General features: G+C 44.5%; 1 protein-coding gene across 1 annotated transcript; it reads left to right on the forward strand.

Annotated features, from left to right (window-relative positions):
• The first annotated feature begins 23,324 nt into the window (after positions 1-23,324).
• Positions 23,325-59,227, forward strand: PKDCC (protein kinase domain containing, cytoplasmic). The gene is made up of 7 exons (XM_039569421.1): positions 23,325-24,381; positions 38,368-38,490; positions 41,571-41,842; positions 45,598-45,677; positions 46,506-46,613; positions 56,254-56,427; positions 57,976-59,227. The coding sequence occupies exons 1-7, from the start codon at positions 23,719-23,721 to the stop codon at positions 58,059-58,061; spliced, it is 1,506 nt and encodes a 501-aa protein (XP_039425355.1). The 5' UTR covers positions 23,325-23,718; the 3' UTR covers positions 58,062-59,227.
• The last annotated feature ends 12,661 nt before the right edge of the window (positions 59,228-71,888 follow it).

Genomic DNA, 71,888 nt, shown 5'->3' on the forward strand with positions numbered 1-71,888 from the left:
GAAATCAGCAAGCGACAAACCCTCCTAGGTATGGAGTATTCCTTCTTGCCTCTGAAGTGACCAGCACCATCACTTTTTAGTGTTCTTTTCAAAAATATCCAGTGCTGGGAATAAGATCAGCACATCAAGAATGGCAAATGAAGGGGAAGAGCCAAGAAGAAAGTAAAAGGTCCCAGTTGATGTTTGTCTCCATCTATAGGGTCACAGAACACACATTTGTAAGCACTCGGTGCAGTTGCACACACAGGTTTGCAGTGTACTTTGCTCACAGTGTAGCTGGTTCCAGCTCCACAAATGCAAAGCCTCCTATGTTTAATTTGAATGTTTCTCTTCCGAATGACTTCATGGGCTGCTCTGCCAGAGCTATGTACAGAACTCGGTTCTCCTGTCCTGGGTGAGCAATGCTGTTTGTACCTTTCACGTTAATGATAAACATTGGCAATGCTACTAAAAAGCTTCTTGGCTACAGATCAGTGGGGTCCTGTCAGGCTGTGGGACAAGGTAGGTTTATGTCCTGCTGCTTTCAGCAACGCTCCGCTGATGTGAGCTGCCAGAGTGCATCCCTCTGGGATTCACCCAAAATTAAGGATGTTGAACTTGGTGATCTTAAAGGTCTTTTCCCACCTAAATTATTCAGTGTTTCTCTTTCTTGAGCCCCAGCTCCCCACAGAACACTATGACATTCCCCCTCTGCTCCTGCACTTTCCGAGGAAGGGTGCTGTCAGTTGGAGGGAAGACAAGGGGGAAAGCCCATCCTTAACTTGCTTATCTTGCTGGTCCGAGTAAACTTGTTAAGAGAGATGCTTACTGTCCAATGCTGCTGGGGACCTTAATTCCGTGCTATGTGTGGATCCTGGAAGATGAGAAATATCTCTTTATTTCTGGGAAATGCAAGCTTGATGTGCATTTTTTTGCACACCTCAGCAGTTTTGCTCTCATTTGACATTTAACTCCAAATGCATTTTGACTTCCTTTTGATTCGGGGCCTGTGGCTGCCTGTGTGCTTTCCCAGCTGTGGCCCTCAGGAAGAACACAATGAGAAAGGGCATAAGGTTGAGTGATACCCACCCAAAAGGGAATGGTGTCACCTCCTGCTAGTCAGGTCTGGGCCCTTAACAGCTGGTGAAGAGAATTTCCCATGGGTGATTCTTCCAACTAAATCCAGAAATAAGGAAAGAGCACATGACCAGGGTCTCATCCCACCTCATCTGTGGGCTATTGATTACAGAGGAAGCGTAGATGTGTAGTGGATTACATATCTGGCTTCTCAGTGCCTAAGAAGGAAGGGGATTTTCATCCTGCCTCTCCCAGTCCTTTGGAAGTGCACATGTCCCACATGCACCAGTCTCATCAGGGCTGCCAAGGAGGGTAACAGCAACTGAGTTTTGTGAGGATGCATGCAGAATTTCCATGAGTTATAATGTTAAGCCAGATTTTATTAATAAATAAATAAATAGCTGCAGGAGGGTGCAACTGGTTTAGCATCACTTACTATTTCCATCAGGAACTGGAAGCCTGTTGAGGCTCCCCATGCCTCCCCTTGAGCTGAGAGATGATTTAATGGACTGTCTCCTCTGAGGGTTGGCTCACACTTAATTCTGAACAAGAAGTTATTGCCATGCTAGTTTTTCTGCTTTTCCTGCAGTAATACTCTCAGGATGAATTTAATACAATATCAAGGCTGTGATGAGGTTTTATGTTTCAAGCATGCCTTCCTCCAATGCCCCATTACTATAGTGATGGGTGAAAAGGCACCTTATTTGGCAGATCTCTCCAAGTAAAATAGTTTTTCTTTACCTACTCTTCTTGTGGTCATTGCTAATAGTCTGAAAACTCACCATCTTGTGTCTTTGAAATCTTCCAGTTAAATGATAAAAGGAGGTTGCTCATGAAATAGGCAATGTTGGACATATTCCTGACAGTTGCACAAGAAGGAACTGAAGCTTGCAGACAAACAGAAGCTCTTAAATTTTGGCAGCATTCAGTAAACTGCCTCCCATTAATAAATAACTGACATAATTTCCAACTTTTTACTCCTTTACAGATGCTTTTCACTTGGCAGCTGGCCTCATCCCAACCAAGTCAGGAGTAAAAATTCACGATGATTTCAGCTGTCCAAAGGGTCAGGAGGCTGAGGATGGATATCTGGATGCTGCAGCACTCTGGGGAGAGCAGGGAGCAGCAGCCTCTCCAAGAAGCCTCTGTGAGTAAAAAGCTTCAGTCTGATCTTCTTTAAAAGTTTTTCTCTGCTTTTTAATCTTGGGCATAGATGCGCTCTATGAGAATCTGCTTCCAGCACTGCTTCACAGACTCTCTTTGCTCATATTTCATGCTAAGGAAAACGAGCTCCATGGTACGTGGAAGCTGTATGGGTGAGGTTTGGAGGGCTGAAGAGTGTGCATCCAGGCAAACCAATACTTGCCATAGGGGATAAGGCAACTGTACCTTTCTTTCCCTTGCCCCTAACTGAACCCCCTCAGCCCAGGAACAGGCAGGCTCACACACTGGGAGGTGATGCTGCATTTGCACTGGGGCTGCATCCATCTCTCAAGCCCTGCTGCCATCAGTGGGGAAGAGGTGTGCTCCTTGTAGCTTGTAGACTTATAGCTGTGTGGAGCACAGAGTAAAAATCCCACTCCAGTTTTTAAGGGGGTTCAAATTGTAGGCCTGGTGATGTTTGTCCCGGTGGTAGAAGGCAGGCAGGAGCAGCACACAGGCTTGTGGAGGGTCCCTGCTTTTCCCTGAAATTCAGAGCTCATCTCAGCAGTGTGGCACTCACTGGTACTGACCCCAGGGGATCTCCTCTGTGCTGTGCAGGAATGGGCCTGAGCTTTCTTGCTGCCCCATTATTCAGAGAGTTTGGGGTAACTCAGGATTTGAAGCACTGTAGGCTGAAGCAGAACTTTGCCTTTAGCAAAGGCACTGCTGCTTGATAGGGCTCTGTGCCTGCTTGTGTAATCCAACTGCTGCACTGGTTTTCCAGCAACAACTTTAAATGCCATTCATCAATAAATCCATTGGGCTGCTCGGCTTGTATTACATACCACTGATTAACTACCATTAAATTAGCAATTAATGTAATCAGATATAAACATTCCTTTGTGGCTAAGCTGTTAAACTTTTTTCCCTTTTTACAATTGCGTGTAACACATGTCGGCACGAGACAGGCTCAGTAATTTCACATTACTGCAGCTAAATTATGTTTGTGGGCTCCAGAAACGCTTCTGGTGCTACCAGGCTCGTAAACACCTACCTGGCAGGGAAAAGCTACAACTTCTGCCCCAGAGCATTTGGGGTTTAACAGGATTTGACGTAGTACAGTGAGTGGATTTATTACATAAATATGTTCCTGGGCTATGGGCAAGCGATTGATAGGAGTTCAGAATTTGATTTCCTGACACTGACTGCTGACTTTCATCCTGGGCCACATTATTAATTGGTGTAAGTCAGCTTTACAGGGAGACATGAAAGAAAGGTAGGTGGTAGCAGTTTAAAAGGAGAGGGGTGTGACTCCATGTGGCTTTCAGCTCTGGGAGCTCCAGGCTGTTGTAGTCAAAAGTGGATTTTCATTTTACAAAAGGAGACATTTCACAGGTATTGATCTGTGTTTTATGTGTAGCTCTGTACTCTTTCCATTGCTATGTTTTCTTGTAACTCATAAAAACAGAAATTAAATACACAACTGGAGTTAGTCTTATGCACCAGTGCAATACAGAACATAATGAAATTATTGCAGGAAGCTGCCATCTCAGTGCCAGAGTTAAATCACAAAAAAATACCCACCAGCATCCATATCCTTGTCATAGTCTTCTGTGCCCTCACAGTGCAAGAAAATACCTAGAACTTGCAGCCCACACAGAGCACAGGTAATCTTCAGATGAAAAAAGCCTGTGGAACATAATTTTTTCAAATGTTTTGGTGGTGGTATTTGTTGTTGTTTTGAGGGTTTTTTTCCTATATTAATCTGATGATGTTTTTATTGTTTAGATATCACTAAACACTAGTTTAGTGGCTTTTAGAAAAATTCTTATGTACTTTAAATTATATGTGTGCATGGTCATAGGTGAAAGTTTACACTAACAGTCTAAATAACTTGGCAGCTGGAAATTGAACTACTAGATGAGCTGTTTTAAAAATTCAGTCTTGTATCTTTAAAAAACAACATTCAAAGCATTTAGTTCAAGTTGTTGAGAATTATTTTCCTTTTTTATTTTTAGTTGTACTGTTTGGAAGTACTGTGCGGATTGTTACACTTGGATAATATGTTGTGTTTTGCTCTCATGGAAACCTGTAATTTCTCCAACTATGTTCAGACAGCTTTCCTGAGTCTTAGAGTGGGAAAGCAAGAGAATTAAGCTTAACTGCCTGTGTTGTCTTACATTATGTTTGACTATTTGAGAAACTTATGACTTGAGTTTCTAAAACCTAATAGTGGGCTACCCTTCAAATGTATTCTCCCTCACTCTGACTATGAGAAATGGAAATTTATATGGCTGCTCTTAATATTTTCTTCAGGGGTGCAAACCTGTAGAAACTGAATTAGTGTGTTGACTCCCTCAATTAACTTTAATCTAATATCCTGCCTATTTAAATTAGTGTAAACATTGGTGTATAGGGCTAAGGGAAAGAGTTGAACTGAAAAAGATTTATTTAAGGATTAGTGTAGTAGCTAAATTAGAATTAAATCCAGGAAGTAAACATCCCAGCAATGCAAGTTGTGGGAAACAAGAGACCACAGCAAAGATCAGTGGTTTGAAACAATAATGTGCCACCATGGGAAGAGAAAGGAAGAAGGGGAGAAACAAGGAAATCAAGCATTACTGTACAAATAAGACTCTAAGCCTATTACTGCCACACAGGTTGTGGGGAAACTCCCAATTAAATGCAATGGAAAGAAACTTTTATCCTTTTCAGCTTTCTCCTTGATTTGCTCAGTTGAATTACACTGTGGACTGAAATACCCACAGCAATTAGAATAAAAAGATAAATTTGTAGAAGAATCCCTGAAGGTACAGAAATTATCGCATTTTCGCGTCAGATTTGCTACAACATCTACCGTGGGTTTGTTAGACCCTTTGGATAAGAAAACGAGCAAAAAAAGCAGTTCACTCTCTGTTAGGCTGCACTGGGAACCAGATTTGCCTGGGACATAAAAGCATGAATGCTTTCCCAGGCCTAGCAGAGATTTTATCTCTGTTCTGTCCAGCACTGCCATGGCAATTGCTCTCAGGGCCACCAGCACGCAGCCAGCCAGGACTGGCTCAGCAATACCACACTCTGCTGTAGTGAGGTGGGAGTCAGTCTCCTCCCCCAGGTAACAAGTGATAGAACCAGAGGAAATGGCCTCATGTTGTGCCAAGGAGGTTTAAGCTGGATATTAGGGAAATTTTCTTCACCAAACGGGTTTTCAGTGATTGGAACAGGCTGCCCAGGGAAATGGTGGAGTCATCATCTCTGAAGGAATGTAAAAGACATGTAGATGTTGCACTTAGGGACATGGTTTAGTGGTGGACTTAGCAGTGCTGGATTAAGGGCTGGACTCAGTTTTGGAGGTCTTTTCCAACCTTAGCAATTCCATGGTTCCATGAAGCATCTCAGACTCCAGGAGTCCTTTGTGTGCCAAAGGCTGAAAGGAGATGACTGTGTTCTCAGACTTGAAAGCTGCCTTCCAGATTTCAAATAAAAGCACTTAGCCTGCTCTTGATATATATTTACTTGTATTTATTTGGATGGAAGCATGCCATCTACTGAATTACCACTTTTGGACCTGAACTATTTTTGCAGTTTGACTTGCCTGTGTCAGTTTGATCAAATGCTACTGAACTGGTGATGAAAACCTGACAAAAATTCAGCCTGGGATAATAGGACTGGAAGATGCTCTGGCTGACTGACTTGCAAATCAGATAAGAGCTTGTTTTTTCACTAAATACAGTTTAAACTGGTTTTCTTCCTATATACCCAAGAGCCTTAGCAAATGTCAGTTATTCCCTTTTACCATTGGCCTTTACTAGCAGAAAAGTTAGGCCACTGCTGCAGTGCTGCCAAGGAGCACAGGAGCCCTGTGCTAAATGATGCTCTGCCCATCAGGAGCCAAGGCCCACAGCACTCCAGCACAAGGAGGAGGAAGGCTTGGATCTGCATGTGCCCAGCATGTGTGGGCCAGCCTCTTCCAGCAGAACATACAGATTGCTTCCCAGCCACGTATAGAACTCATTTTTTTAAAGTTGTTTTGGCAGTTTCTTTGCGCTTTATACCCGCAAAAGACTGAAATGACCCAGCCAGCTTATTCCAAAGGATAATGTCTGAATTTCAGCTCCTATGAGCGATTGTCTTGTAAAGGCAGGCAGCTTAGTATTTCATCTTTTTGACTAAAGCAGCTTTTAACAAGCTTGTTCTTGGCAGAGGGTTTTGGACTTAAACATGACTGAAATACATCATGTGCCTTAAGAGCATGCTTTGTGTGAACTGCCACCCTGCTTGGCAGGGGATGTAAAGAAACACTGGTTCAGGGGTGACCTGGACCCTCATAGTGTGTCTTCTGAGGCATCGGCAGGGAGGAGTAAAAGAGTGCTGCATCACTCCTCATGGGACATCTGCTTGCTGGGCAGGGGAGAGAGTTTTCGGGGCTGTTACTTCACAGGACACAAAAAAACATCACTCCACAAATTTGTTATTCTTGGTCTAATCCTCTTCTCTGCCTCAGAAGAGGAACATCCTGAACACCCTGCCAGGCAAACCTTCCACAGTTCCTTCTGGGTGGATGTGGATGGCAAACACAAATGCAACAACTCCGTGTTCCTCACTCACCTTAAAAGGCACAGCTGCATCAGCAGTAGTAAACATGAAGTAACAAGATTTCTGGGTAAATGCTCAACCTAAGAGTGTGCTAATAAACCTCCCCTGCCACATGATTCAAGCTTTCTTCTGCCTGACACCTGTTCCAGCTGAGCTGCTTGGGTTTAAATCTTCATTATATTTTTAATAATGTTGCTTGACTGGCCCTTAGTTAAAGGGTGCCACTGTGGTTCTGGGGTATTTAAGCAGACAAATTGAGTGATGGAAGTGGTGTGTTGGGGCCAGAGGGTTCAGTACTCACCCTCAGGGCTGGGAAGGCCTCCTGCCTTCCCTGCTCTGCAAAGGCTGTGCTGGCCCAGCCTGATGCTGTGAGACACCGACTGCCCTCATGTCCTGCCACGCGCGTGCGAGAGAAAGCAGCGCGGACGGAGAGGGTGGAGGATGGGGCATAAGGCTGACCCTAATCACCACCTGCTTTAGGGTTTTGTTGCTCTTTTTCCCAGTGCCAGGTGAAGTACCTCACTTTGGGAGTAGTGCCCCTGGGTCAGCAATTGATATCTTCTTCAAGCTAAGCAGGTTCATACTTTTCTGACAGTGTAGGAGGACTTGGGTCTTTTATGAGAATTCTTTTATCAGATGCTGGCGAAAAGAGGTCATAACATAAGCATGAAGTGGACCCAGTCTGTGCAGAAAGGGCAAAAATCTGTCCATAGATCAACTTTCAATAAGTAATGGAACTAATTTCAGTCTGCTTTATTGTGCTACCCTTGAGTTCTAAAAAGTTCCAAGAGGCCCCTTAGTTTCAAATGGGGTATAAAGAGAGAGTAGAGAGTGCCATTTCAAGGCTAAATCCTCTATGCCTGTCTCTGAAAAGTCAGACCTGAAGAGGTCTCAGATGGAGTATTAACTCTGAGACGTTCACTGGGCACACTGGGCCAGTCGGGACCCATTTGTTGGTGTCCCAACAGGTCCCCCAAGAACATACACATTGGGAGTTTGTATTATCCAGACTAACAAGAGTTTGCTGCCTCTACTAGTGTCTGCCATCTCACCAACTTCACAGTAGCCTGGCAAGGGGGACCTTTTGACTTGCAGAAACTTTGGGCTAAGCTGGGGCTGCCAGCCCTGGTTGGTATTTGCCGGTGTTGGTTCTCTGTGCGGCCCCACCGACGCTCGTGCTGGTGGGGAGAGCAGCAGTGAAGTAGGGTGGCTGAGGCAGGAGAAGAAATCCCTGCCTCAGTGGCTGGGCTCACCTGTGCTCATTCACAGAGCTTACAGACATGCTGCCTTGATGCAGCTTGGTGGAGTTTTTTCCATTGACAAAAGGTTTTTGGAACAGGTCTTTGTCCAGGATCAGCTGGGAAAATTCCAATTTACTTGTGATATCTTACTGCCCATTGCATGAATCCTGCATATAAAAGAGAGATCACATCCGAGTAGTGGTTTCCTCCTCTTGTTTAAATGAATTCATCTGCTCAGCTTCCAATTTCTCCATCAGAGCTCCACATCAGCCAGCCCTGTTTGTGGAAAAGCCAGCAAGCATGTTTCAGCCAGCGTGGGGTATTAATGCACGAAGCCAGCACTGGGTTGGTTCTCCTTGTTCCTCTTGCTATAGAGTTTCACAGCCTGGGATATTAGTAAATATTTATGTTTAATTACTTTCACTTAAGAAGAACAGCCACAGCCAAGAAAACTACAGAGCAATTTAATGGGTTTTAACTTGCCACACTAAGCTGCCTTCTTAAACATAATGAATTATATGAAGTCATCCGGTTTCAGACTCTCTTAAAGAGGTAATTTAATTCAAATAAGGTTGCGTATTACTAGCTTCAGTGTCTGAAAACATTTACAGTGCCAGTAACTGTTCCATTGCCCTGAGTATTCTGCAGACTGAGAGACAATATCAAGCTAAGCTTAGAAAAGCATGCTGTGGTTTGGTGTAACTGATAGATGAAATTGCTACGTTCATTGCCTCAGGCGAGAAGTGCTGGCTGAGTGTGGTGGAGTCTCCTTTTACGTAAGACAGTCTGTGTTAAAACAAAAACAGGAAAGTAAATATGGCATTAGCTGCTCAACAGCATTATTTTTAAAATCTTTTCCATGAGAAAACATCTTACAGAAGGACTTCTTCCCCCTGGCTCCTAGATACAAGGCTGCCTTTCTCACATATGGTAATCAGATTCTGGTGTATGTCCTTTGGTCCATTGTTGCAATATAACATGAAGATGCTTCTGTTCCCTAGCAGCACTGCAGAGCTCATATTCAGGGAGAGAAGAAAGGGAACATTGGGTTACCTATACAACTAGGTTTTTTCCCTGACGGGTAACTAATAGAAGGAATTAAGGAAATACCTGTACTATTCCACCTGTAGATCCCCAGCTGCTGAACTATGTGTAGGATTAGAAACACCCACCAGGGCATTTTTCCCCTCAGGAGACAAATGGTTATTATTGGATTGAGTTTGGCAATTAAGAGTCAGAAGGTCTTGCCACAAAAGCTGTAAAAGTTTGTGAGGCTTTCAGTGTCCTTTAAATGGTCGTCCTTTAAAGTAATTGCATACTCTAAAGCTCCTTATGGGGCTTAAGGGCTTTATTTGCCAGGACAATTGCACACCTTGTGAAAAAACTGTAATCCAAATCCCAGGCTTGGTTCTGCCAACTTTCCAGATGTTGATAGCTAAGCTTGCAAAAGCTGCTAGATGTTGATTGCCAAGTATGTAGCCTGCATGTATGCCTGTCAATATGGTAGACAGAAGATACTCAGGGAGAGCCCCTGTATTCCTGATATATCTCCAAAGCTGGATACACAACTCACACTTCACAACTTTGCTCCTCTGTTAAAAGCACGTGTAATGGCTGCAACTCTGAGCAAAGATTACTGTAGTAGAAAGTGCTGCAAGTGTAACAGTCCCCACACAAAAACATTGCCATCATCCTTCAGCTGCCCACCATGACCAGCTGTGGAGATAATACTTTGCCAGCTTTTGAACAGGGCTGTGAGCACACACAACATTCAGTGGGACCAGCCTTGGCTTCAGAGCTTATGAGGTCCCAGGGAGATCACACTATGTTTTCCAGTCATCTCCTAGTTCAGATATCATTTCCCATCTATGAAAGCCTTATCTGAGAACACGCTAATTCCTCTTGATTCATACTCCAGCCTTGGAGCAATTCCATGCCTTTCAAGTCAGCTGATTGAAGAGTGAACCACTGATCAGTATTCGTATGGGTAATAACATCAGCTTCTGGATTGCTTAAAATCCTTGAAGATCACTTCACAGAATGGCACAGACTTTCCTTCCAATACTTGTGGGATAGGGACTGTATCCTTCTTGGAGCCATGCAGCATCTGGCTGAAGAGAACTGCAAGTTTGCAGGGACTGCAACTACGTGACTGCTCTGTCTGCAAGCTCTTCATGCCCATTCACATTCAGCTAGCTCTGACTGCTAATTAATTATGTGCTTAAAAGTTTTACTCTCATAACACAAAAGTCGCCCCTGGGAGAACATTGCTGAACATGCTTGATGAATGTACGATCTCTTCTTTAAAAGAAGCCATGTTTGAAGTTGCTCAGGTGCTCTTACAGAAGGCTTCTGATAGGGTTATAAGTGAACATACAGCAATGGAAAAAAAATATTCATTAGAAGGGATTACATTTAAACCTTTCAAGATGACTGATATATTTTCCCTTTTAACTTTGACTTGAGTGAGCTGTTGAATGGAGCTCAGAGATTATTTCTTGTCAGAACATATCAAAAAACCCTGAGATCACTAAAGCATTTGAGCACGTTGAGCATGAAAATTTCATTTCCCTCTATGGTACATTTTAACTGTGTCTAAGAACCAGTATTCACTGCTAAGGATACTTAGTCATCTTTTAAGAGAACTAATTTCATTTAAGCTCATAGTCAGTAATCAGTCTGGAAATGAAGCCATTAATTTTAATGCAGTAAGTGCATGTATACATTAAATTTTATTGTTTTGTCTGAATTTAAAAGGGCAAAAGTAGGGCAATTTCAGGTTAGTGTAAAGTTGCAGGTGCCTGTAATTTACTGCTCACCTCTTAAGAAAGGAGAGCTCAGTGTTTCAAACTTTTAGCTCTGCATATCAGTGAAATAAACTTCCATGCTGTATGTTTCAGGAAGATTTGGATCAAGCTTTTGGACTATACCATTGGTGTGTGTGGACCCTCTCACCTAAAGACACAACATGTGTAAAGTGCACAACAGACTCAACTGTGTGCTGCCATTACAACCAGGAACAACACAGATTCCATGAGTCCTGAAACTTGCTACCCAAGTTTGATATATGTAGAGATCTATTGAGCCAACTATAAATGCATTAAAGAAAGCATAATAATAAGAGTGCAACCAAAGCCAAGAATATTTCCATTTTTTCAAAGGCTTCCAAACATTTTATACGCCACAAGATCATGTGCAGACTCAAGGCATCAAATTTCAAGTTAAAGTCAGACATTCATCTGTAACTTTGAATATATGGGTTGGAATCAAACACAATATTTTCACGTTACTTGAGTTTAGGCTTTCTTTGAGTTTTTATGTTCCTGTTCAAAAGAAAGGAAATCCCTGATACCAAGACAAGTAATCTGTGCTCTGAGCCAATAAATCCTCAGGGAATTTGAAGCAGGTAGATTTTAAGAGGCCCTTTTTGCAGTCTGAAAAGCAATGGGTGACATTAGACCGATCTTAATGAGAGTTGCAGGTGCTCAGCTTTTAGGAAGAGGTCATTTCCTGTGTGTTGGCACAATGACAAAGATGGAAGATTGAATGGTTCTTCTGACTCACAACTCAGTAATACGGAGTTCTTAACTGGAAACGGCTGAATAGATACCCTTGGAACACTCTTGGTGCCCTAACATGTCCTAAACACTTCAGGCACATCTCAATATCATTAAAATAATAGATGCAAATAAGAACCTGCTAGCTGGTAATCAACAACGGCTCCTTTCCCAGTCCTTCTTGTTTGGTTTCATGTTCAATACAGATGTCCTGTGGCTTTGTTGTCATCCTGACTGCCGGAAGAAAAAGAAACAAACCCAAAAACCCCAACCACCAGTGCCAATGCATGTCTTTGTATCTAATTTTAACATGAACAATTGATCAGGTGGAGACTGGAGAGCCTGAGATGTTAGCCTGCTGGGAAAGCACAATTTTGACAACATGTCCAGCCATGGGCTGGGCCTAAAACACCATCTAAAATCACCTAAACTTTCTTGTTTGTCTCTTGATGTCTGTTTTCAGTCACAGCCAAGTGATTCAATACAAATTTCCTTGAATAAACATGCAAATAAAACCAGGTATTTACATTTGAAGTGGGTCGTCATTTTCAAGGCATCAATAGGACCAGCACAAGAAAATGTTATTATTAGACCTGAAAGTCTTCAAGGGAATGTATGAGAAGAAAGGCTAATATCAGGGGACCAGTAATCTGTTCCTAGCTGGCTTTTAATTCCACTTAGCAAACATGAATGATTTTGAGTGTTGAATGAAGAAGCAAGCTACAGAACCTGCATCAGGCATTTAAACTACAGCTGGCTGGAACACGATTTGCCTGAAGGCAACATTTTTAAGTTCAAAGGTAAACATTTGGCTTTTTATAGAGAAAATTAGTTGTACAGCATATTTGATTTAGTATACTGCTACCTAGTCCAACTTTTAATTGAAATGTATTTAAAAAATAACCCTGCTTTCACCGACAGTGTGCAGTTTCCTAGACAGCCACATACTTGCTAGTAAACATCAGTTCTCTGGGCCAGGTCTAGAAGACAGAGGTCAGAATTTCTATAACTTAATATTTTCCAAGGCACCCTAAAGATTTCCTATTACCTTCCCATGTAAATTGTTTACAGCCAGCTCCAAAGAGCAGCCCTGCTGCAGGACTTTGACCGTGCCTGTAAACTGATAAAAAACCTCCCTCTGGAAACTACCCCTGGTGAACCTCATCATAATATTTTATTGTCTTCGATCCTAAGCATATACACAGGGATCCTTTCTGGTAAAAACACAGGCAATAAATAATGCTGAGCAAGGAGAGCTCTATACATTGACTCTTATTAAGCAGTGATGTGGCATTTTGTAGCTCTTCTTGCTGTTGGACTACGTGGAGCTTTCTTAGGCTGCTCCAGTGTCAGCACACACCTTCCTGCAAAGCTGTCACATAGCATTTGCATGCAATTTTGGACATTTTAGTATGGCCTGCTTAGGTTTTATTTCTCATAATTTTGAGGCTTTTTTTGTTTAAGTAAACTTTTTTAAAGTGAGGAAAGCCTATGCTGCACAATGAGGTATTGAGGACCATGTGTTCCATGGTACAGAAAGATATGTTATGATTCTTATCTTTGTGAGACTGTGAAAAAATAGTTCTTTGTCCTCAAACTCATTAAAAAGTTATTTAATAAAGAACTTGAAACCATTATCAATATTTACAAAAGAAATGCTTGAGAGCTGAGTTATATGTTTTGAAATTCACAGAAGGCTCAGTGCATTGAAGCAACAATATACGTGATAGGAAGTATAGCTGACATTTTCCAAATATAAAAACCAGATGATGGAAGGTTTAATTTCTGTGAATTGGAGCAGTAGCTGAGAGCCTAATAATCTCTCAGGAATATTTTCAACCCATTGGGGTGCTCAAAGAATATAAAATTATCAGCATTTCTGTCAAAGCAGTCGAGATCAATGTGATTTTGCTAGACAGAGAGGTGGGTCCAGAATTAACCTAGATTTGAGGATTAAAACAATTTTAATTTTTTTTTTTTGGGGGGGGGTATTTTTTCCCCTAAATAACAGTACATAACCTGAAGAATCCTCAGAAATCCCTTTAACCCTTGACCCAGGGGTGCCCAATCCCTGTTGGCAGGTCAGTCTCCACCAGTCAAGGCAGCAGGGTGCTCCTGTTCCCGTGGCCATGTGCTGAGCCATGCAGGTGTGAACATCCTGACTCTGCAGTCAATTCAGGGCTTGGCTTGGCCTGGAAGAAACCCACTGGGCATCTCCTCCCATCTGTGAGTCAGTGCATTAACTCTCCTAAAGCTGACACCAGAAAAATGGGCTTTAAATCCACCTTCTGTGTTGTTAAACCTGCCCCAGCTGCTGGAAATGCGTGTGCTGTGTGTTTCCTTCATTCACATTTGAAGCAGGGACTGACTCAATGCTTTTATGCAGCAGCTGATAAAAACCACTGCAGTACAGAATAACTTCTGTAATAGTTTTTAATACTCAGCCTTCTATGAGTATTCATGGTGGAGGGAAACCTATCATGTAGTCTCCTGCCAGAGTACTCCTGTAAGAGATGAGGGACAAGGGATGAACTCTGGTCCCTCTGGGACTCAGATATGTAGGTCTCCTGGACTGCAGGGCAATCCTAACCACCAGGATTGGAACCAGGACCAAAACCACTAAGCACCAAGTTAGGCAGTAATAATTACAGCCTCGGGCATCAGGTCGGCACAGGTGATCCCCTTACCCATATACTCACTATTACTGAAGGCATACTTATGTCTGAGAAATTCCCATCCAGGGTCCAACCACACACACAAGTATGCAACTAGAAAAGTCGTTTTGTGTGGTATTCCCCACATGGTGTACAAAAATCCCAAACTGTTTGTGAAGTTGTTTAACGTGATGCAATTGGTTTTTATCAATGATGCAGTGTTCATGTGAGTGTACTCCACTGCACATGCTAACAGGGCTATATGTTCCCTAAACTATGCCAACAGTTGGTTTAAAAATATTCAGGCAAAAGACAAAAAAAACCCCACATAATTTATTTTTCATTTTTAATTACACACCAGGGACTTTTAATTTATACTTCATCAGGCTTGAAAATGGTCTAATTGGAATGAAGAGATGCAAAAGGGTCACAGAGTAGATGCAGTGACCAATATTATATCCAAAGGCAGGAGCCTGACCACTGAGTGCTTTAGTTTCCCCAGAAGTTTCCAACTTGGTCAATGTATACACTAAGGCTGAGCTTTAAGCAGTAGTTGGATGAAATGTAATCCATACATCTGGAAACAGCCTGCGTATCACAGCAAATACGTGCAGATGGGGCTGCTCTTGTATTTGTGTCCCATGTGTTTGCTTTTATTTGATTTTGTATTTGGGTGGGAAAGGGAAAGAGGAAATTCTCTGACATTTTCACATGCCTTTTTTTTTTAAGTGACTCTGAGAAACAATTCAAACATCTTGTCTATTCAAAGGAAAGGCTGTAAAGGGAACTGACATCTTTCCTTTTCTTTCATAGAAAGTACCGCATTCCCATCTCTAAGAACCACTACTGCAATCATCCTGCTTGCCAGCATCCTTGGAGGTAGATACCAAAGGCACAGGAATAAAACACAGATCTAGGTCTTCCTCTTTGCCATGTCTTTGTGAACTGGTAGATAGCAAGAAATCATCTTCTGAGTACAAAATACTCTGCTGCTGCTCCTTTCCATTGTTCTGTGCTGCTGGAACAACTAACATTCAGACAAACTCCTCTGTACCTCTCCAGTCTAACCCTTCTATTTCTGTGCTGATTTTAATCCAAAAATGTTTAAGCCCTCTAAAAAGCTACTACTGCTGCAAAGGATTTTATGGCCTGGCAAAACATCTGCCCCCATCTTCTACAATCATGCATAAAAGCTCACAGCTCCTAAACCTCTTCAACACTGTGTAAACAGATGAATTAAAATAAAAACATTGGTGGTGATTAATTACGCCTGGTTTAACAAAATGCCAGCCTTTGCTTATTGTTCTGGGAGTAAGGAGGAGAGGAACTAGCACGGCCCTGCTAGAAGTGGCTTGGTCACTGTGTGCAGTCATTGCAGTCTGCAAAAGGGCAGAGGAGGAGGAGGAGGCTGAGAAACTGCCATTTTCTCAGTTGACAGGAGGAAGAATCAGAAGGGATGACTGGAGGGGCTGCATGAAGGAAAAAGGGAGTGTGGTGGGAGAAGGAGACTCAGTGGTGAAGATGGGAAAGACAAGAAGACCTCAAGCAGAGCCTGAAGAGATAAGTGGTGAAGACACAGTGGAAGCAGCTGTACCTCCCCCCAGACCAGGGCAGTGAGGCAGGCAGAGGGCAGCCACTTCCAAGGAATGCTAGGGCTCTGCCTCAGTGGTTTGAAGTCACACACTTGAGTTTCAGTCGTTCGTGCTTTAACACTGCAGCTGCCCAGGGCCACAGGTTGCCCTAGACTCTGGCCTATCCTGATTCCCAGAACAAGCTCCCAAAGCTTATCTTTGCATGGAGAAAAGTGACGGTGCTTATGGTGAAATGTACTGGTTTTAAGCCATAAATCCAAAAACATTTACTGACCTTCATGTTTGCATGACTGCACACTATGCTCGTGTAATATCATAGTTACTGCAAATATTACCATGATGGTGCCTGAACATTTTGCCTCCCGTAACAACTGCGTGAGCCATGGCCACACAGAATTGCACCTGAGGCTCAGCAGCACAGACAGCACCCATCCCTGGCCAGTAAAATTGCTCCTTTCCAGCCTGATGCTCAGCAGAATCCCTGGTTCACATGCTGAGTGATTAGAACAGTGCTGCTGAAGCTGTTTCTTCACTTCTGAGCAGGTCCTCATTTGATGTCAATTCATAAAGCTCCACAAATGAAGCCTATTCACACCAAGAGCCCACCCCCTGCATTAAAGTATTAGGTTATTGTTTATCAGGCTGACCAGATGTTATGTGCATGTGTGCGTGGTTTTGCATTTCAGACTATGAAGAACAAGCAGTAAAGGTGAGAATCCCTAGAGTGCCTACAAGCCATGGAGAGCTTGGATTGAACTACAAATGTGGGGACAAGGCATTGATGATTCACTGAGAGAGGAGAGCCTTGAGTTGTCTCCTGGCTGCTGCAGGATCAGAGGTAAGTCGCTTCCCATGTGCATGTGGACTTCCCCCTTTCCACCTGGGGTGTGATGCCTTCCAGTTCCCCTTGAGTATAGAGCCCCGGCTACTCCTCTGGGGTTCCAGTGCTGGGGACACAGGGCATTTCTAATGTAATAGAAATCATCAGATGAAAGGGGGGATTTAAAAACAATTTCTTTTGTTGCTGGTACTTCAAAATACTTTACAAGTCATATCAAGAGGATTTTTAAAAATCTTTCTTTATGAGTTGCTTTCTTTTCCAGAACAGTATCCTTGGAAATGACCCACTGGGTAAAAACAAAACAATCCTAAATCCCTGTGAAAACCAGCCGTTTGGATTTCCATGGATGTCATTACCTTCAAGAGCCTGCACTGTGTTTGGGTGGCACTGCGGAGACAGAACACAGGTGGGTCTGAGGACTGGCAGCACGGAGATGACAGAAGGTACCATCGATCGTCGTGCAGGGTGCTGGTGAGTACATCTGTCTGTGAACCAGGCTCACACACAGACCTTGCAATGTGAGTTCTGGCCTGTGCCAGCTCATGCTGCTGCATTTCACATGAGCACGGGTCAGTTAAGACACAGCCACACCGCCAACGTGAAATCAGTGGGAAGAAGAAGCCACAGAGTAAACAACTCACCTAAACAACCCATCCAGTAGTTCAGGCAGCTGCCTGTGCCTTTACCCCATTATGCACCAGATAATATGACCCCTATGCTCATATAGATATTTGCACCCCAGCTGTGCTGGCAGGTTCTGTTTTTCCAGGTGCCAGGCACCACTCAGAAGCTTACATCCTCAGACTAAGTGGACTTGAGGTTTGTTACCATGCTCATCAGACGAACACATAATTTTTGAAATGCCTGTGAGAGGTGACCTCCAGAGTTTTTGGCATGTCCTCAGGGAATGATCAGCTACAGAAACTCACACTGGCTTTTTAAAACAATTACTGGAGGAGCTCATGGAGATATTACTCAGAGACTGGTAGAGGGGCTGTGTGGGAGCTCAGTCTTTGCTCCTGGCACAATGAACTAAGGGAGCCAAACAGCAGCTGAGAGGAGTGAAAAAGTACTTGAGATTCTTGGAAGTATCTGCCTGTCCTCTGACTACCTACCCCCAGCTTTGTGGAGACACACCCATGCGCCAGAAGGAGCAGGAGAGCTGCTGTAGGTTTTGAAGGCACTTCCCAAGCTGCCCTCATACTTCTACATATGGTCCTGCCATTTTATTAAATTCTTCTGGAGTTGCTCCTGACCTAAGCTAAGTACTTTTCTATTGACATCAACTTTTGCCACTTCACTATTCACCCCCAGGTTATTAATAAAGCATTAAACAATATTGGTCTGAGTCTCGCTCTCTAGGGCACCTCATTATTAATCTCTTTCCCTACTAGAATTGGCCATTTATTCCACACCCATTTATAACCAGATTTTAATCCATGACAGGGCTTTACCTCTCACTTTGTGGTTACCAAGTTTCCTTAACAGTTTCTTGTATGGGTGTTTATCAAAAGGCTTTTGAATGTCCAAATAAATTATTTTCTCTGGTTTTTCTTTACTCACTATTTTATTAACTCTTAAAAGTGTAAAAGGTCTGACTGGCAAGATTTATTCTTATAGCAGCTATGCTTCTTTTCCTCTTTTGCCTGAGACTTGATATTTCCCTGCAGACTGTAAATTATTTAAAAGAGTGACTCTCTGAATCTAGTGGCTTGAAGCAGCACCAGATGTGTTGTCAATGTTTAATTAAAAAAAAAAAGTGAATGTAATATACTGTTGACTTTTTCAACTACTTCCTTGTAATGAAGTTAAGCTAATAATGTAAAATTTCCATGAGCTCCTCTGTCTGTGTAAATATTTACAGGGTCTTTATCGCTGCAGTACCAGATTTCCACATACATTAATGGAGTTATCCTTATAACACCTCTCTGATACAGGGAAGCTTTAATCCCAACTGCCTGAAGAATCAGGACACACTGACATCTGGCACATAAAACCCGAACTGCTGTGCTTTGAGAATAACAGGTTAGGAGATAAAACACTTTCTCCCACTTACAGATGCTGTATTCACAAAAAATGCAAGAATCATCACAATTCACAAATGTAATGAAAAAGGTTCAGTGCCCCAGCATCTCTTCCCAAGCTCTCTAAACTCCAAAGTTCATTTTTCCCTTTGGAAAAATGCAGAGCACTGCAGGTAAAATCCAAGCTTTTCCTTTTTCACAGGCTATCTGAGTAGGTTTTTGCTGGCTCTGCTAGTGACCATTTATTTTGGACTCATACCACACATCCAGTGTTTCATTATGCATTTTTGCTCCAGCCAGAACTAATACAATTGGCTGCATCTCAGCTTGCTTCAAATATACAAGGGAGTGGGTTTCCTCAGAGAAAAGAAAGAAAGAACATCAGAAAAAGAGATCCTGTTTAAAGTAAAAAGCACTATAGAGATTGCAAGAAAACTTAAAAAAGGCTACAAAATGTACATGTGCAAGGGTTCACTGCTGGCCCCACATCCCTAAGAGAGGCTTTCCACCTTGCCCTGAAAGCTGACAAGTCCTTGGCAAAGCAGGGAATGACGAAGAGGTTGGACATGGAAGACCCCTCAGTGAAAAGGCATGCAGTCCATAGACTCTGTTTTCAAGAGACTTCTGGCCTCATGTCTTGAGGATGGACTTTCCAAAAAAGCTCACCTTCTGCATAAGAAGCCATAGCAGGTGGCCAGGAATTCAAAAGGTTATGAAGTAATCTAAAATTAAAAAAAAAAAAAAATTAAAAATTAATTCCTTAAGTGTCAAAGGGGAATCATGTAAGCACAGGACAGTTCTGGAAGAACAAACTGCCTCAGCAGAAACTCTGAATATTCCAGCTGCAAGTTTCCATTTGTGGTTTTTAAGTTAGATCTTGAAGCTACCGATGCTTGAAAATGTGGGATTTTTTGGGGGGGCCTGGAGTCAAAATCCTTTGAGACCAACAAAGGACTTGCTTGAAGACGCCTGCTTGTGAGAATAAAACAGGGATAATGGAGGGATAAAACAGGTATAAAATTTAGCAAATTTTATCGACTCCATAGAGTAGTGATGCCCAAGTAGTTGGGCTGGGAGCAGAAGGGTACAGGAGCACAGGCATTTGAGGTGGCTCCTGGCTGGGTTTGGAGGCTGACTCCCGACTGTCTTTTCCATCACCCATTCCTGAAACACAAACTTTGCCTCCGGGATGGCCCTGGCTCCTGCAGCAACAAAATTATTTCCCCAAGGAGCAGCCAATGTATTGCCATGATCTTAATCTTATTTAGTGTGGTAGCATGGTTTTAATTTTTCTGTGTTTGATCCCTCAGCTTTAGGAATATTGATAGAAATAGGGGCTGTGAGGATTAAATAAAGAGCAGCTTGTTGCATATGAAAAAAATACCCCTCAGTCCTCACTTTCTCCGTGGTGATTCAGCTTTTCCAACAGCGCTGCGGAGATAAAAGGCTTGCATATGAGCAGAAGTGTTAGCAAGGGCTGTAATGCTTTCAGCGCAGCCTCTTGCAAAAGGGCCTTGGCTGCGGGAGCAGATCCCGCCTGCTCCCAAATCTCCTCCCGCGGCGGAGAGGCGCTGGGGATGCAGCAAAGGCTGCTCCCCCTTCTCATGCCAGCACGGGCTGATCGCCGCGGCTCGCTGCTGGCTTCAGTGCATCTGCTGATGCAGCCGTGCCGTTCTCCCTGGCCGGCGGATGGAGGAGGCGGATCGCCCCTCCCCGCCCAGCCGGGCCGAGTTGTGCCCCCGCGGGCCGCCCGCCTCGGCATCACCCCGGCACCGCCGCCCTAATCAGTGGCAGGCCCCGGGCGCGGGGTAATTAGAAACATCGAAGGGGCTTTCTATCTTTTGAAATCTGTCTCTCAACATCAAAGTGCTCCGCGCAAGTCGTCCTCCAGAGGCCGGCTCCCATATCTAAATGAGTGATGTATTTCATGGTATCTGTCGGGAAGGATATAATGAAGAAAACCGGCTTTGAGACGGAGCATGATGTCAAAAACAGGTGGCCCGCTGTTGCGGAGCATCTGTTTTGCAGTCCGGTTGTGTTCCTGTAAACGGCGCAAACACGGTGAGCGCGCAGCCTCCGCGGGCGCGCAACCTCCGGGCCGCCCGAGGATGCTCACGGGCGAACCCCCGTGTTGCTGCGGACCCTACTCCTCCCGTCCTGCAAGAAAAGCGGGCACTGCCCCCGCCTCGGGGATGTGTGCACCTCCTCCAAACACCCAGGGCTGCGAGGTACCTGGAAAAGCAAGACCTCTCTTCTCTCCGCCCTGGCTCTACCGGGGCCCTCAGCCACCCCCACGGGGCCACAGCATCCCCAGGGCCACACTCCGCTCTCGTGGTGGGCACAGCCCCTCGGAGAAGCCGCCTCCCCGCTCCATGAGCCCGTTGGCCTCGGGTCACCGTCGGCCTGGCCTGTAAACAATATTCCGCTGAGCTCACACCGCTCGCTGGTAGCGATTCCAGGACCGCCCCCTCCGTGGGCTTGCACAACCGCCCCGACTGAGCGCGGCTATATTCTGACTCTTATCTGCAATAATAAAAAGTGTTGGCTTGTATCAACCAAGCCGTAAATCCAGCCGAGCGTGCACGTTTCAAAGGCACAGGCAAATCGCCGTGATTTCCCCGGAGGACGCGCAGGACGGCGGGCAGCGGGGAGAGCGCACCGCTGGCCCCTCCGCGCTGGCTTGGCCTGCAAGGCACGGCTTGGGATGACCGGCTGGGTAATAATGGACCGTGTCCCTCCAAGAGCCCTCTGCCCTGCCAGGGACCGGCGGAGGAAGGGCTCCTTAGCGGGGGAGGTCCGCTGCGTTCAGATCTCCCACACCTACCGCGGGAACGCAACCCGAGCCTCCCGTCGCCTGCGGGGGCTGGGGGCATCCCACTCAAAGCAAGGAGGGCTGCAGGTGTCACTACATCTTTGGAAATGCACTTCCTACCATTATGAACGCCTTTACGTTGAAAAAAAAATTAAAACTCCCGGCCTACAACCCGTCGTCTACACCCGTGAAAATCCCACTTAGTGCGGCGGGAACGGGCTGCCTCTGGAAGGTAAAACGCTGCTCCCGATAGATCAGAAAAGAAACGATGAAGGAAAAGAAAAAAACCCCAAACCCCAAAAAGAAACAAAAGAAGACCCGAACCCCCAACCAACCAAAAAACCCACCCCATCCATAAAAGCTTCCCCCCGAGCCGTAGTCCCCTCGCCCGCGGAGAGGGCAGGTGGCACCGTCCCGGCGGGAGGAGCGAGTACCGCGGGGCGGCGCGCAGCGGGCTGCGGGAGCGGTGCGCCCGCGGAGGCTGGGCTGGGCGCCCGGGAGCCTGCTGTCCCTTCGGGGGCAGAGAATCCCCCCCCCAGTTGTTATTTTTATTTTAATTGGTGATTACGCGCCCTCCCGTCACTTTTCTGCGGTGGTTGGTGCCAGGCTCGAGAGTCCCGCGGGGATGGGGCGCCTGGTCCGGCAGCAGTGCGAGCCTCTGCCCGCCCCGTGCGCGGAGCCGCGGGTGGGCCATGCTCCCGGTGCCTGCGGAGGGCTCTCGGGAAGCAGCGACAGAAAGGCTCCGAGGCTGCTGGGAGAGACGGTCGGTCTGCACATCCCCTGCCGAGGCTGCCTCCTCCCGCCTCCTCCGGGTTTCGCCTCTGCCTCCGGTCCCCGGGCGCTTCACGGCGGGTCTGGGCGCCGGCAGCGGACGGGCGGGGTCTGGGGGCTGAGTTTCCCCGAGCTCCGTTTTCTGTCAGTGCTGGAGGAAATGCTGACGATCACTTATCGCTGGTTCCCGGGAACCGCGGCTGCGGGGTTTTTTTGTTGGTTTGGTTTTTGTTGTTGTTGTTGTTGTTTTTTTCCCCGTATAGTCTGTCCGATGTGTATTACCGAAATGTCTCGTCCCTTTCCCTTATTGGAAATGATTTCCCACTTCTATTGTGGTGAACTTTGCCTCGCCTGACTCTTTACGGCTTTTCTCTTGTTGATGGTCTCTCCTTTGTGGAAGTTTCGCGGGCTGATTGTATTTGTTAATTAGTTGCTAACAGCATCGTAATGTGGGCTTGATGGATAACCATGTCATTAGCACTCACCCCTGCAATTCACATTTCCAACAGGGCAGGGGCTACCCCCTGCCGAGCCCGTGATTTGTGGCTGTTCTTTCCAGTGGGTGACACGCACCCCCATCCCCTCTCTGCTCTCCTCCGCGCCCGCGCTGTGCCGCGGCTGGAGGGGGCGCGACCGCTGCAATTTTCACTCCGAATGACGAACTCGCAGCTCCCGGCTGCAGCCGCCTCCTTTCGCTTTATTTTGGTGGGGAAAAGACATCGTACCCCTCTCCTTTGTGTGGCTCTGTGGGTACGTGGGTGCTCGTACAACACACCCCCACAAGCCCTGTGGCTGCCGGGGAGGGGAATAAGGGCATCCCGCCCAAACCACTGCCGGCGCGACTTTCCCCGAGCTGCGCGGCCACGCGTGGGAAGAACCACAGCCACGCAGCTCCCTCCCCGCCCGGCGGCAGCGCCCAGGGCTCGCCCCGCCCGGTAGCGCCCGTCGGGGGGGTCTGCCCGCCCGTCCCGCCCTCTCCGCGCCTTCCCCGCCGGGGGGCTCAGCCGAGCCTGGGAGATGTAGTCCCGGCTCCCGGGCTCGCCGGCGGCCGGCGGGGCTGCTGCGGGGGGACTACGTTTCCCAGGCCCCCCTGCTGCTCGGCCGGGCCGCGGGAAGGGCCGGGCTGTCAATCAGCGCGCGTCGGCGGGGGCAGCGGGACGGGGATCCCCCCGCCCGCCCCGTGTCCCGCTAATAATAAGTGCTTCAGAGCCTTAAAAGCAGGGAGGCAAGTGTCATGCGGGCGCGTCGTAAGGGGCCGAGCTCCGGCTGAGCGCCCGGGTCCGTTCTGCCGCCGGCATAGCCGGGAGGGGAAAAAAAAAAAAAAGGGCAGAAAAAAAGGAGAGAAAAAAAAAAAGCCTCGGAGCTGGTTCTCGGGGAAGGGGCGAGAGGAGAGAAGCCCGAAAGGCTGGACAAGCCGTCAGCGAAGTGGCGATGAGGCGCAGGAAGACGGCGGTGGCGGCCGGCTGCTGCCTCGCCTTCCTCCTGGGCACCCTGCTCAACCTCCTCTTCATCCCCGGCTCCGAGCACCCGCCGCCGCCCCGCGAGGAGCTGCCCCCCTCCCCGCCCGGCGCCCCCCTCTACCCGCCGGAGGAGGAGATCGGCGGCGGCCAGGCCGCCCTGGCGCGGCAGATCCGCGAGCGCTACGAGGAGGTGCTGCGCTACCGGCAGCACCGGGCGGCGGCGGCGGGGCGGCGGCCGCTGCGGCCGCGGGAGCGGCGCCTGATGGACCTGGCGCCGCCGCGCACCTCGGCGGAGCAGCCGCGGCCGCCGGGGCCGCGGGGCCGAGCGGCGGCGGGGCCGTGGGCCGGCGCCTCGGCCGAACTCTCGCTGGAGCCGCCGCTGCTGGGCTGCCGCGACATCCGCGATGTCAGCGGCGTGCAGTACCTGGGCTCGGGGTACACCAAGGCGGTCTACAAGGCGGTTCTCAACCGCACGCTAGCCGTGGCCCTGAAGGCGGTGGACTTCGGCGGGCACGACATCGCCCACTGCGTGCGGCAATTCTCCGCCCTGGGGGACTGCTACCGCCTGGCCGCCTACAAGATCGTCAAAGAGATGATCCTGCTGCAGCGGCTGCGCCACGCCAACGTCCTGCAGGTACGCGGGTGCGGCCGCGGAGCCCCGCCGGGGCGGGTGGGTCGCGCTGCTGTTCCCCGGCTTTCTCTGTCCCGCTGCGGGCAACCTGTCGGAGCTACCGCCGCCGGTCACAGTGTGCGCGGGGAGCGGGCCGGGACCGTGCCGCGGAGCTCCCGGGAGTTCGCGCACACACCCCCGTCCCCTGTTCCGTGGGTAGCCGCACCCCCTTCGGCAGGCGCGGTGGGGGTGGCGGTCGCCGAAGCAGATGTCCCTGGCACGGCCGCTCCGTACCTCCTCTCCCCATCGCGTGTCCGCGGGAAGGCGCATCGATGGGCGCTTCCCGCTGGCAGCGGCGGTGCTTACCCCCCGGCGACAAATGAATCGCCCCGGCGGGGCACGCCGGGCCCGGGGCGCGGCCGGGAGCGGTGCGGGATGCGGCGCGTTCCCCCTCCTGCCCGGCATCCTCCCGCGGCGGCCGGCCCGGCGGCTCGCGCTCTGATCCCTCTTCCTCGTAAACAAAATGAATACTGAGGTGAGCAAGGGGGCGAGGGAGAGGCTGAGGAAGGACTCGGAAATCCAAAAGCACTCCCCGAATGCGGGAAATAAAGGCCGGCCTGAATGCAAGCGCCGCTGGCTCCCGGAGAGAAGGCGGCGGCGGGGTCACCGCTGGCAGCCTCTGCTGGGACTCCCGGCGGGCTCAGCTGGATCCGCGCAGCCCCGGCACACGGGTCAGCCCAGGGGGGCTCACCCAGGACAGGCCGGGTGGGAGTCCTGCTGGCCGGTGCGCCGGCACCGCGGCACTTGCCAGAAGGGGCTGCATTGTAGGGCTGTTACACATCAGCATGAATCTCAGCGGGTCCATTTGGATGTAAATGCTGGTATGGAAATTCCTATTGCGTTTCGCATAGCATGAGCGTTGCAGTAGAATAAAAAATGAACGTTAGACCAGACGGTCTCACAGTAGGTGCTTTTTGAACTGAACCGGGTAAAGGAGTTTTGTGTTTCTTCTTTAGCAGCTGCAGCAGGAGTACCAGCTCCCCCACGAGAACTTCAGATCCCAGCGATCAAAGCTCTCGAGTTTCATATACTGTTCAAAGAAAGGCTAGTCATGATTTACCCACGACAAGAAAATAGATATTAACCTTCCTTCCCTTCCTTCCCTTCCTTCCCTTCCTTCCCTTCCTTCCCTTCCTTCCCTTCCTTCCCTTCCATCTTCCATACTCTGCTCTGTGAGGCCAGGTCTAACTATAATGCATAGGGCGAACAACATCTTGCAAACCACAAAAACCTGTGCTCCTAGGAAGAATATTAGTTGCTCCTCTTACTCTGTGATGAATTCTTTTTGGAAAAGCCCTGCTTGGGTGCAGCCATCGTTACTGGTTGCATTGACAGCAGGAAAGCTCTGAGAGGATTTTGTTTTCCCCCCAAGATTTTTTTTTTGTTTGTTTATTTTTTTCTCAGTGTGAACGAGTTGGCCAGGTTGAACTTGAAGCATGTGTTTTTTAAAGCTGAGTCATTTTGGTAGGCACTAGCGTTTCTTTCCCGTGTTACTTGTGCGTAGTTTTCTTCTCTGGAAGGATTAATTTGGCATTAATTTGGAACCGTCCCCTTCACAAAAAGGAAGGGGGGTGCGCTGTCTGTCCCCGCAGGTGCGGGCGGGGGGTCCTCTGGCAGCTCTGCCGAAGTTGCCCGGCGCCCCGCTCTCCCCCACCTTGGAGGAGCCGCAGTTATTGACTTCTCCGCTCCGGGATGCTGTGGAGGAACCACAGTAATTCACTTCTCCGGGCCGGGATGTCACGTGGACTCTGAAGGGGGAAGTGCAGGCGAGATGCGGGGTGTCCCATGGCGGGGGAGCCGGGGCAGGAGCAGCTGGAGGATGAGCAGGCACTTCCACCAGCGCCAGGAGAAACACGCCCAGCCTGCGTGCTGGGAAAATGCTCTCATGGGCAAAAATCCCACCTGTCAGTTAGGGCTTCATATTTACATGCCACCCCATTTAAAAACAGATTACACTTAAATCAGACACACGTTTTCAGATTCGTTCCGATTTTGTCACTATGTTTTCTTTTGCCTGGCCTCCTGCTGTATCAGCCCCAGCGGTGCTGCCAGGCCCGGAGAGGAGACCCCTGCGCCCCCCGGCCGTCACCCCCCTTGGTTGTTGAACACACCGCGCTGTAGGGGCGCACGGGGCCAGGGTGCTGCGGCCTCAGTGAGGGCCAAACGTGTGATAAGGCATTACCTTGAAAGGAGGCGGTAAATATCGACCTGACAGGAGCTATCTGGACACTGTCGGGACAGCGCCATGGGCCACCAGCAAGTCTCTGGTGTCATGCAGGAGTCGTACAGCCGATGTGGAAAATGGGCACCGGTGAACATGAAATATATTGATTATGCCTCTGTTAAAATCTCAGGACAGGATCGGCTGGCTTCATGATTTTTAACTTGTTTTCAGCAGAAGCCGGTCCAGGGCATAGAATTCACTGTCCGGAGTTTGCTGCCGAGGCAGAGGAATCAGTTCAAAAGCCAGCGTCTCCTCCCTCCTCTGGCTTTTGACAGGCGCTTCAGCTCCCATTGGAGCAGGAGGACCGCACTGGTTACAGATGCCAAAGGCACGACACCACATCTGGGCCAGCGAGGGCCGGGAGCTTTCCTGCCTTTGCTTCTTACCTCGGTTTCGCTCCTTCCCCCCGCACCCCGGCGGCTCCCGGCATACCCAAATACGAGCCGGCTGCTATAAATAGCAGGAAGGACGTGCCACCCTCCTGTCACCCTGCCGTGCCGGGGGAGGGCAGGGCTGGCGGGCAGCCCCGGCTGGGGCAGGCGGGGGAACCGGGAGGGACTGGGCAGGGCGGCGGCACCCAGCGGGTCGCCCCTCCGGCGGCCGCCCGCGGCTGGAGGCGAAGCGGGGCCGCTTGAGGCGAGCGGGAGCTCTTCCTCCGCCTCCCCACGCCGCGGGCGTGGCACGGAGCGACCCCGGGGACGCATCCACGCAGGCGGCCGGCAGCCGCCCGGCCTCAGCTGGAACCCTCCCGGCCGCTCCCGAGCATCCCCGGCCCCGGTCAGGGACTGATGGCAGGGAGTGCATTCATGAGTTTCTTCTGCTGAAAATAAAGTTTCGTGTCGGTCCAGTCCTAGGAAAGGGGGTTTTCCTGTAAATCTCTGGCAGCTGACAGCCTGAAGTGTAGTTTGTAAGATAACAGGCTTGTTCTTTACTGTCTCAGCAGTTCTCATTCTGGCCTGTCTCTTGTCAAAATCAGCTTTTTTTTTTTTTCTTTTTTTTAAGCCATCCTTTTAAAAAGACTTGATTGTTGTACAATATATGATAGAGAGGGAAAGAGCTCTTTCCAGAAAGTACCAGTGCCTTCAGACAACATGCTGACATATCCACCGTGCCCTCCGCCCGGGGAAGGAGCCAGATGTGTCAGCTCTGGCAGATGTAGAGAATCAAGTCTAGCAAAAGAAACACGGAAAACCAGCAAGAGGGAGACTGGTTTCGCATTAGGCAATGCTGAGCCGAAGGCAACTTTCCTTCCTGTTTTTATTTCCATGCTCTGCCCGTCACTTGCACGAAGGGCCAGCGCTGGGCCATCGCCCCCCCTTGCCCCCGCCGTCTGAGGCTGCCCGAGGCTCCCTGGGGCGGCAGCCGCTGGGAAGGGCAGGTGCAGGCTGCAGTGGAAATATATTTGCTTTGGAGTGGAGAAGAGAGGGGTAGTTCATTAAAGTTGATTTTATAATGAAGGGCACCGAGGAAGAGGGGGAACTGGGTCACTGATTTATTGTAACAGAGGATTTAGCGGCCTGCTAATTGCTTTGCAGTCGCTGTGTGTCAAACGCGGTGCCCGATCTCTTCCTTTCACTCCGTGCTGCGATTTCTTTTCTTGCAGAGTTCAAATGCTGCTGTCTGAATCCTGGCTTTCTGTGCATTTTAGTGGGGAAGATGATTTAGTGTGCTTTAATTCCTCCCTGCCCATATTGGAGGAAGAAAAGAAAATCAAACCATTTGCAGTTAATTTCAAACAACGAGCACAATTGTAGTGACACAAAGGCAATGTTTGATTTAGTGTAATAATGTAATTATAGCTCTGGAGTATCAGAATTAAGGGTGGTGCCATTCTTTCTTCGTTTGCATTGCTGAAGAGAAGGGAGGGAAGGTCTGAAACTGCAGACGTTTGGAAAAGTGTAAGTTTAGTTCTGTGACAGATATTTATCAGCACTTCCAGTGTGAGCTCACAATGATTCATTTAAGAAGGAGCTACCGCTTTCCTAAAAACACACACAAAAGCTCAGGGAAAAGGGTTGGCTTTGTGTGAAGCTGATGGAAGACGCTAGCTGCTAACAGCACCAGTGACTTGCTGGCTGCCCAGACAAGGCCGGTTCATTTGGCTTATTTAGCTTTAGTGTAAAGTTAGAACGTGTAGATGAAATACTGAGATGGCATCCACACTAGAAAAGTCACCATCCAAACATCAAAGCAGTTTCTGTCTGAATTGGTTCAGTTAGCTCTATTGTATTTGTAGCTGATTTTTTTAAGATGGTCACGATTACAGGGAGAATATTTGTGTCTTGCAAAATTAATCGATTAAAATAGACTGCAAATAATACATCATTTGCTGTTGACAAGTAGACTTAAAATGTGCTAGCCGATCACAATATTTTTAAATACCTATTTTTAAACAGGATTTTCTTTCCTTTACATGTGATAATTAAGAGATTTTTTTTCCCTGATGGTTTCCCTATACATATGCATAGCCAACAGGATAGGGCAGTTTTAATTTTAATGTGACAATTAAAATAATAAAGCTTTGTATAGGTCTGCTTATTCCAGGTGGAAGTAGACAATCTTTCCAAGTCTGAAGAAAGTCAATATACAATTAATTTCCAGTGTAAACTCATTTGCATAGGGAATGTATCGACTCCTTTACCATCCTTTTTGCAGGAATCCACTGTTGTTTTCACAGAAGGCAGGGGGGAAGGGGAGGTTGTGCTACAGTGGAAACAGCTACTCAGGGACCTCTTCCCTTTTGCCAGCGGGTGGGCATTGAGTCCCTTTAATCGTGGCAGTGGTGCAGGACTCCCAGCAACAAGTCTTATCTGTGTCTGGCTGGAGTTTGGCCATCAGAACTTTGGGAACTACTGACAGGAGAAAAGTGCTGCAATTGCTGATAGCAGCTGGTAGGTGTCTATATGGAGAATTTGTCATTCTTAATTTTTGGGCGGGGCAGCAGAGGTTCCCAGCTCTTGGGCATCAAACCTTTCAAAACCAAGTGCCTAATGAGAATTAACCTTTGAGGCTGGGGCTGGGGCTGGATGGGCTCTGCCTATGCACCCCACCTGCAGGATTGCTGCATTAGGAAGGTCATGTTAGGCTGGGAGTGTTTACTAATGTTTTCCTAAATTACCTCAGTTGAGCTGCTCTTGGGGCAGGTTTGTTAAAGATGAAAGAGGCCACCACATGGTGCCAAGAGCAGGCTGATACTGGCTGTTTCACTGGTGTTGGGATCAGAGGAACCTCAGCTCCCAGTCAGATGAGCCTGCCATATCTTGTCAGTGGCAGGGCAGGTTGGCCACCTCCTCCCTCTGGAAATTGCTACCACCACCACTGCCTGGGGAGCAGTGATGGAGCTGCATCTTTGTCCCAGTCAGTCCATTGCTTGACATTACTGTAGGTGCACCTTGAAGGAGGTGAGGCATCTGAGTCTCATATTTGAGATGGTTTGTGGTGGTCGGCACAAGGTGTTGGGGATGGACATTGATGTGGCGAGAGAAAAAAGCAGGCAGTGCCACCTACTGATGGCTCGGCAGAGACAGCCCGCTGCTGCTAACAGATGTCCCCACAGCCCCAAGGAGCTCGGGCTGGAGTGGAGAAGGGCAGGGGGAGCAGACAGATGCGGTTTGGCGAGGAAAGAAGAATTACACAAAGTGCTTCTTTATTGTGAGACTGCTTCCCAAAAGGCCCAGATGTTATCCTGCACTTTTAAGAGTGAAGAAAGGATCTGTTAACAAGAACTCCAGAGCTGCTGGAAGCACAGAGCTGATACAGTTGCAAACCCACTCTTAACTGTTCCTGTCCCTGGAAGGCAAGCTGCACATCCTGATGCTGAAGTCACCAAATAGTATTTTTTCCCATTGAATTCCTTGGGATGGCAGAGGGTGTTCAACTTGCAAAGCTGCTGGCAGGAATGGTTTTCCATAAGGCACATGTCATCACATAAGTTAGAAGGGCTACATTGTCCCTCCTTTTGAAAGTAGCATTCATAAAACTAATCCCAGTCATTTGTTGAATGATTTCTATGGTTGCTTCTCAGTTTTATGTACCACATAAATCATTCCAGAAGACTGGTTTGAATTTCTGCCGCCTTTATGGGAGTTGATGACTTGCAACCCCATCCAGTTTCTTTGAGGAGAGCCCAGCACTGCTTCTTCTGCTCAGTGGCTTGGAGAGATCAGTGGTCACCACAGGATGCTGTGGGTATGATCAAGTTCTCCCTTGCTGCTTGCCTTTTTTCATGGGAGCAACAATGAATGAACAAGGTCATTCTGGGCCGTCAATATCCTGGCCTGGAATTAGTTATGACCAGGCCAGAATTGCAAGGGGAAGCACATGGGTTTTATAACTTATCCTTTCATTCCTCCTGCCCCCCAGTGTGGGATAGCTAGGTAAATCTTTTCTCCCTGGTATCCACTGATAAGACACATGGGAATTGTTCAAAGCTGCACTAGGGAAGATTGAGACCTGACATTAGGAAGAGTGGTCAAACACTGGAACAGGCTTCCTCGAGAGGTGGTCAATGCCCCAAGCCCATCACTGTGAAGGAAGCACTTGAACAATGCCCTCAGTAACATCCTTTAACTTTTAGTCAGCCCTGAAATGGTCAGGAAGATGGACTAGATGATCATTTCCTGTCCCTTCCAACTGAACAGCTGAAAAACTCTATCCAAGCCTATCCCTGAATCAGATCATTGTGGCCCTTTCGCACATGCTCTGTCTTCTAGTTGCAGCCATGTTCGGGTGGGGCAGGCAGGGATGTAGTGGATGGCCAGGGAGGAGGAGAGGACCCCTGGAAGGAGACGCCAGCAGACATCGCTCTGCTCCTCTGCCTTTCTGCTCTCTGCAGGGACACAGCGTTGGTGGATTCAGGCATCAGCTCGGGCTGTGTTTGGAAGTGTTGCAGGCCTGGTTTGTGAAGTATCTGTGTCAAATATGCAAGCCGGGCTTTTTAAAAGATGTTTTTTATGGATTTTTGCACCAATACAGTCATCTGGGGGTTCAGGTAGATGCCCCATGACATCTAACTTCTGTTGCCATTTTTCATTTGTGTGATGGCCATGAAAAAGCTGACAAGAACTAGTTCTCACAGGCACTGTGCTAATACTAATATTGACTCTAGACTAATTTTAAAGGACTTGTTGTTTTTCATCACACTCAGCTGAACTTCTCAGTTTAGGTAATAGGCACCAAACATGGGTATTTTATATTGTTTTAGGCCAAATTTGGAACAACTTAGTTTGGAAAGACTTGCCTTTTTCTTGGACTGTGCAGCTGCAGATAGACTCCAAAATTATTTTAAAGCTTGCCATGATAAAGTTCAAAATTATATGACTCATACCTAAGAAAGAAAAATTATACAGATGGACTTATTGTAATGAATCCAAGACAAGCTTTTCTGAACATGTGATGCACAGAGGTTATTTGACAGTTTTGTAATGCAAAATCATGTCATGACAAAGGGTTAAACTTGTGGTGCAGTGGAACTGAATGCCAGTGGCTGGGGATGGAGGTCAGGGGAGCTTCTGATCTGGCTATTTACAAGATAATGAACTATGCCTCCAATGATATCAGCCTGTTTCCATTGAAATCATGGTTGTATGAGTGATCTATTTGTCTTCACTGGAAGACTTTACAAGACCAGGCTGCTTGTGTGACTAAATATTTGCAGGGTTGGGCCTTGAGCTTGTGCAGTGCAATGCAAATTCAAAGTGCTGTAAATGTTTCTAGTAGAAGAATTTTCCACTTCAGATTATAAGAAAAGCAGGGAGAGTGGAAGGGAGATAACGTTACTAAATCATAAGATTATAGCCAACATAATATGTGTCAGAGCAGCAGGTATGTATGGATATGTATACACACATATACCTCTAAAATATATGGAGATATCTGTGGACCTTTATGGATGTAGCTACAGATATGGGTAAATACACATAATGTCTGTTTCTCAGTACTACATTCCAATTTTTTTATTAATGAAAATGTTTAGTAACATGTTTTGTAACAGTGCCAGGAATGAGATTCTCGTGCCTTTTAGTTCTCCTGGAGTTTAGTGCTAATCATAATAATACATTTATAAATAAAACCTAGGCAGGACTGTGAATTTAGGGTTTAATACTTGAATTAGCCACTGCTTGCTCTCGGTTCCAATATCCATCAGCAGACAAAATCCTGCCTCACAGCTGTCAGCACACAGTTTGGGTCCCACTCTCAAAAGGTTCTGGGGTGCTGGGGATGCTCTGTGTGAGTCTTTTTCCAGTGAAACTCAGCACTTTGCAGGGCTTGATTGCTAGATTTCAATGGCAGAAAATCAATTTACTTCTCATGTGCCATCTCAATACATTCTGTAGGAGGAAAGCTGGCATTGGATTGATCTGTAGTAAGTTTAGGCATTGAGGTCCTTGCATTTTTCCAGGTTCCCTGCATGTTACAGGTTTGCACATGCTTTTGAGCTGATGAGCAATCTGTAAAAATATTTTAGTATATATTTTAAAAAATATATAAAACATTTTAAAATATAAATGCAAATATTGTGTGTATACATTAGATATCAGAACAGCCATATACATATATGTCATATATTAAAGAACCATATGTATATATGTGCTTGTGTGTATGTGTATTTATATATGTATATACCGTCAGCAGTGAAGAGAAATTTTTAAAACACAAGTGATTAACAAATCTTAAAGTGACAGAAATGTCTCACATCAGGTATTGGTAAATCGTAGCTGTATCAGGCTGTGCTGGGGATTTCTGCTCTTGCAGAGATGGACTGTCTGAGTGCTTCAAGGATGGAAGGTGAATCCAAGGGCTGGTTGCCTAAAAATATGACATTAACTTAGCAATAAAATAGCAAGAGCTTCTCAAAGACGCTGTTCTGGTTTTGAAACATAGGAGCTCAAGCAAATGGCTCATCAAAAGGCCAGTAGGAGCTTTTTACTTCCCCCAGGCACCAAAATGCTGCAAAATACAATCTTGACAAAACCAGTTTTGATTAAGCAACTCTGTGTCTGTGTATTTCTGAAAAGAAAGGCTGTGTCAGGTGTTGACTACTGTCACTCTTCATACGTGTGAGTCTGTATTTAATTGCACTTTTCTATTGTGGGCAGCAGTTGGGTTCCACTGTAGTCACATTTAAATGAGAATAGCCGTCCAAATTAAAAGAGAAGAGAGTTAGGTTTCTGAAATTTACTTCTGGTGTAATGCAGTTGAGCCTGTCACTTACATTACAGCTGGTAACAGTGTGCTTGAAGTTCATGTTCCTGGACTCACAGAAATCTCATGTTAAAGAAAAAAAGGGGGGAAATGCCAGTTTTTGTGGTGGTAGAGAAAGAAAAATATTCATGATGTGTTGTAATTTTTAGGGAAATGGTATGATCTGTACAGGGGCATTTTGCCCTCCAGCAATCCTGCCACTGCCTGGCAGCAGAGCTGAGCTGAGCCAGCAGAGCCCCAGTTGGGGAAAGTGGCTGGAGACCTGTCTGGAAAAGGTGGGTCCTCCTGTTTGTGACTGAACAACCTCCATAAAGGAAATGTAACACTTTGGCAATGGTTCTGATTTGACATTATTTTTCTGCAAGTCCAGCCAGGGTGTCTATCCCAAAGCAGGAGGGCTCATCGTTCGCCCAGACTTACCCTGCTGATGACAGCTTAATAAGCTTCTTTATTTTGCGTTTTTATTCAGTAAGCTTGTTGGCTTTTGTGTAGAGGCTGACCTCTGCTTTTGCCCTCCCCTGCTGCCCCAGCTCCTCTGAAAGGGGCACCTCTGTCCCCATAATTTGTAGTAAAAGGGAATTGTAAAGGGAGGTGAACTGGCTGGCTGTAGGGACACGGGCTCGTACAATGCAATATAACTTTCACAGGGGCTGACCCTTTAAGCCCAGCATGCCTAAGAACTGTTGGGAGTCAGTGGGAATTTTGGGTGCAGAAAGACTAATGCAGGACTGAGCCTTTACGACTGAGAAAATTGGTGAGGGAATAATTTGGTAAATGGGGCTGCCCGAAAGAAATGAATTATGGCACATGATGTGAGAACAGGTCAACATTTCATATCTGGCATACATTTTTCTAAACAGACAGAAAGGCATCCCAGTGTCGTGACTGTTTGCTATTAGATTCTACACAAAAATATATTGGGGTGGCATTTAAATGCAGTGACTCGAGATAGCAAAAAGATGTGGGGCTGTATTTCTTTCCATTCATTTAATTGGAACCATACTGAAAAAGCGTATGAAAACCATCACCCTTCAATATGTCTGAAGTGTAGCTTTGTGACGCTGAGAATGATGTCCAACCTAATAGAATTTCAGATAGAGGAGATATTTTGGCTCATCTTTTGCTTCCAGCTATATTCAGTTCCCCCGTGTGGTTATTTTTCTTGTTAGTGTATGCACCAGCTATCTGTTTCTTACTTCACTGTCTGGGAATACAAACTGTTCTGTCTCATTTCTGACCTTAAAATGGATTGGATGAAAACAAAAGGAAGTTGAAAAAAAAGTGGTTTGGGTAGTACCCTTGTACTTGTTTCTTGTGTTGTATAAGTCAGCTTTTTAAACGAAAGGCCTCAGTATTGCTGCCTGGGAATGTTTTTCATCTATATATACTCTGTGTTTTGTAACATCTGTGTGCTGGGTGGTGGTTCATCAGGAGGGGATGAATGTAGCCATTTCAGATGCTTAACTGGCTGTTGGGACTTGCCCAGTTTGTAATCATGGTAATTGCACATACAAATATGGCCATGTAATTACATGTGCATTTTTGCATTTAGTTTCAGGAGTTCATTTAGAAAAGTATAAATGCGGCCCAATAAATCCTTTATATATCAGACTTTGGTGCTTTTATAACTCTATATAATTATGCAGTAACACTGTATCTGGAGAGGTTTCACTTAAGTAAAATCAGTAAAGAGCTCAGGTTAGGTTACAGGTGTAGTCAGATACTTGGGCAGTGAAGACTTTTGCCAAGGTACAAACTGGACACTAAAATGAAAGACTTAAGAGCAAAGTTCCAGCTCTCTGGAAGCAAACCTAACTTGTTATTATTACTATTGACATTCATGGATTGAGATAGACACAAAGAGGTACTTATTTAATTTTTACTCGTGTGTTCATATGCACATAAATAGACAGTGAGATTAATTTTTCAATATTTTTTGTGTAAATATATGTATGTTTTGTATAATCAGAAGGAATGGATAATTGTTGTTCATCTTCTGTGTTTCTATTCCTGGAGTTGTTTTCACAAATGTTGACAATGTCTGATGGAGACTGATACCTTTTTTTGTATTCAGTGTTACTGTGAACCAACAGTTACTGCAATACTGTCATTTCCCAGTCTGGATTGCTTGCTAATTTCCCTTACAGCTTTTTTCCCAGTGGATAGTATTACTGTGCTAAAGACAAGAGCTGAATTCTGCAGATGATACAGAAACAGATGCTAGATTTTGACAATCAGAAGTGAGGGTTTTCAAACCTGCCGAGCTTCATCCTGTCTCCTTAGTCCACAGATGAGAGGTGGGAAGTAGCTGGTAAGGACTGCAGAATCCAACCTTCCCTGAGAAAATAATATATATTGTAGTAAATATTTTCATTTAATTTTACTTTTGGTTAGCATGGATAGCTTAAACAGTTGTGCTGATGTGATCCTCTAAGATTTAACTCCTGGCATTAGACTGCACAAAAATGGTGTCATGGATAAGGAACAAACCCAAGTCTGGTCTGAACGGCTCTAGATGGAGAAATTATTGCTGTTGATATGTTTGGCATGGTTGTGGCAGCAAAGACAAAGGTCGGTTTTCCTACTTCAAATGTTCATTTCGGCATCTATCACGAATCCTCTTTTTGGCATGTTTTAAAATAAAATCTTCTAGCTCTTTTTTTTTGTTTAGGTTAATGTCCGTGTTTAAGCAGCTGTTTTGAAACACAGTGCTGTTTTTACACCAAAAAGAAAAATTGTTTACTTCTTTTACATTTTTTGGCACCCTTTTTTCCTTTAAATGTAGACAGCTACAGTCAAAACTAGCAGCATGGTTCATAACAAATCCAGTATTTGCTGACTTTAGCCTGGTCTTTGCTTTTCTGCCTGGGGAGGTCACAAGCTGTAAGAATGTGCTGGATGCTGGGATCTGCTTGCAGGGGCTGTGTGCAGCCTCAGCTGCTCCCTCTGGCCATGGCACTCTGCTTTCCTCATGATTTGGGATCAGTCCCTGTTCTGGGCTGCCCGAGCCTGACTTCCTCTGCAGGGCCATATCCAAGTGCCCTCAGCACGGAGGAACCCCCTTCCCTGAGCTTTTTAAAATGAAAAGAGGTTTGAAAAATCAAATTGCTCAGGGCAAGGCAGTAGAGGAATAGCAGCAGGGCATTTTTTTAATGCTGCATTTTCACACTGACCCTTTTACTGTATGTTTTATTTGACTGGGGGCAGAGATTACATTTAATTTTATTTCATGTGCATGCTGTTCTGGCTGGAAAGTTGTGATCAGATCCTTATCTGGCTCATTTAACATCCTCTCTGCCAGGGCTTGGCAGGGAGTTCATAAAAGCCTGTCCCCCAGCCTGTCAGACATTGTCCCACTCCATATAAAGCAAGACAATCTCTCCTCCACAGTCTTTAAATATTCTTCTTGTGCAATTATTTGTGCAAGTGGAAATCATTCAAATATCCTTGGAAAGCAAATAAAAGAAGAAGCTGGAGTATGGCTGAAATTGCCATTTAAATGCTTTTAAATTGTAGAAGCTACTGGCAAATAGTATTTTCGAGTATTTGCCCTGCTTTAATGATACTGTACACAGAAATTCATCAAGTATAGTGAGAGGCAGTTTCTGGCTGGGGAAAGATAAATGTTGGCTTTTCAATTGCTTTTCAAGGTGCTGTGTCTTTGAAATACACATTACCACTCAAGGCACAAACAGAAGTCCTATGGAAAATGTCATTAAAACTATTTTACAGTTTTTTAAGCATAAAATCAGTATTATTTAGTCAGGTATCGCATAGGCTAAATTACCTTTCCTCAGATAATTTTCTGTTTCTGCATTCATAGATATTTTAAATTATTGTTACTATTATTGTTATTTTTTGTCTTATACATTTGTCATGGGTTTGCCCTGTCTGGGTGCCAGGTACCCACCAAAGCTGTTCTCTCACTCCTCTCCTCAGCTGGAGAGCGGAGAGAAAATGCAACAAAAGGCTTGTGGTAGAGATAAGGAGCAGGAGAGATCACTCAGTAATTACTGTCATGGGCAAAACACTTGACTTGGGGAAAAATTAATTTAGTTTTATCAAATCATAGTAGAGTAATGAAAGATAGAACCAAATCTTAAAAGCACCTTCCCCCACTCCTTCCTGGGCTCCCCTTCACTCTGGATTTCCCTGCCTCCTTTCCTGAGCAGTGCAAGGGGATGGGAATGAGGGTTGTGGTCAGTTCATCATATGTTGTTTCTCTTTGCTCCTCAGGGGAGGACTCCTGAGAGTCTTCCCCTGCTCCAGTGTGGGGTCCCTCCCACAGGAGACGGTCCTACATGAGCACTCCGGTGTTGAGTCCTTCCCACGGGTTACAGTTCTTCATTAACTGCTCCAGAGTGGGTTGCTTGCACTGGACACAGTCCTCCAGGACCAGGCTGTTCAGCGTGGGTTCCCTGCAGGGTCACAATTGCTGCCAGAAAACCTGCTCAGAGCCTCCTTTGGGAACCCACATGCCAAGGTGCGTTACACTGACGTTGTGTGGTTGTGATTGTTTTCAGCTCTACGGCTACTGCTACCAAGACAGCAATGACATCCCAGACACCCTGACAACCATCACTGAACTGGGCTCGCCTTTAGAGATGATTCAGCTTTTACAGACTTCCTGGGAAGACAGGTTTCGGGTGAGTAACAACTGTTTTATAAGGACTTTTAGGAGAGTGAGAAATAAATAATGTTATGAAGCAGGGGTTGTGTACTCTTCAGCACAATTCACATTGATTAAATGTTTGTTTTGCATATGATTACATCTTGGTTTAGAAGCAGTATTTAGCACTCCCCTTCGGTAGTGTTTAAGATACTGTGTTATTTTGTCTGTTGATGTTATCTAATTGTAACCAGTTATATGGTTTTTACATGATATCTTGAAACATTTCTTACTTGTTAAAGCTTGAGGCCCAGGATTTTTGGCATTGTGCTCTGCAACTGGGATTTAAACAATAGAAGGATGTTACATTTCTCTCCTGATCCTTATCATAGGTTTGTTTTATAATTGTTTTCTACTGCTTCCTGCTCTGTTCATTTTTTCCTGGGGAAAGAGTGAAACAAATGTACACAAATCTCAAACCCAGTTTGTCCACCGCACTGGCAGTTTACCAGGAGCACGAAGGTCACACTTAATTTGTCCAGAATGAAGCCAGACTGCATCAATGCTTTGATCAAGACAGTGCTGTCTCACTTGGTGTATATGGGGATGTGTTGTTGTCTGAGGTTAGGTCCCTAGGACGTTGAAAGGCAGCAGCAGTTTCCATCTGAAACACTTTGGATTGCTTGACTACATCTGTGCCAGAAAATTAAAAGTGCGCCTGAGTGAGCTCTGAGTCGAAAGAGCAAGGTGCAGCCCAGGGCTGTGCTGTTGCATTCCTGCACTCTCTGAAGGCTGCAAGCAGGATTCCTGTTGGAAACAGTCCCCAGGCCATGCTGCCTTTGGGATTGTGCCTGGGGACAGAACTGTGCCTGGGGACGGTGTGGGAGAACAGCCTCGGTCCTGGTCAGACCCGGCCAGAGACCATGCTAGCCAGTGTGCAAGTGGGATTAAGTTTCTGTGCCCAGGAATGTTCTCTGACAGAGTTTATTTTACTCATACAGCTGCAGCAAGTGTGTTACCTGCACTAAGCTTTAGCTCCCTTTTCCTGAAAGAAGTGCAGTCTTGATAAGCAGTGGAGGTACTCAGCAGGGTTCCCAAAACACAGGACCACCTGCCTTTAGCTCATCTCATCCAGGGAATGCAAATAATGTACTGTGACAGCAATTATGTACAAAATGAATGACCAAGAGATATGTTAGATTATGGGTAATGAACAGAGAAGTTCCCTTCCAGTGTGGATGTTTCTGAGCGAGCAGTTGCAAAGGGAGATAAAGGAGATTTAGATGAAGATGCTGAGCTGGTTCACAGAGTTAGAATTACAGGTGAAACATTCCTGTGATCACTGTAATGAAGCCTTAAATAATGTCATGCTCATTAGTTTGTCTAGGATGCAACTAACACAGAAAGCAAGGAAATAAAATTGTGTCTTCTTGATATGTGAGACTTGTTTGTGATCCAGTCCTGAAAATGACTGCATAAATCCATGGGGTTATTCCTACAAATGATAATTTCCTTGTGTGGAGGGACTCAGCAGTAAGCTGAGTAAGCCAGAGGTGTGTGACACAGAGCAAAGCCTTTATCTGTGTGCTTAAAGCTTGTTGTAAGGGGGTGTTTGCAGTCCCAGCCTGCAGCAGGTCTGCAGGGCAGAGGCTGTTGGGGCTGCTCACAGAGGTTGCCGGTGCAGGAGCAGGGGCTTTTTGGCATTTAAGAAAAGACAATAATTCTGGATGACAACCTGTGGGTTTGTTCAAGCTAAATTCTGGGTTTGTTGGCATTTGAAGATACCTATATTAGAGGCTAGCTTGGGCTGGATGTGCTTTTTCTCTACTGTATATTGTGGGATAACACACACATGCGTTCTATGTCCTTTGAGGGGAGGTAAGGGTGGTCAAGTTTAGCATCCCATAACCAGGCCTATCACCACCTACAAACATCTCCATGTGAACTATGGTATCCTGTAACTAGGAGAAAAATATTCTTGTCAACCAGGAGAAGGATTATGTAGAAGCATGAGACGGTTCTAATGTCTCACAAGTGGAGGGTCTGTGAAGGATAACTTCAGCTATGCTCAGCTTTCTTATCAAGTATGCCTTGAGGTGCACCCTTGAGTGTATTGTTTATGCCCCAAGATTGAATTTGGATTTGACTACTTCAATGCACATGCCTTTAACATTGTATTTTAATAGAAAACAAAGATTATATATAAACAGTAAAAAGCCTGCTAAACTGAACAAGACCTGTCATTTATTTAATATATAAAATAAAAATTCCAGTATTTAACTGTGTTCGCATTACTGCTACATTTGGATTAATAGGTTACATAGTGGACTCTGAAGGAATGCATAAATTGAAAACAGGACTTTGGTAAGGGGGCTGAATTCAGTGTTCATCTGGGTTGCTGTCTAGTAAGAGTTACTCAAGTTTCTAACTTCCAGTGGAAAAGTGAAACATCAGCACAGAGCTCCCACCTCAGGCCCAAAGTGGTGCATGAGGATCCACCAAGGCAGACCCACTAAGGCAGACAGACAAATGCACTTACCTTGAGGCATGGTGAAGAGTTACAGAGGACCTGGGGAGCTCTTCTTCCTGGGAATTTGCTTCCTTCTGCCCTGGAAAAGGGAAAACTTCAGAGGAAACAATGGAAAAAAAATTATAAAAACAGTCAAGAGACAGGATCAGTACAGAGGCAATATAGACACTGTCTGCAGTTGGAGCTCCAGGCACGGGTGCAGGGCGGTCCAGCCAAAATTTCCAGACCTGGAGTTTGTAAAAGAGCAGGATCAGACTGTGTGGTCAACGCCTGTGTGTAATGTGTTATTAAAAGTTAATGCTTTTATTTCTGTTAAAAGTAAGAATAGCAACAATGAGCCCTGCTTCAAGAGTAGTGTGGGAAAGCACTTGTAAAGAAACTTACTGTTATTTCAAGTCTCTCAGGATTTTACAATCAGCTATGTTAATCCTGTGAAAAATACCTTGGTTGCAACATTCAGTTTTGAGGGTAAGTTATAATGCTTATATTAAGTCATACATTTATGAACATATCTTCAGCTAAAGTGGATTTGTTGTATACTTTGCACTGAGAAAGTAATGTGAGGTAGCCATGTTTTTGTGTTTCAGATATGTCTCAGCTTAGTTCGGCTTCTGCATTATTTGGCTCACTCTCCTCTTGGCTCGGTGACATTACTGGATTTTCGCCCTCGCCAGTTTGTGATCGTGGATGGGGAGCTGAAGGTGACAGATCTGGATGATGCCAGCATTGAGGAGAGCTCTTGCACTAGTAACAGTGACTGCTTCATGGAATTCCCTGCGAGGAACTTCACCCTGCCCTGCTCGGTTGAGGGACGGTGTCAGAGCATGAACGAAAAGAGGAATCTCTACAATGCCTACAGGTCTGTGATCAGATAAAATAGTAGAGAATTAAGAGTGGGCCTAGAGCTCCAGCATCCTTTATAGTTATTCACATCAATGAGCACATGCGGTCTCAGAGCCAAAACCCAGGAGAAGTGAAGCCATGAATTATTGTTTCATTTGTGAAAATACATGGCATCTGTAACTTCTGAAGTGTTTTGCATACTCTGACTGTGATTTACCACTCAGTCTAATTCTGTGTTGGTTGAAGCCCACTGAATCCTTCACTCAAGTAGAGATTTTCGTAGGAGTGAAGCAGAAGCACCTGCGGAGCTGGGGGCCCACAAGCTCTGTGGTGAGACAATTCCAGCAGCACTTTGGTGTGAGTTAAGAGGGGTCATCATGTGTTTTGCACCACCAGCTGAGCAAAGGGCTTGCTTCAGAGGCAGAGTTAGAGCTCAGTTCATATCTTGCCCTCTGGCTCAATGCTCCCTGCCTTGCTGGAGCCCGCCATGGTAGGGTGAAAACAGCCCTGGGGCTGCCAGAACCACCCTTAGTTGCTGAGAATCTGGGTCTAAGCCCAAACCTTTTAAACAAGGGGTGGTCTTTACACCCTCCCCGCCCAGCCCCTGGTCTGTGTGAGCAGGTGCTGGAGGACTCGCTCCCAGTGCCGTGCCCACAGTGGGGGACACGTGGCTGGTGGGCCATGCTGGACCAGTTGGCCATTCTGAAGGAAGTGTTCAGCTATTGCAGCCATCTTCCAAATTTGATTCTAAAGGTGTCTCCAGATTTACAGCTGGGTCGCTCTGGGTGATGGCTTTGTGTTTGTGGTCTTGGCAGTCCCCCAGCAGCCATCACTCCCCCGCAGGGCTTTGTGGGATGCTGGGGGAGCCACATCACTGCTTTCCAGGGAGCCAGTAGCAGATGCTCAGTGCCGTGCTCATCCTGCCATTGCCACTCCGTCTGATGTGTGCTGCTGGGACAGGCGGCCCGCCTTGGGTGATCCAGATAGGAAGATGCAGATCTCAGAGCAGTGCCATAATGGTGTGCTCATTTCTTAGGCTTCCCTTTCAAGTACCATGCCATTCACTGCCTTCCAGACCACAGCGAGGAGAGGCTGCTCCAAAGAGAGCCTTCTGCTTTGGTCGCAGAGCGCTCACCAGCATGTGTGTCACATTACCTGACCACACTGAAATGGGCTGCGCCACATGACAGCCATCTGCAGTTGTGCGGCGCAGTATTTAGTGTGTCCTGCAAGATTTTCCATTTCCATTTGCTTGGCTTAAAGATCTTGCTTAGCTTGCTAGCTTTTGGTTAAGACTGTTTTGCTGTTTCTGGGTAAGAAACCTTTAATAGGCACTCATCCGTCTCGGTCGTAAGTGGGGACATGTCTGTGGTATGGTGGGCTTGTGGCAGGTTGCTGGTCACGCTGGAGGAAGTGGTCTTTTTCTAATACAGTTTTTAGTATTGCCTATTTCATGCACAGTGCCCCAGTGTTCTCAGCCCCTGCTTTGCCTTAATCCCATAGAGACAGTGGGGTTCTGTTGAACAGTGGATTCATGGTGTGGGAGGCTGTGACCACCCGTGCTAAGGTGTTACAACAAACCCTATGCACTTGTCTTGGAAGGTGAAATCCTCACTTCATTAGGGATAGGCTGCTAAATTTGTTATTTTCATAGGTGCGCTCTGTTGCTGTGGCTTAGAGGTTGCCCTCTGATGCTGTTAGATAGAAGTCAAAAGCAGCAATAAGTCTAACAGCACATAGACCCCTTGTAATTTTAAAACATAGCACACCCTAGCCTTGAAAGCATACTTAAATCTATCTAGCTGGTTTCTTTATGAGGTAAATAATTAAAGGAGAGAAAACATTTGGGAGAAACCTCTACAAGAACTGGCCCATCTTGACTTTCAGGTGGTTACATCCTGTCACAAATGTGTCTCACTGTGTTTTCCTCCAAATATTTGGGGGAACAGTTTTCAAAGCACTGGACAGTTTTGAAAGTAAACATAACTAATATTTTGAACTGTTAACCAATGGCTGAGATGAATTCTCCATCACTGAGAATTCTTAAATTAGGATCAGATAGTTCTCAAAAAGAAACAATTTGTAGGAACGAATGTAAAAGGATCTGACATTCTGTGTTGCGTAGATCACAGAGGATGCCACTGGCCCTGGAATCGATGAGTAACAAATGTTCTGCAATTAAGTTGTGCAGACTCCAGTGTCTGTACATGTCAGGATTTCACATGTGGGTGTTTGCAGTAGAACAGTCATATGTTTCTGTAGCCCTGTAGCTACGGAAAAACAATAACCTCCGTGACTTGCTTCCAGCCAGCATTGAGCAAACTTAGTGACAGCTACTGAATTTTTACAAAGAACTATTCACAATCAGTTGGACTCTGCTTTAGGGATAATCTCTAACCAAAACCAGTGAGGTATAATTTACCAGACAAATTATTTGTTACAATGTTATGGTACTCTTCAGATTTCTGTATGTATTTATATTGTCTGTTCCATACTCATCCTTAAGAAAACCTACCTGTGGATTATCCCACTTGGGAAAATCATAAACACTATTTTTGTTGGGGATGAAGAAGGGAGTTACATTCTCAAAGAAATATTCACTGTGTAAGTAGAGTGTTAGCTCAATAATACCTGCATCTTTGATCAATTTTTGGTATCAGTAACTGAATTTTCTAATTTGCACTTATGTAAAGCATCTGCTGGTCTCCCTCCTGAGCATGAGTCCCTAGGGTTTCCATTTGACAATGTGGTCTCTGTATATGAAAAATTATTTACTTTGCAAGTTAGATGAGAAGCAGGGGAATATCCCAGTTGTGTTCCTGTTCTTTTCATTAGCTAATATTTATGTCCAATAGTTCTGTTTATATTGTCAGATCCTGACCTGCTCATCTCCATCTTAGGTTTCTGTGATGCTGAGTTTGTTGCAGTAGGTAGTAGTATTAGCAGAGTAATAGATCTCTAAAGGAAGAATATGAAAATTAAATGTACTTCAAGAGGTGATAATGGCATATTGTTTTTTCTTCTGCAATTAAACTTATTAAAATGGAGTTGTGGAATCCCCTTCTCTGTAGATATTCAGAAGCCGTGTGGACACAATCCTGAGTAAAGTGTTCTAGGGGATCCTGCTTGAGCAGGGAGGCTGGACTAGCTGACTTCCAGTGGTGCTTTCCAACCTCACCCATTCTGTGTCTCTACATCCATCAATGAATACCTACAAGAATGCAACTTGAATGTAGATAAATGATAGGAACAGAGAGGACATTCTCTATTCCAGAGCCATTAAAACAATAGAAGGTGGCTTGCTCCTGGCAATTAATTTGAAAGTCTAAGAAAAGCATAGTAAAGAAAATAGTGATTTCATTTATTAGAAATGGGCAGAAATTTAATTTATGAACTTTCAAGGTTTGAAAAATAATGAAGCCCAAGACTTACAGGGTTGATGGCATCCTTTTAGTTTGTTGAAGTACAGACAGCTTTGCAAATAGTCACAATCCATGGGGCTTCACAGCAAATTGCTGTATTAATGGAACGTTTACGTGTAGGTACAAGGCAGCCTTGTATGTAGCAGCGTGGTCTGGGTATGCCAGACAGCTGTGTGAATAGTCTCAGCTATGTATTTATTTGAGTATAGAATACCATTATATTTCCTGAATAGGTCAGTGGCATATAAGCAATAGGAATTTTATTCCTTATGATGTTCAGGAGTTACCAGACATTTGTAAACTCTTGGAAAAAAAAAAAAATTCAATATTGGTTACTTTTCTATTGCAGGTTTTTTTTTACCTATCTTCTTCCACACAGTGCTCCATCCTCACTGAGACCATTACTGGATAAGATAGTCAATGCAACAGGTAATCACAATAAACATGGCAATGCCAAGTATTTGCTTTTTTAGTGTAACTGTCATGTTTGGGAGGGGAGGGTGCAGCTCTTGTGCTCACTGCAATAGAACCAGATTGTTTTTCTATCCAGGATAAAATTGCTCCCGTATCAAGAAGGCAAGAATGGGCTCATACACCAGAAAAATCCCAATTTTAGATTTTATCTAGGCTTCATAGAGGTATTTGTTTCATCCTGACACCTCAGCACTGAGGTGAACTGCATCAGAACACAATTTCTTGGGGGGGTCTGGAAGAACTTCTGTCCCTGAAAAGGGAAATTTTTATGGTAAAACCCAGGATAATTTCTCATTATCAATGATACCAGTGGCAGAGAAGCCAGAGGCACAAATGACATTTCCATAGTACTGATTACCAGGGTAGTGCCTTTGAGACAAGAGTAGGTGGCTGTAAAACTGATTTGAGGGTTTTTCAGTGCCTTGCCCCAGTGTGCATCCAAGGGGGAAATGATTGATGCTGGGCTATAGCTAATGAGCAAGCAAAGCTTTGGAGTTCCCTGTATTGGCTGACCTTGATCCCTTGTGGGGAGTTCTCCTCAGTGTTTTCTGCCTGCAGGCCTGGGGCTACCAGCTGGACAAGCCAGCCTCTGGAATGCCTGGGTCATGTCAGGTGTGAAACTGGACTTGTAGGAACTCAGGGATTTCCTGCCCATGTCACAACCCTGCCACGGAGCAGGGCACCACGGGGCTCCCATGCTCAGGGCTTCGTTCAAATGAAACCTCGTTTTGCCCTGTGCAGGATGATCCTCATCTAAGTCATTCTTTTGCTCTACTTTTAAAGGAGAACTTCACTGGGGAATAGATGAGACAGCTGCTCAGCTGGAGAGAGTTTTGAGCCTGTATAAGAGTGGGGAGTACCTGCAGAACACAACCCGGATGCCGAAAGCTGGTAAAGTTGTCTTTCTTGAAACTTAAAATCCGAGACTTTGTCATTGTTTTGAGGTTTGCAAGGGCAAATGTGCAGAAAATAAGGCTCAGTGGTCCTTGAAATCGTGCATGTGATAGTATTTTATCTGCTTTTTGCTTCCTGGGAGCCTCCTGTAACCCTCCTCATTAAGTGATGTAGCTGGACATCCATAAGTGTGAGCAGGCTGTAATAGGAATAAGGAAATCCAAAGGGAGTTCTCCATGACAGACTGATGGAAAATGTGTTTCATCACATCCACACACTGCTGTTGTAGTATCAGAACCTGCCTGAACATGTACTGGGGAGAATCCAGTCATGAGACTGTAAACCTCCATGGGTTTCCTGGGACTTAAAGGGATTTCTTGTAACATAAGCACTTGTAGATTGGAAGAATAAAATTTTTACTTCCTTTGCAAGGGGAAAATAGTATGTCCCTCAGCTTCTGCTAGCAATAGAACAAAAAATAGAGAAAGGGACAGGGTGAAAACAAGGCTGAATAATAGTATCTTTTTCATAATGTGTCTGTATGCTATTCAAGCTGTGGTATGAAGTGGTGCATGCTCTTCCTGTAAGGATAGCTGTGGAATTGTACGCGTCAAAGAATATTATGTGTGCTGGAAATGACTGTTAAGTCCAACAATTGTAAAAGCTCTTTTGCAAATTATTTTTATGTATGTACAATGTTCATGTCAAACTGTCAACATAATTGACTGCAAGTTGATAGGAAAATTATAGCTTTGCTGCAAAAGCTCAGTAAAGAGGGAAAGATGGGTTCTAAATGAAGATGAATGTTGGCACAGGGGGTTTGAAAAGTTCGGTGAAGCATTTGCTCAGTGAAAGAGACACAGGAGCCAAATTCATTCTGGTTGTAGCTCTGTTAACCTCAAAGAGCCATGATACCAGGGATGAATTTGACCCACTTATCAGAATAATTCAATATTTATTTTGTTGTAGAATTGGCAGGAAAATTGTTGCAGGTGTTCATTTAACTTTCTAATTTTCAGCTTTTCATCATAATCTGTGCTGAGTGATACCTGTCAACACAGCAAAATTATTTTCAGCAGTACAATCAATAGTACAAACATGTCCTTTGTTGAAGAAGTGCCAGGAGATCTGAGGTTGCTCCATGATGCTGGTTGATTCCAGATCAGGACGAGGTGAAGTTTTTGAATTTTAGAGGTCTGTCATGTTTATAAAGACTCTCAAGGAGAGAAGCCTTGGACAGCAGTAGTCAATATAACAGTGCAGGTTTCCACTGATATGGAGCAGAGCTCTGTGTATATTTAGCTACTGTAATAATTACACATCTTTGTGTTCATTTAATTGTGTAGACTCCGAGATAATATAACACAGAATCCACTGCCCATGTTCATGGTTAGTAATACCCTGCTCTGCAAGGAGCCTTTTTTATTTGCAGGGCACTGTTCATGGGCTTAGGCACTTTACAGTGTGACCAAAGATGTTGAAAATCTGTAGATGCTTTGTGTAGCATATTGGATAATGTGCATTAAATACCATGAGTGTAATACTGAGTTCCTTGATAGGAAAACGTTCTAAACCAGGGGCAAGCCTGAGGAACTGGGTATCTTACTGGAAATTACACTTAGATGACATGTGTTCTCAGACTTAGCTGCCATGCCTTTAAGATGTGCAGGCCTGTTTCTTGTTTGTTCTAAGCCTACTTTAACCAAACAGAAAAGGTGTTGTAATTTCTTTCTCTTTTAAGACTCCCTTTCCTTGCCAGACAGATACGAAGTCATATCATGAGGGTTAAAATATGCCTACATACCCACTTGTATCATTTTAACTCCAACCATAATCTTTCCTCAACTGGTATGTGACTGATACTTGATATTAATACCATGCTGGAATTAATTTTTAGTATTTTTCAATCCAATCTAATAACAGAATTAGAAATTACTAATTAGAATTTATTCAGAGATAATGGTACGAGGAATTCTCCTGTGCTACAGTGAAGTTGCAGGAGAGGGTGACAGGTGTCCTGGAAGGGAGTGGTGTCCAGGCAATCAGCCTCTTCCACTGGCAGGATGTTACAGCTGAGGTGGCATCCTGACCACCGAAACCAAGGCTGAACAGCTGAGCAGATTGAATATTTTGTATAAGTCTTGGTAGACAGGGATGGAAAGGAACAACTGTGATATTTTCCCAAGCTGTCAGTTGAGGTTCTGCTTTGGTCCTGTTTGGACAAAAAAATATTTTTAAGATTGTGTGATTTTATAAAATGTTTTCTGTGTTGCTCTTCAACATAGAAAAAGTTCAACAAGGGTGTTTTTCATCCAGTGCTAAGTTGAGATAAAATTAGAGATGATCATTTGGTTCTCAGGCCAGATTGGAGTTAACCAGCTTTGCATTCATATCCCAATGTGTGCCAAGATGGCACAAGTTTTTATCCATTTTGCTCCAGAAGATAGAAATCTCACAAGGTGATTCACTCCTGGGACTTTTGCTCTTACAAATAGTAGAAATTACAAGAATTTGTGATGCCAGTCCCCTGGCATCTAAAGGTTTGTGACAAAATAAGTCCTTTCTGGTGCACGATCTGTTTTGAAATCCTAAAAGAGCAGGAGGAAAATTCAGATCCAAGAAGTGTAAAGTTTTTTTCAGTTTGGTTTTGAAAATAAACTACAGAAGGTTCAGGTAATGGTGCTTCAGAATTTGTCTTAGGTCTTAAATGCTTGGAATTATGCACTATCTTGGATAGAGCATTGTAAATTCATACTAGGAAAGACGAGATCATGGTCTTGAGCAAGTCATGTAAGGCCATAACTAAAACATTTGCATTCAGGAAACAGTGTGTTATCTATGTGAACTTATGTTTTTGAAAGGAAGACCTCCTCCTATGAACACCACGAAGTGAGAAAGGTGATATTGATAAGCAGGGGGGAAGTGACACGAAGAAAGTTCTTGTCAGCCCTAGTGTTCCCATAAATAAAGTTTAACAAGATGACATAGTCATATTACAGAAGGTCTTGGATATTAAGCTTTCACTGTGCTTCAGTTGTAAAGATTTTATAGTGCTGTAAATTATATTATGCTCTGGACTTTGGTTTAGTATTCTAGAGTAGAGGCGTGGGAGACATTCGATAGCTGTGTATGTGTTCTGCAATCATAAATCACACTGCTGTTCATGTTGATATGGGAACATTGCAGCGTTTAAAACAACACCAGGAACAAATACTTTATATTCTATTGGCTGTTGGCCTCTCTTGCTGGAACCCAGAAGAATGTGAATTAAAACAGGAACCATGTATTTCTTCTGACATATGTTATCTAAAAATGATTAAATCATTCCATTAATTATCCAGATTAAGGAGACTATAAAAAACCTACTGATGTTCATCAGTAAAGTCATGCCCCAGTATCAACATTTTTATTACTTTAATCAAGTGACAGTGATTTGTACCGAGTATCTGGCCCTTGAGCTAAGCCCCAGCCCTTCAGTTAACTCAGAATTCACTCAGAAATGCGTGAAATCAGCTAACACTCGTAAATTGGATAGCTTTGTTATTCATTAAAGCTAATAGATGACCCATTATTAGGTCTGGGGGTGTGCAAGCCCACAGAAAGCTGTAATTAGCTGCTGTTGTTAGCTGAAAGCACATTCTCAAAGCTAAAAAAGCTGGAAGGCTGGACATAAAGCAAAGACACGTTGTGTTTTCCTTTGTCTCAAGACAATTTGGCAGGATTATGCTGTATGTAAATATTTACAGTACAACAATGTTTTGAAAAAAATATTCTGCAGGGTCACTATAGCAACCTGCTTAGGAAATTGTAAATCCACCCAAGGATTATTGAAATCAGGAACAAACTGCAGCCCAGATTCCTGCTCTATCTTAATATATTATAATAAATCTTACTAATCTTATATTTTTAAAAATTATTTTTATACATGTGCCTTTGGTGTCCCTTTCCCAGAGCCCTCAGGGGGAGAGGTGCACAGGGCAGAAAGTCTCCCTTTGTACCCTGCCTTGCTTGGAGGGCTCTCGCATCAGGAGCCAGGCAATCCCAGCACGCAGGAATACAGGAGCAGGTTCCTTTGCACCCGTGTGGCACTGGCAGCGCAGTGGGTCTGTGCAGCTGTGCAGGGACCACAACCAGGCGGTTGTTGCTCACTCCTATCTCCACCACCCTGCAAACCATTTGTTCTGTTCCCTGAGCAATGTGTTCTGCTATTGCTAAACTTCTTCCTGTCCAATTTGGCAGTGCACAGGAAAATACTTTCTGCTGAGGTCCTCAGTTCCCTTCCAGAACACTAAAGAGGTCGCTGAGTGTCTTTTATAAATCCTGTGGGCTTCTGTCTTCAGGCTTAAATGCCCCAACACGTGACTGTAGGCAACTTCTGGCTTGTCCATCATCAGCATCATTGTTTTTATGACTGAGCAGACCACATGCAATGTTTAAGTGTCTGTAGGACGATTTTGGGCTTGTTGCCTTCAGTAAATTGGTGTGTGCCACAGAGGTGGCTGTGGGTATGGAGCAGCTCCCTGGGATGTGGGGCATGAGGCAGGAAAAATGCTCCAGCTGTGTCATGTTAACAGGAATAAAATGTAAGGGAACATGTCGTTCCTCTCGTTATTTATTTGTGTTTTGGTGACAGCCTGCATACCGATTTAAATATGGCTCTACTGCCAGCACAATGGAAGTGCATAAAAAGAGACAAGGCTCGCCTCGCTCCCAGCCCATGCGCAGGAAGCTGCCAGAGGATGGAAGCACTCCCCAAAGGAGCAGGGCCATCTCCTGCTCTGATGGCAAAGCTGTGTCCTGCCAGGCCGGCCTGTCTTTCCAAACAGTTGGGATGTGTCAGGACTGATTGAAAGTAGAGGCCTGCGGGATAGGCCTGCCCTCACGTTTCCTCAGGCATACCAAAAAGTCGCTTTCCGTAGCAAACTGTGCAGGGTGCTTTGCAGGGCCTGTTGTCAGAAGCATGTTTGAATGTGAGGTACTGGAACATGAGGAAAAGTTCAGCATAAAATGAAGCGTACTAAAAACATCAGTGTATTATTGTCTATTTTGGATCCAATACTGTTCTCCAAAAGCTCCCTGGGCATTGGAGGGGACTGTTTGTAGAGAAAAACACTGCTCAGTACCACTTCTTGCTGATATTGGCAAGATCAGGCTTTTTCTGCTTACTCACAAGCAAAGCAAAAGCAATTCCAGAGTCGACTGCCAGTGTTCCTCTTGAGACTAGGGGAAAAAAGGAGGGAGAAAAAGGAGCAACATGATTTTTCTCTCAAGGATGGACGTGGCTTCTTCTCTGTCATTGACCCACAGTGTATTGGCAGGTGATAAGAGAACTGGGCAAATCTCCAACAAGTAGCTGTAGTTGGTAGTAAAAATGCAGTCTGGCTGCTGTGGCTGAAAGAAACGGTCATTAGGACTGATTAAAGTCAGATTTAGGGTGATTCAGACAGGCTAAAAGGGGGAAACCACAGGCGGTTTCACATAGTTTATTATATACTTGTGCAGCTCTTTATATGATTCAGTCTAGTACAGTGAAAATGAGTATGTTTATAGATTGTACTCGGCTTTGGGACAATGCAGGTGGTTTTTGATGGAAAAAAAATTAGAATAAGAATTTAAAGCATTGGCTTTCTTTTATATCTGTTGCACTGCTCAGTGATGCTGCAGATTTCTATTAAAGATGCCTCTCTTACTTGTCACAAGAAGTAAGTGATCTTGGTTTCAGGATCACTGTGGCCGTCATGGGGATGTGGCTAACATGCTAAGGAGCTTCTAAGATTTTGACCTGGTCAAAGCAGCATGTTTTGATTGATCAGAACAACCTTGCAAAAAATATTGTAGAAGTAGAAAAACTATCACAAAACACAACTTCTGAGGATTGCCCGGATTCAGCATAGCAAGATATCTTGAAGTTCCAAAATGTTTACAAGAAAAAATACTTTGTAGTAGGATTTATCTGTGTAATTGTGAGCTCCTGTATTACCTCCTGTGTGTTAAACTGGAGTAAATGCATTGTAAATGACATCAAGATCAGGCTTATAGCATTGCATTTATTTGCTTCAATCCTCACAAAATTACTAGATGGAGGAAAGGATTCTTTTTCTGCTGATACCAATAGGAATGCCTTGCATTTCTCTGATGTATTCCTTGCCATTACCTTGATAGACTTTATGTACTCTCTGTCAAGCTATGTGTATGTACGCAGAAGTGTAAATTTATGGCTGCATTTATAGTATTAGGCAAGCATTTATTGGTTTTAAACACCATTAGTCTGGAAATGGACCAGAACTTTGACCTTTTTATGATGTGATTTACTGCTGTGAGCCTTCAAATTCCAAGGACTCCATTTAAGCACGTTTCAGGTCTTGGCAGGACAAAAACTTGAGCTGGAGCTGTCTTTAAGCCATTGGGGTACTGCTTAATTGAGTAACTTCCCTGTGGTGTTCAAGGTGATCATTTAAAGGTGTAAGGGAAGCCCAGCTCTCCTGAGGGCTGGACCTAATGTCATTGCTGGGACACATCTCAATGGAGGAGCATCCTTCAGGAGGGTCCTTCTAGTTCATGTGAGAGAAGTGCATTTCTTCACAACTCTTACAAGTAAGGGCTAAAGTGCAAGCTCCCTAAATTGACACTATGCAAGCAAGAGATTCCAGGGACACTTGCCTTTACTATGCAAATTTGCAAGGCAGCTGCCTTGCTCTGCTGGAGATGGAGTGAATTTTGAAAAGAAATGCAGTTTGCTTAGACCACCACTTGGTTGGTGTTGCAATGAGTTTCTGAGCAGTTCTGAGTGTAACAGTTTAAGAGGAGATCCCATGTTGGCTTCCCAGGGCAAGCAGGAGTACCTGGCTGGTGTGGGAGCAGGAACCAGGGTGCTGGGCCATCACGTGTCCCTCTCCCTACTCCTCGTGGCTGCCTTCCCATTGGGATGCTCCTAAGGGAAGGCACTCCCAGGCAGCCATCACTGCTGCTTGCCATGCAAGGGGGAAGAGGAGCTGCCTTCCTGCTTTTCCCCCTCACTGCATCCCACTCCCCTCCCTGCGGGCAGTGTAGGCTCAGTTCCCCAGCCTGCAGGTATCCATGGCCCGTGCCAGTTGGAGGCCCTGCCAGAAGCTGCCCCTGTGGAGCCCATGTGACTGTGTGCTCTCAGTTAGACTGCAGTGTTTTCACCTGTGTGGTGCTCAGTGATGTCCCAGCCAAAGGAAAGTGCTCTTTGCTTGTGTGTCACACTGCCATGTACCTGTTACCTGTTCCCGTTGGAGATGGTTGTGGCTTTCCCTCGTGTAGGAACTGGCAGGGAGCAGCGAGGAGAGAAGGGACAGCCATAGGGCTGTTCTGCTTGGTGAGACCACCCTGGCATGGCTGTTTCCATCCTCACTCGCACACTCAAACCAGGACCTTGCCATTCCCATCGCAGTTACTGCTGGCCCAGTTGATTAATGTGTCTGAGCTGCCCAGATGATTTACCAGGCTTGGTCACCTTGAAAAAGTTGATGGAAAGGGAGAACTTTATCTCCTACCTCTGACAGAGCCTCAGGTCATGTAAATCACTGCTGCTCTTTTGAAGTCTTCGTATGTCAGCCGAGAGCCTAACCCCTGACAGCTGTACCGGGAGCAGTGCTGAGGAGAAGGGAACTGCTATAGGCCTATTAAGAAGCACATCTGTGCTCAGAGGAATTTAAATATTGGATGATAATTCAAAATAAGGGTCTTCAAGTTGGGCTTCTCCCTTGCTTGAAGTAAAATACTTGACATGACATGAGGCTCAGTGCTGTGACGGTGTGCTGAGGGATGCTGCAGCTTCCTCCCAGCCCCAGCGTGGAGCCCATCTGACTCTCAGAGTGCCCTCGAGAAGGGCCAGGACACGCTGACGTGGAGAATCAGGCAGAAGCTTCATCTCCTGCTGCCACAGCAAGGACCATCCTTCTGTGAATGCCCTCTGTGGCGTGGGCCTTGGCACAGTGCAGTGTGAGTGTGCAAAGAGGAGCTGTGGATAATCACATTTTATGTCCAGTCATCATGGCATGTATGCTGACATGAATGATTACATATGGTGCTAACTACAGGGAATTGATTTTTTTTTTTTTGCTTTTAATTTGTGCACATCATTTTACTGATCTAGGCTGTGAGCTACAAATCAATACTCAGCAGTTGCCATGTGGAGATAAGAGAATATTCTGTTACATTCAATTATTGTTACACTACTGTTGATACAGAAACTGGGGAAAAAGGGACTTCAACCTATCCAGCACTTTGATTTATGCTCTGACTTCTCTTCAGAAGAAATGCATAAATATTTTTGATGGAGAAATGACCAGTCATAATGCGGAATTACATTTTGATTTTTTTTTCTTCTTGTGCATGAATCTGCATTTCCTGAATTAAGAAAACTTTTTTGCTTTTGATTTAACTGGGACCATGATCAGCTCTGATTTTGCTTCTTGTTTGGGAATGTTTCTTATGAAACTTTTAATGAGCTAAGGCTTAAAATAGAATGCATTTACTACATTTGTTTCCCACTATTTCAGACTGTGTGCTGAGAACCAGCACTTGTGAACGTGCATTTCTTTTCCCAGTTGAAATACTGACAGTTTGGAGTAGCAGACACGCTTGCCTTTGACTTGGTGGTGTTCCTACAATGTGCTGTTTGAAATATTAGCAGGCTGAATCAGCAGAGCCAGGCAGAAAATGCCTGAACCAAAGTGACTTAAGAATAGGCTGTGAGTCAGGACAGGCAGCTCTGGTTTCCATAATAGATACAATTAGAAGAAATATAGAATGTATTTAGTTTTTTGAATAGGACGTGGGGAGGAGAGACAGGAGGGAACCATTAATTTGTGCGTCTGGAGGCTAAATAGAAATGTTTATAAATGATCAGTTGAATTTGCTGATGCATTCATTAGAGAAACCCCCGTTAGTGGCTGGGAAAGTGAGAGGAGCTGTGAACAGAGAACAAGAGGCAGCTCATAAAGGCAAGTGAGACTGAACGGCAGCCAAGGGAGAGGAGCAGTCGGCGGGGCAGCGCGGGGGCGCTGGGCGAGGACCACGCTGACACCCTCCCGCTACTTTTTTCCCCCCCTTCTCTTCAGAGGCCCATCAAGCGACTCCTCTTTTGTCCTAATCTTAGCAAGCAAAAAAAGTTTGCTTAATTAAAAGCCTGTCTTTTCTTCCTTCTCTAAAGGAGCTAGAGAAAAATAGCATGCTCTTCTGAGGGAGAGGGAGGGCTGGGAACGCCTGGTCAGGTCTCACCCCGACAATCCTGCTCACTGTTGAGAAGTAGGACAGTGAGTCAGTTCATTCAAGTGGATGCTGTTTATTCAATGGGACATTCTTCCTGTAAAACTCCTAATAAAACCAAAGCCTTGCCTCCGCAGTGGGGAAGGGGAAGGGGTTTTGTGCACAGACTGTTTATTTACAGACGCTTTCTGCAGAAAAAGGTGAGAAGAAGAAAGGAGGAAAGGAAAAGGAAAGTAAGGTGCAGAGCTATAAACACGTTAGAGAGTAAACCAGGGCTGGTACAGTCTAACCCGTCAGCTTTTCCATCATATATCCTGCTCCTAAGCTGTTCTAATAAACCTTGCCTGTTAAAAACAACCAGTTTACTGGAGCTTTCAAACCATTGCTTTGCTCTGATTTGCAGAGTACAGACGGGTGCCTGAAGCCTTTATTCCTGATGAGAACTACAGATGCTGGCCATCTTACCACCACAAGGGCTGCCTCCTCTCTGTGTTCGATGTCAACGAAGCCATCGAGATCTGTGACAGCTACTCCCAGTGCAAAGCTTTTGTCCTAACTAACCAGACGACTTGGACAGGTAGGTCCTGGATGCTGTGGAGAGGAAGCAGCAACGGAGTCACCTGTTCTGGCTGCTCTAAGTGTTTTAATACAGCTTGGGGAGTGTGTTGTGCTGAGCTGTGGGAGCCACCAGTAGCATCTAGAAGTGAAGTAGTTTTTGAAGGTTCAGCTGATGCAGCTTCTTTTTTGGTGAGGCTTCTCTTTGCCAGCTGTCAGGGGAGCAGAAGCCTACAGACAGCTCACAGGGGCTGCCACTACAGAGCTAAGCACGTGGACCCCAGGTTACCAAACCACAGGGTCTGAAATGGTTTTTTTTTTCATTTTTATGCTTCTGGGAGGTGTGAACAGGCACTTCCATGGAACCAAGAAAAAAATAATTCCTGTTAACCTTGCCTATGGCTAACCAGTGGCTATGTCATCATGTCAGCCTATCTGTAGTTGAAATATTGAAGTTAATTAATATACTAAAAAAGTATTTATTCTGGCGCAGGGAAATTCATAGGAAGTTTAGAGCAGCTCCTATCTCAGGTTACAGTATTAGAAGCAAATGGGACTTAGTAGCAATATTTGTAGTCTTATTTGTCATTCCCTTTGCCATATCATGCCTGATGCATGAGCACTTGAATTTCTGCAGCTCAGAAATTTGCTCAGTGGTTGAGGCATCCCGTTTACTTTTAAAGAAAATGGTGTTATGGGAGCCCCCTAGAGAGGCAGGCTGGGAGCAAATAGCATTTGATTTTCTGAAGTTTAGAGAGGGAAGGCAGAAGTACATATGGAGTGTATCTCTGTGGTCTCTGCTGCAAGGAAAGGCAATGATTTTGCAGTTCTGTGGGGCAGCAGGAGCTCACTGGGAGGCAGGGATGTGAATAAGGTGCCAGGCCAGTGAGTGTGGGGAGATAAAACTGTGCTGTGGCTCCCACAAACACCAAACAAAGAAATTGCCAAATTCAGCCCCCACTGGCCTTGGATACATATGCAGCAGGTGTCTTATGCTACCCAGGTTGTTGTCACTTGCTGCTGCTTTTTGTCTGAGGACTAGAAGCCTTGTTCCAGCTTGTTTAGAGCCCAGAGCTACAAAGTGATCAGCAAGAACTGTTTCAGAGAAAGTCATGTTTAATATACATTGCACTGATGAGTTTTGGAAAGATTCAAGCGTGCAAATATGATTCTGCTCCTGTACAATTGAACAAATGTCCTTCATGCAAGCCCTGAACTCAATCCTGTTTTTATCAGAGGCAGTCTCAAAATACTTCTTTAAAGATCACACGGGATTTGTATTAAAATCTTCAGACCTTTCCTTTATCTACTGTGTTAGCTGTGCACAGCTGTACCTTGACCATAATTAGGTAAGAGTAAAGATATTGAAACCAGGGGAAATTTGGCGTCATTTTAGGCAAAACCTGTTCAGATTTATACCAGCTCAAGTTAGGAGAGAGTTCAGTCTTGCATGGCCTGGAAAATGCATAGGTTGAAGTAGAATTTGAAATGTCACTATTTTAAGGTAGGCAACCTTTTGCTCATCACTTCTAAATATTTTTCCCTTCCCCCCCTTTCCTATTCAATGCAGGTCGGCAGCTTGTTTTCTTCAAGATGGCCTCAAATCATATTGTGCCTGATCCTGACAAGATAACATATGTGAAGGTGACAGACTGACACCTAAAGAGGCTCAGTCTGACACGTGAGTGATAAGAGCTGTTTGTGTATAAATATAGGCAGCTGTTAGGTAGAAGGCGGCTGTGGCCGGAGAAATAATTGCACTATTACTCATTCTAATCTATAGAGTGCTAAAGGAAACTTTAAAGAAGTAACCTGCATGACCAGGATGAATGTGCAATAAAACAAGATTTTGAAAATGTGATTTCAAAACAGAACAGAACAACCCAAAGCAAAGTACAAGAGACGATACACTGTTAGAGTATAATTTTGGTTATAAATCAGCTGGCAGCTCTGGCTTTTCTAACCAAGGTCAGGATAACATTTCTCACCTATACATGTGTGTCCAGGGATGAATCTCTGGGAAGCCTATATCCTCCACACTGATATTTATTTGGGCACGTACAATCACAACAGAGGAACTGAAGCATATCAGTTTGTCTGCTGAACAGCAAACGTTACTGAGGACAATCAGCGTTTGTGTTAAAGCTATGGAATACGCAATGCCGGCATATTTGTCAAACGGAAGGAATTGCTTATGTTTAGAATTGCAAGACTGCAACTAATTTTCATTTTTGCTTCCAGTGTTATCATAAAGTTTCATTTTTAATTTGAAAGAGCCATTTTGTAAATCTAGCAAATCACATAAGCATATGAATAGTCCCACTGAAAGGGCAGGGACTTACCCAAGTGCCGAGTGCTTTGCTGGATAGCCCTAAGCATATGCTTACAATTAAGCCTGTGCTTAAGACTTTTGTTGAATCAGTTTGAATTGTTCAGGAAGCCACATCTTTGACAGACTGGCAAAGCAGTCCAGCTGGCTGAACAGTACTAATTTAACGACTATCTTGCAGTTATTCCTACCTTTTATCATCAGGTCCTTGGTTTTCTTAGGCATCGCTTGCTAATTCTTAGAGTGGATGAAGTAAATGACCGTAATGATGTCAAATGAATGCTAGCCTTAATTCTATACAAAATGCATCTTAAAGGCAGGGTGTGTCTAGAGAATTTGCTTTCAGTGAAAGCAATGAAGTAAATGCTAAAGTGACCAATGTCATACTGTTTTGTAGTTTGTACAGTCAGGAAAAAATGTGCTTTTGTTTCTCAAATTGTTTATTTTTGTAAAAAAGATAAAAATAAAAGATAAATAAAATTTCTTTTATTCTGGATTTTTGTGTGTTTGCGTTTCAAATAAATGCCTAAATCCAGTGTATTGTATGTAAACTTAGACTTGGGATATTTTTTCCAGAAAGGACTGAAGTTGTTCCAGTGGCTCCCAGGGATGGGTCTGTTGGTGCCTGGAGTACTTGGTGGCTTTGTCTGTGGTTGCCCGTCACAAAGTGAGTCATGGTTAGAAGACAGTGGTTGAGCAGCCTTTGCTGCTCTGTGCTTTGCATTATGTTGGTATCAGTCTTTTAGCACTTGGAAGGGGCAATGGTGAGAGCAGGACTTGATGAAATTGGGCCAAAGGTGTGTTTTTGCTGCCAGGGAGGGGCAGGGAAGGAGAGCAGGCGAGTCAGGGAAGCCGGGCAGCAGTGTGGCCGTGCAGGAGAGAAGGTCCGGCAATGACACCCCCGGCAGCGGGTCTTGTCTCACTGCCGTTTCTCTGAGGTCACTGATGCCCTAATGGCTCTGGCAACTGGCTGAAGTGATGTCTTCTAATGGCTGTAACTCCCAAATTATCAAACTCCCAGCCGTAATAGCTCAGCGGATTGTGTCGCCGTGCACTTAGGAACCCATCAATCATACTGTGGTAATAAACAAACACTACGGATTCTTTTAAAATTGCTGCATAAATCATGCCAACACATACTGCACAGTTCATTGAAGTGATAGGGGTTGTTGGCACTGAGGTGCTGGTATGTATCTTGAAAGTCTTTAACCTCCTGTGATTTCCTTCCCATTAAGCACTGCACAGTTCCAAAAATACTCAGCATTTAAAAACATTCTTTAAATTTAAATTCTTTAGTTGCATTCCTATGTAAAAAATGCCAACATTTAAAAGAAAAAAAAAGCATCCAGGGTAATACTTTAATGTTGTAGTAGGTAACTTCAATAATTTCATTCCTTCACTTTCTGCACACGAGAAAAAAATTGCCTCTTAAGTCAGGAATTGTTTATCCCTAGAATTAAACAAAGTTGCCAAACCAATTTACATCAGCTTTTGCAAACAGAGATCAAGTAAGCAAGAAAGAAATATAGCTGTGAGCCAAGAAGCTAGATTTTAAATTTCAGTGGTAATCAACTTTACACAGGCAGGTTTTATAACTCTGAGAGTAAGGCTTTCCAGTGGAAATGCTGATTAAAATCTTAGTAAGAGAGGTGTGATACTACAATAAGGGAATTTAACAGCTGTAATAAGCACTGCTAAAATTCTGAATTTATGTGGAGAAAGTGATTTTTGCAGCAGTGGGTCTGATTCAGCAAAGTGCCTGACTGGCATTCATGGCATGGAAACCCTTGAGAAGCCACAGAGGAAGAGGAAGAGGAGGAAAAGACACAAAGCAAGTTGGCAGGTCTGGGCCGGTCAGCCCGGGACCTGCTTCATGTTTTCTGTGGAAAAGGCATTTCTATCTGTTTTTATCCCTAACTTTTTGGCTGCTTTTTACATTTCCTGGCTTCCTCAAGCCACAAAGTAGAACTATGAAAGAAGACACCCACAGGGCTTTAAACGGCTGCTGTCCGTGTGTGCACATGCACGTGTGTCTATGTGTATACGTATTTATGTACGTGTCACGCTGAACAGGGAGAGCTTATTTCCTTAGTGAAAAACCAATTGCCTGTGTACAAAATGAAGTGCTAAACAGGATGTTGAGTTCATCTGGAGAAGTGAGAGCTGTGTGAGGCAATGGGTGCTGCAGCTCTGCAACGGGCTGTGCTGAGGGTTTGGCTCAGTCCAGCGCCACATCACCCTGGCTGGTCTGAGGCTCAGAGCATCTCCAAGAACTGCCCACTGTCTCGTGATGGTTTGATGAGGAGGTGATTCTAGTCCCACCACTGGGAACAGGCTCCAGGCAATGAAACAAGCACTGACCAGCATCACCTCTGGCCTGATATCCTGAGGGTTGCAGGGGAGACATGCTGAGAGCTTTTGTCTTTGCTTAGACCAAAATAAAAATGTGTTCTTCTACTTTTCTCTGTCTTGTCTGAGCCTACTGCTTTATCTGCTCATTTTTCAGAGCTTTCTCCCCAACTTCAGTGTGTCTTTTTAAGTAGAAAGCTGAGGTGTCCTTAATCAGCTTCAAACAGGTGGTCACAGCTCACATCACATCTGGGAGAAATCTATGGTGAAATTACTAATACTGCCACGAGCATTCATTGCCATGAGACAAAGCCTGAAAAAAAGTGAGCCCTGTTTCCAGCTGAGAAGCTCAGGTAAGTTTGTATAAGGAGTGAAAGGGGTTGGATGGGCGGTGGGATGCTGGCGAAGAATCTCAGAGAGATATTCTTTCAACATGAGATAAAGGAGTTTAAGTGTAGTGCAACTATTTGTGATTTGCCCTGCCTCCCACTGCTACATTGAGGCATTTTGCTTAGTCCTTCTCCCAGCCATAATCAAGTTTCCCATAAGATTTGTGAGATTTGTGGGAATGGCAGAGTGGGGTGCAGGGAGGACAGCAACTTGGCATGAAGGCAGTTCTCCCTGTTGCCAATTCTGTGTGTGGTGCAGCAACCACAGGGGACACTCTCCTGGGGCAAGACCTGACCATGGCAGGTCCACAGTGGAGATCTTGTCCCTGCCTCTGAAATTCACCTTATCAGCTTGTACTGAGAGGATTTGTAATTCAAAACATATGGAAGGTGGCAGTGAATATCCAGAGATCATATTATGTTGCCTGGCAGGAAATAATAATATGAACCATGATGATATGAACAGTGGTGTTCAAATTTAGCAGAGAGAGCCTTATCTTGTATTCTTTAGCTCTAAATTCTGTGAAGGCTTAACTACAACCTACTATTGGGGGAAAAAAAAGGAAAAATTGAGTGGCAAGACTGTTCACAAGTTTTTTTGAGGAAAACATATCCCTAACCTTTTGGTCAAAATGTGAAATGGTGTTGAAAGGAGTCAAACAGACTCAGGTTGAAAAGACTCATCTGAAGTTTTCATCAATCAACTGCAGAAAAAAAAATGGGACTCAAAGAAGAAGAGGAACATTTGAGGAAAGCAGGCAGTATATAAAGACTTCACAGTCATACTATGCTTAATGTTTTTTGAGATGTGATCATTGAATCCTTTTTTTTTGGTCAAGAAATGATATTTTTTCTCTCTCTCTGTGTTTTAAGCAGGAGTAAGACATGTTGGGCTGCCCTCCTCTAGAGCTCCTGAGGCATGCAGAGTCCCTGTCCTTCCTTCAACACAGACATGGGCCTTGGCATTTGAATTCTTAACAAGTAAGGCTCTTGCAAGTAAGTATAAGGGATTTTTTTCTGATTGGAATGGATGCTTTTAAGAGGTACATTTAAAAAATGTGCAGGAAACAAGATGTAGTGTCTCTTCCCTTTGTAGTTGTGTACAGTCAACAATTGCCTTTGTGTAATAGGTGCCTCACTTCTCTGCAAACTGATGGGAAATATAATTCAGTAGGAGCCACCCTCATTATGAAACTGTCTTTGATGTCAAGCCAGAGGGAAAACAACACATTTATTGGAAATTGTGGCTTTTAAACAAAAAGTCCCTGCTAACTACAGTTTTTCAGCAAAAGACTGGGAGGCTGAGAAGGAAGACTAAACTATCCAGTGGCTACTTGAAATGATAAAGCCAGAATCTGATCTTACTTAGCTTGATTTTGCCAGTGTAGATCAGTTAATCCTTGATTAATGGTCACGTAAAACAGAACCAGACTGTTCAATTTTAAAGTATCTATGGAGGAGGAACTCAGTAGAACCTACCTCTTGGACCTAAATGTTTGAGCCATATAAGTGAGGAAAAATACACTGATTTTCCCATATATACATGTCCGTATGAGCACGTGTAGGTTCCTGTGACATTTAAACAATGACAACGTGAAGACTTATCTTACTTTTAGATGGAAGCTTTAGCAAGATGCAGAAAATTAAAGACATATTATTTAATAAGTAATGCCAGGAGGGGAATATGAATTCTGCACATTTACACTCACTGTTTAATAGGAATAATGCCATTCCTGTTTATCATCCTTCTGCCAACTTCAAGTATGCCCTAAGAACAATTTCCAGTTTTCAACAATACAAGTACCTGGCATGTATGAAGATAATGGTACAAATTGGTATTTATGAATTACAGCTTTCTATAAATAGACTAGAAGGAATGCAGAGCAGCCAGTCAGACAAATAGATGACCAGGGGCACAGTGGCACTTTTAGAAGACGGTGTATTTAATGTTTTATACAAGACCTTGGGTTCGTGCAAGTTCATGACCTGTTAAAAACCTCATATGACTTACTGGCAGGTATTGCCTCATTCTTGGGCACAAACTCTTGATCAGCATGCATGCTGCTCTTTCTAAATGTTTTACCATCCTGTCCTTTAACCCCCAAGAGTTATGAACCCAAAGCCTGTTTAAAGAATGGAAACACTTCAATTAAATGTCAAGTTTTCATCTGTACATGGTTCTAATTTGTGATTCCTTATAGAACTTTGGTCAATGACAGCTCTTAAGCAGAAAGAATGTTGCAGAGGCAAAAAATAATGCACATTTTATCATACAGGCAGTGAATTTTTGAACAGACTGCACTGTCTACCTGGAGAATTGAAAAGTTTAATGACTTGGATTATGGGTCAAAGTGGCAGATGTGAAAAGAAATCACCATTTTGCTGTCTTATATTGCAACATATGTTCCCTGGCCTATAATTATTCTGATATACAGTCCATTTCTTAGAGATTGAGCTCCTAGAATTGTGTATTCATAGGTGAACAAACTCCTCTTTGCCTCTTTTTACCAACTACTAAATAGTAGGAGTAAAAGAGAGCTCTATGAGCATAATAATACTCTTGCAATTCAGAAACCAGTGTAGGTGTGGTGCAGTTGATTCTGCATGACTCCTGTGCAGTAACAATCAAGGGACAAGAGTCGGCGGCTAAAGTTAACAGTAATTCCAAAGTGGATGTTGATGCCAACCAAAAATATCACTGGATGGCAAACATGTCTCATTCTAAAAGTAATAGGAAAGGGACATGAGGACTGTATAGTAAAAAAGGTGTAAGAAAAACAGAAATACCATTTGTATAATAATTGTAAAATTTGCTGGGGGGGAAAAACAAATACGCAGTCCAAGAATTTCACCCTACATCTCAGGGAGAGATTAACTCTTACCTCTCTGAAGTCACCAACCCTTGTAATACCAGTTCACAGTTCCTTCAGTACCTTTTGCAATTTATTTCTCTCCAGATTTCAGTCCTCCCATTCTTGCTCAGAGATGGTAGACTCCTTGTGTGTGACAGAAGGAAACTGCAGCAATGCTGAGGCTGCCCAGCCAGCCTTGGTTCTTGCCTCATGTTGCAATTCCCTCACCACAGAACATGCCCTCAGCTTGCTTGGGATAAATTCACTGTGTTAACTTAGTGTTCCTAATAAAAACTACTACAGACTGTTTTCTTATGATGAGATGAAGCACCCTCCAATGCCATCTAGTGATGCTGATAGAATCTTATTTAAAACCCCAAACCTTGTGTATTCCAAATAAATGTTATGTGTGTGTATACTACAAAGTAGTTATGCTTTCAGAGCAAACCCAGAACAGTTTTTCTTCAATTAATTTCAGCAGTTCTTACTAATTTACTCAGGTAATTTACTATATACTTGTATATGGCCTTTTTTTTTTTCCTTCTAAATTGCTTGGTGATGTAAGAGGCAGCTGAATCTGCTCCAGCTGTCACCTGGGACCTTGGTGCCATATGCCATGTTGATTGCCCTTAATTCAAACTCTACCACAGGGCAATGTGAAGCTGCCTGTTCTGTACCTTCCAGGGGGCACAAAGCTTGCTTTAAAGCAGAGCTCCAAATGCAGAATCCTACAGAAAAATGCTAATAATTAAAAAAATTCACATTGTTTATTGCAGCAAACCATACATGAACGGCATCACATTTCTGTTGCCATGTCCTCTCAAAGCTGTTGAGGCTGGTAAGATTTCATACAGCCACAGAAAATCTGGGGAAGGGAACACAGAAGGGATGGAGAAGGGAATGGCAAATTTGCTGTGTTTAATGTATTGGACACCATCTGTATTTTATTCAAATAGGGTTATATATTTTGTGAAAATAAAAACCAGCCTCATGAGTCAGTGTGTGCAAGGCAGTCACTTGAATATATATAATGGGAAACATGTTTTAGGTTGGAAGTTGCAAAGGGAAATCAAATGTTTGAAGTGTCAAAGTTGGAAAAATATAAAATACGCCTGACACCGTAGCTATTGAAGCCAAAAGGAATAAATCATCATCTCAGGAAAGAAAACCCCACCAAGTTCTTGGCTATAACCTTCATTTTCCTACACTCAAATAAAATTACATACAACCTGATAATTTAACCAGACTTGTCAATAAGAACTGATGGCTTCAGCAGACACTATCACTTCATGCTTCAGTGTAGACTTCAGAAGCATCCAGTAGTTTATCCAAGAAATAAATTTAATGTCAAACTTGTCTCTTCAAGTTGATAGATAGAAGAACCTTACGCAGTGGAGCTGATGTGAAATATGCCATATTGCAGAACACTAGAGTAAAATTAAATTAATGCCAGCTCAGTAGTTTATTCCCCACGTAGAGCTTTTCCTGAGCAGTTATGTAAGAAGTCTTTTAGTATCTTTCTACGTAGTGCAAGCATGACTTCCAAGAAGGAATTTGAGAGAAACTTTGAGGTTACAATAATAGGAGCCTGAGTTTAGACTCCAATTTCAGTTGCAGTCCCAGTATTGATTCTGGTGAACGTTAGGCTCAGTGTCAGAAATGCGATTTGCAAACATGGTAACACCTATCTGTGCCTGTCTGGGGAGAATTACTGGGATGTGAGGTATTCTGGCTTTGTGTGCATCAAGGTTTTAGGGACAAACAATTCCTGACTTAAGAGATATTTTAGCTGCAATTTGACACGCACTTATTTGGGCAAACTGAGGCCATTAATTTACTGTTTTAGATGCATACATACCTGTTTATTTATTTGTCAGAAGGAATAGTCCCTGGAAATTGCAAATCAAGATAGTGATTCATTTTTATGTACTGAAAATAACCTAGCTGGCCTTTTACTTGTTAAAAATATGTTAGTTGGCCTAAAGCTTCTGCTTTGTAAAGCCTGAACTGAATGCACCAGCGAGGGAGTGATCAGCATTGGACATGGCATCCCAAATCTCCCTTTCCCTCTGGCCCTACACACCAGTTGCAAAAGTCTTTCCTTACCTGTTTAGGCTCTGTACAGGTCTCAGAGGACCATGGTCCCCTGTGGAACTGTCACAGTGCTCCACCTGCTCTGTTCTCTCTAAATTCTGTTCTTTTCCCAGCTGTGACCCACAGTGAGCAGTGCAGCTTCTTGGCCATGGCTTCACAGTGTGAGAACAGCCCAGCCTTGCCTCATGGTTTACATGTAGGTGTGTGTTGGACTTGTCCTGCATGGTACCAGGTAAGCAAACTGGGCAGATGACATAAACTCCAGTTCCTTCCCCTGCACTAAGCAGCAACAGGGTTTCAAAAGGTCACGTGAAGTTTGATATCCAAAGCTGTGGTGACACTAAGAGTCTGTCATGCAGGCAACTTTCATCTGCTCCAAAATGGCCTTGCTGGGGCTGGCTAATGAGCCAGTAACCCCAGCAGTGTCTGACAGTGTCCAGCAATTGACCTTGAGGGAAAGAATAAGTACAGACCTGACCTTTCCTCACACAGTCTCCTCCTCTCTGTCAAGCAGCCGATCAGGATTTCCACCAGCTTAAATTATTAAACCATCTCCAGACATTGTTTCTAAGAGTGTTATATCACTTGTCTTGCCAGCTGTGGCAGGACCAGTAACTCTTACTTTGAAAATAAGCTCTTCAGCTTAGTCTTGGTGCATACACAGCAGCAGAAAATTATTGTTCTGCGACTAAGCACTTTCTATTGGCATGATATCTTAATTAAATCTACAAATGGAGCACGCCTTTGGTGTTTTCAGCAGTTTCTGTTCCTCTTTGAATTACTTTCAAAATTTGTTTGTTTGTCAGCCAGAAATGCTGTCCAAGGGAAGTCGGAAACAATACTCAGCTTAGAATCTTGATACTAGCACGTACAGTCCACAGAAGGCCATTTAAAACATTTGTTAGCAAAACCTTACTCCCCTCCCAAAGAAGGTAGGGTTTTTCACCATTCTGGAAGATTAGTTTTAATGTCTACCAGTGGATATTTCTACATGCAGGTTGGAATTTCTCATTGCTCCCCCCTATAACGGTTCAGAAAGTTTCTGAAAGCACCTCTGCTAATGGAACTAAAAAAGGGTGCAATACTGCAATCTTTTTGGCATATATTAGTATTATATAGACCTGAACTAAGCAGTGAGTTTCTGGTTTTTATGGGCATAGTTTGTAAAAACAGTTGAGGCAGAATTCAGTGTGATCTGATCCTGTAGTGCAGCATCTCCTATCTCAGTTTTCGAGTTCTTTTCCACAATTACCTTGTTGAATGAATGGCTTATAGGTTCAACTAATTTAGGAATTATGGTGAAGTAACTGAACACTGAATTTGGGCTATTAACTTTAGATGACTGTGTGGAAATGAGATATCTGTTGTGTATATTTTTTTACAATAATACCATTACGTTCCCTGTTGGAAGGCAAGTTTTAAAGCATGTCCAAAAATTTCTCTTTTGAGGTCACCTGTTATTTAAATGTACTTACTAGAAGATATTTATATGCATGAAATTGTTTTCCAATCTCTAGTTGCACTTAATGTGATAAACTTGAGAAGCTCAGCAATCAGAGGTATTAGTTACCCTGCTTCATGTGCTGAATACCTCTGCTGTAAATGAACATGAGATCTGATCCTCTTTTCAATCTGGGTGAAGATTTTCTGAATGACTCTTTATCTCCAAATGTCTAGGTTTCACAGATATAGTTATCCAGCTTTCTGGTAAATGTGGAAGATTACTAACAACTAAATACAAAGGAATTGGACAAGATGAGATACCCTTACTCTTGAAAGCAACTCTTGAGAACAACTTGCATCCTACCTCCAAACCAGTAAAATAATTGTAAAAAAGTGTGGGAGTGCAGAAAAGAGATGAAGAGGAGAGAGCAAAGCCTGCCGACTTTCCCTAAACTGTTGTGCGCACTCGTGGAACTCAACTCACAAAGCTTATTTCTGTCACATGAGGTGCATGAGAGGCAAAGGAGGCTTAAGACATTTACATTCCAGCTTCTTTAACTTGCCTTTCTTCCTCCTTTTGGTTTCTTAGTCTCTATCTATTCTTAATTAACACTATAATTTTTATACAGCAGTTGTACGTGAATTGATGACTTAAATTGGTTTTGTCATGGAAAGGTCAAATTCCTCCTGCCAGTCCACCCTTTCTGAACAGGACTGCAAAATGCAGGCTCCTCAAGCAGCCTTTGCTGTCAGGCAAGTCCCAGCCCAATACAAACAAAGCTATTGACTTCAATGTGCCTGCTCGTATGAAAAAGGCCTGCAAGATACAGCCTGTACATTCCAAATTGCCTCTTTTTTTGTGCCATTCACACCAGGGATTAATATCTATGGGAGGCTTTTGTGAAGCCTTCACCCTCTTGCCCTTCCACAGCCCAGCAGTAGCTATGATTTCAAGGATGCAGATAGATTTTTTTCTCTGCACTGCCCTTTGTAAAACAGCCCTTTACTTGATCTGGGGGAAACTGAAAATTTGCTTCCAGCCTGTAATTTAAAATCCTAAATTGCCTTTATTGGAATACTGATGGAAGGTTGGAGAGCCAGTGCTTTTCAGTTCCCACTGCCTGTTGATACTTCTCTGCCCTCTGTCAAAATTTCAAAATTAGAGAATGGCACTGGAATACAAGCTGTCCATTAGCTCACCTAAGAAATGATGCATTGAATATTCATTGTTCCCTCTTGCAAAATGTCATTTTTCCATGAGTACTTAAAGCGGTTCAGAGAATACATTTGCATAAACCATTTGTCAGAAACAGAAGACTCTTTGTGAGGAACTATTAAGAAACCACATAATCTACTTTTCTGTTCTTATGCAAGTTCCAGGGAGAAGACAGAGCTCCTTTGTAAACAGAATCTAAATACAAGTGCTGGGTATGTTTTTTCTGCAATCAAAATTCCATAAATAACAAAAGTGGAGTTCAAAACCAGAAGTACCTGAAATTGTTAAATGTAATGTTAATGATTTCCTGGCAGTATATGAGATTCAGAAAGTTTAACACCATTAATATCCATGCTATTTTGATTGAGCCAAACTCCCCCTCTGCAGTTCTGCTAAATAAAGCTGTAATTAATCTGCAATACAAATTTGGATATCTCCAGTTCCTGGGGAAAAGCATTTTTATAATACATCAGGGGAAGCTGATTCTGTAAATTCAGTTGTGGGTTTTAATAGCCTTCATAATTCAATGCTGTCTCAATGATTTTCTGCATTTATTGCCTGTCTGGGCCCTTTTGTCAAGATAGGTGGCCTTGAAGGTTGCTTTTTTAATAGTACCACCTTTCCTCCTTAACGTTTCATTGCCCTTCTCCAGTAGCTGATCTCGTGCACACTTAAAGAGGCCCTCCAGCACCTCCATGATCACACGGATTGGGGTAAGTAAGCCAGATAAGTCAAGGCAAACAAAGCCCAAGTGTGGCACACTGAGCAGCCAAAGAGATTACTGCTCATGCGATTAACATCTTTTCATGCCCCTTCTCCCACCGCAAGATGGTCTTGTTTCCTTTTCACTGGACAACACAGTTCAAGTATTTACTTGTTGCATTTCCCCATAGTGAATTACTCAGGCGTTTCTACCATTCCCTGGGAGCCCCTCCCGGGCCTGGCTGTGCTGCAGAAGGAGGCGTAAGGGCAGTGCTGCTCAGCGGGGAGGCACTGCCAGAAAAGCTCTGCATGTGCTCTGCTAGGCAGTCTTGGCAGGGAGCACATTCGTGTAATCGCCTTCTGTTTTTATTAATGGATAACTCCTTGCTTGAAATGAAATACGAAACCTTTGCAGATAACATGTGCCCTTGGCGCATGGTGACAGTCATTTGGACCAGCAGAATGCAGCCAGTTACCTGCAATTATTATCAACAAAAGTCATATGGACTAATTATATGTCACCTTTACTCCCAGAGTATGGGTCTCCTGCCAGCATTCATTTACACTGGCCAGCTGTGTAGGTGCTGAGTGCCTCCTGATACCAGGCAAAGTCACGGTGCCCTGGTGTTTCCTGGGGCACTGCTGGACCTGGCTGGAAGCCCCACAACACTGTTTTCTCTGCGCCTGGTTTTCCAGCTGATTACATTCCAGAAGCCAAACAGAAAATAAATAAATTGATAAAGTTAAAAAGAAGAAAAAAGAAAGGGAGCAATATTGGAACAACCCAGCGCAGGAGGTCTAGTTTAAATTCCCCACATTTCAATGACTGTATGATATTTTATAATTATATAACAGTTCTAGATCCAGCACAACACCCATACTGCACTGCAGGCTAAACCCAAGCTTAAGCAGATAGAAATACTCCTCACTACTCACTCCTTACAGTATATCCCAGATTTGGGCCTCAAATCCTTGATCCATCAAATTCTTAGTTAATTGCACCAAATAACACGCATTCAGCAAAGGAACTGAGGTATCTTTTTCTTGGGAGCTAAGGATAATGGTTCCTATTGAATTCTGCAAATGTACTCCCTGGATTTGAAATTGATTTATTTGGCTCACAGCTGTTTGGTGTTTGCTTTCCATAACGTTTGTATGATCAGACTTTACCATCTGAAATATTTGCAGAAAGTGGATTACTGGAAAACTTGAGGAAACTCATTTCGACTTACACTGTAAATGATACCTTCTGGATGTATTGGTTCACAGATACAGTGCCAAAGCACAGCCAAATCAACCCTAGGCCTTTCCACCAGCCTCTACACAACAAAACACAACCAAATGCACTTGTCAGTGACTCCAGTAAAAAATTAAAAGTGTACCTGAGAGAGTGGACTGAGTTGTGATTGACACACGTGCACTGAGAAAAAAGGCAAATTTCATCCAAGTCTTATGGGCTTGCTGCAATCCTGACTGAGGTTGCAGGTGATTTTTCCTGTGGGATTTTGCACTCCAGGATGTGGTATGCGTGCCATGCCTTCTTCTGTCTCTGTCCTCCACTTCCTGTGCTCCCTCACTTTGCTACTGCCCCTGGTGGGATGTGCCAGTGTGTGGTGAGGACAGATTTAAAACTATCCACCAACCTCATTTACCAAGACAACCAAGGAAAAAAACCAATGCAAATCAGAATAGCATTTGGTGGAAATAGGAAGTCTTTAGCTCACATTGTTTAACATCTTTGTTGGCAACATGGAGAGTGGGATTGAGTGTACCCTCAGAAACTTTCCCAACACCACCAAGCTGTGTGGTGTGGTCAGCATGCTGGAGGAAAGGGATGCCATCAAGAAAGACCTGGACAGGCTTGAGAGGTGGGCCCACGAGAACTCCGTGAAGTTCAGCAAGGCCCAGTGCAAGGTCCTGCCCCTGGGTGGGCAAAAATCCCAAGTGTAATACAGGCTGGGCAGAAAAAGGATTAAGAGCAGCACGTTGGTTGGTAAGAAGCTCAACATGACCCAGCAATGTGCACTTGCAGCCCAGAAAGTCAACTGTGTTCTGGCTGCACCAAATTCAGAGTGGGCAGTGGGGTGAGGGAGGGGATTCACCTCATGC

This window comes from Corvus cornix, chromosome 3, assembly GCF_000738735.6.
Source record: "Corvus cornix cornix isolate S_Up_H32 chromosome 3, ASM73873v5, whole genome shotgun sequence".
Lineage (NCBI taxonomy): Eukaryota > Metazoa > Chordata > Aves > Passeriformes > Corvidae > Corvus > Corvus cornix.

Coding starts and splice junctions, on each gene's coding strand:
- PKDCC (XM_039569421.1), top strand. CDS start 23,719: ATGAGGCGCAGGAAGACGGCGGTGGCGGCCGGCTGCTGCCTCGCCTTC. Junction 24,382..38,367: donor GCCACGCCAACGTCCTGCAG/GTACGCGGGTGC, acceptor GATTGTTTTCAG/CTCTACGGCTACTGCTACCA. Junction 38,491..41,570: donor CCTGGGAAGACAGGTTTCGG/GTGAGTAACAAC, acceptor TTTGTGTTTCAG/ATATGTCTCAGCTTAGTTCG.